The sequence below is a fragment of the Zingiber officinale genome, chromosome 1B, assembly GCF_018446385.1.
Source record: "Zingiber officinale cultivar Zhangliang chromosome 1B, Zo_v1.1, whole genome shotgun sequence".
Classification (NCBI taxonomy): Eukaryota; Viridiplantae; Streptophyta; class Magnoliopsida; order Zingiberales; family Zingiberaceae; genus Zingiber; species Zingiber officinale.
The window spans coordinates 61051590-61123678 of record NC_055986.1 but is presented as its reverse complement, the minus strand read 5'-3'; the positions used below and the strand labels follow the sequence as shown (position 1 = coordinate 61123678).

Sequence of the window (72089 nt, the reverse complement as noted above, 5' to 3'; positions counted from 1 at the left end):
GGAAATCGCAAGTCCGAGAGGAGAAGTTGGCCGGAGAAGTAGGACTGAGGAGAATAGCTCGGCCGGCGGCGACGCGACAGCAACACACCGAGAGGGAGAGGTCAGGTTGTGCCAGGAGATGCCGAGCACTGCTGGGCGCTAGGGCACCGGCACTAGGGCTTTTTGGACCGGCGGCGCTGGGTGGAGTGGCGTCGACTTCTTCCCTTGGTCATGGATTAGGCACGAGGGAGAGAGGAAAACCGCCGGGGTCGCCGGTTAGAGCTCCGGCGGTTAGGGCTCGGCGTCGGGCTTCGGCACGCGTGGGAGAGGAAAGGGAAATGGCACGAGTTCGGCGTCGGGGAAAAAAAAACCAGAGGAAAAGAAAAATAAAAGAGAAAGAAAAGGAAAAGGAAAATTAAAACTTTTCCTCATTAAAACAGGGTATCCTAAACAGGCTTTTCCGAGCCCCATTTTTGTCCCCGTCAACTCGTCCGTACGAGCTCCGAAAAATTCCCGAAAAATGTCCAAAAATTTTGGAAAATTCCCTTATTCATATTTCCTATTTTTTTCCGATATTTTACACATACTAGGCCCGTTTCTTAGTCCATCGACCTAGGGGCACTTAGGAGTCCATCCCTAACGAGGCCCGTTTCTTAGTCCATCGACCCCGGGGCGCTTATGGAGCGCACCCTTGGTACAAGCCATACATAAAGTAAAGTAGCATGACTTAACTTACATATCATAGTTCTTATCATTTCATGCATATCATATTTCTTAACATATCATAAAACATGCATATTTGGGCACACAGCACATGCATGAATCATAACATACATCATGAACATATCACTTATCTTAAAGCATGCATATTTGGACACACAGCACATGCATGAATCATAGGCTTGCATAACGAACGTATCATTTTATCATGTCATAAAGTAAGCATGTTTGAGCACATAGTACATACATACATGGGTCATAAGCATACATGAAGAGCATAACACATATCCTATAAAGACATAATCATTCATGAAATCATTAAATATCATCCCTTCATAGCACGTGAGGTATATCTAGTCACTAAACCCATATGGCCGAAAGTCATGAAAGGACCACATGATCTCTAGACAACATAAAAAATTTTCATGATATCTTCACATAACAACATAAGAAAGATCATAAGCATGTTAACCTAAATTTTTAAGCCCTCCTAGGTTTCCAATTATTTCATGGCCAAAACCTTTCATGAAGAAGAATCAAGTTCTAAGCAACATGTAAACATGTAAACCCTATACTCATATCATATTATATTTCATAGGGAACTACTTAAGCACATCTAGTTTGGGTTCTAAGTTCCCTAAGCTCCTAATCATATCATGGCCGAACCCTAGCTTATCTCATCCTAGGTTACAAGTAGCATAGAGGTGTTGAACCTTAAGCCAACATGTTATACATTTTCATGAGGAACAACATAAGCATGTTTGTTTAAAATTCCAAACTTCCTAGACCCCTTAATTCAAGGTGGTCGAACCTAACAATCATGGAATTAGGTTTTTAGTGGCATAAGAGTATGAAACCACAACTACATACCATAGCATACATCACAAGAACATCATAAGCATATATAAGTTGGGTTCTAATTTCTCTAAGCCTTTAAACTTGTAGGGGCCGAAACATGTAAATCATGGAACTAGATTTTTAGTGACATGAGAGCATGGGAACCACAACTACATTTCATAGCATATATCTCAAGGACATCATAAGCATGTATAAGTTGGATTCAAATTTCTCTAGACCCTTTAAACTTGTAGTGGCCGAAACTTAACAAGCATGAAACTAAGTTTCTAGTGGCACAAGAGCATGGAAACCCTACACAATTTTCATGGCTTCATAACAAGGAACAACATGAGTAAACTTAGTTAAAAAAAAAAAACCTACACATACTAGCTTTAAAACCTAATGTGGCCGAAAGTTACATGTATTCAAAATTCTATATAACAAGCAACCATAAAACATCAACTAGTTTCATATTATATTATCAAGAAGGTCATGAGCCTCTTAGCCTTGGTTTCAACTTTCCTAGACTTCAACTCTCATCATAACTGAACCCTCATAAGCATGAAATAAAATTCATAACTAACATACAATCATGGCATAACATTTTAGCTTCATGTCTTGTCTTAGGAAAAATCTTAGCATGCTTGGTCTTAGGTTTAAAACTCTCCTAGGCCTTTACTCCTTACTTGGCCGAATATTCATGATCATGTAAATGGAGTTTCAAACAACATACAAGTAAGAGGAAAGTTAACAACCTCATTATCATAGGGTACATAACAAAAAGAATAAGAAAACATGCTTATTTTGAGTCTTGAACTTACCTAGTCTTCTTGTTCATGCTTGGCCGAAACATGTAAATCATGAAACTAATTTTTCATTAATTATTCTAGCATGGAAACCTTAGATTAACTTTTTACATAAAATACATATCACAAGAAAGATAGTAAGCGTATCTAATTACAACTTTCTTAAACTCTTCTTCTTCTTTTGGCCGAATTTTCTTAAGGCAAGTCCTAGGTTTTTAAGCGATCTAACTCCATGAAAAACCATACAACTATTGTACCACAGGTGAGGGGAAGCTTACCTAATGTTCACTTGTTAATCCTTAAGAAATGGTACCCTTGGTGAAGAGGAAGTAGGGAGCTTCTTCTTCTAGCACTCCTTTCGATTTCTCTTGCTTGGAAAGGTACACCTTGAAGGCTCCTTCTTGTAGTTTAGTTTTCTCTTAGGGAGAAACCTAAACTTGGCTTGTGGAGATGAGGGAGGAGGATGTTAGTCTCGGCAAAGGGTGAGGGAGAAGGGGAAAAAAATGAAATCATTTAGTTCCTTTCCTTTTTATGCTAAGTGAGTGGAAGTTACAAAGATGAACTTTGCTTCCCTTCCTCCTTAATGCATACATGTATATTTTTTTTTTTAATGAAAAGATGTCCTCATTCCTTTCCCCTTAACTCTTCTCTTCACTATCCTCTTTAAACTCCACGAAAATAGAGAGGAAAAGGGAGGAAGACAACTTGTCTTTTACTACTCTTTTCCTTAACCAAGAGGTAAACAAGAGGAAGAAAGCTCATTGGTTTTTCTCTTGTTCCCTTACTAAATTATATCTTTACTTTTAACTACAATTTCTATCATTTCCCTTTCACATATTATTCACTATCCTAATGGTTAACATACATAATTTTATTTCTATCATTGGTGGGAGGTTCAAGGTTCAAACCTTCACCTCTTCCTTTTATTTCTCTTATTTCTTTTTCTTTGATTCTTCTTCTTTTATGTTCTAAAGCAAATAACACTCATATACTTATCTTATAATTTTGTGAGTGTTACAGGTTGACTTCTATAATATGTATACCTAAAGTAGAAATCTTATTTCTCTTCTTCTTAAGATCTTCCAGGTATTCTTTGGAGTTTCTCTTCCAATGCCTTGCTTGTCCTTGATATAGGTGACAAAGATGTTCAACCATATCGTAAGCGCCCATCAACTCATGTTGCTTCTGAAGCTCAGAGTTCATGGTCGCGAGCATAAGACAGGACACATCTAATGCGTCATCTTGATGCTTCTTGTAAGCATCTCGGTCTGCTCGCGTGGCAGTGGCAGGAGGAGCCTCCGGAATGGGCTACTCCAGAACGTACAGTTTACGTTCTTGGGTGAGAACTATTCTCAGGTTCCTGTACCAGTCCAGGAAATTTGCTCCGTTGAGCTTGTCCTTCTTAAGGACAGAACGCAGAGAGAAGTTGTTCGTGTTTGATGTCATGGAAATTCTACAACAGAAATAAATGCATAAATAAATATCATATTCTTTTAAATCATTTAATTAGGCCTTCAACTAAATGATGCTCCCACTGAATTCTATAATTCATGTGGGACAAGATCCACATCATACTAACCCTTGAGTTAGCTTTGGCTAATACGCCCAAGATTTAGTATGATCGGTAGGTAACGATTACCAATTACATCTCTATACAACTCTTGTTTATATGATCATTATCCGCAGTTATATTAAAACTTGAGTTAGCTTTGGCTAATACGCCCAAGAATTAATATAAATGTGATTTATGTCCTATCTTTCCAACCGTTGGAAGAATGCCTATAGTTGTACTCGATCCAACCGAGTTAACTAGTTACTCAATCTAATTGAGTTGTAATCACCCATGCGTTGATAGGCGAGACCAAGATTGTCCCTCCGTACCCTACCAAGATAATATGTGTTGCTCTGCTTTGGCAGATTCAACAACGACAAGTGATCGAGGTAGTAGTAGGTATCACGGCACGGTAGGCATTTTTGAGTTGTTGTGATTTAGATCTAATCTAAATGTCGATGTTGTATCATATACTCGATATAGATCTAATCTAATCGATAGGGTGCATCTTGTACACGATGTAGATCTAATCTAATCGTAAGGGTACATCTTGTGCATGATTTAGATCTAATCTAATCGTTAGGCACTAATTAATTACTATTTTACTAGAATGCATCACATACACACATAAGCAATTAATTAAATAATTTTATGATTATGTCATGGCCCTACTACGATCTTCTCAAGCCAATGAGAAGATCGGATGGTCAACCTAAGGTCAACAGCTTCTCAAGCGCCTTCCTTTTGACCACCTTGTGTTGCTCGCGCCTTCCTCGTAACTCCGTCTTGAGTGGACCTTCCACCGCTTCAAAATTTACATTACATTTTTTAAACTTGAGTTACATTTGAGTCTAAATCTAATTTATAACCAGAATATAAATAGGGAGGCACGACGCGCAGGTCGCGTATCAAATACAGCACACACAAACACATGACGGCGCGCAGGCCGTATTATAAATTACAACACAAATCTAATCATATTGGGTCTTTTTGGGCCATGACTATCACAAAAATAATATATAATTCTAAATTATATATTTTCATAATTTTCTGTAATTTTTCATAATTTTTACAATTTTTATGAGTAAATTTTTCCCGGCGGTCCCGATTAGCGATTTCGGGTGCAATCGCGGAGCAAATCCCCTTGCGGGGTTAGGGGCAGTACCCCTACCCGCGATCTAACCATCGCGAGTTGCTCCTAAGCGATCCTACAGCGCCTTAGACCACTGTCCCAAAAAGTTTTGGGTCGAAACATTGCCGTAACGGAAAAATCTTCTCTGTAGTCGAAGTCTACAAGTGTCTAAACACTTGTGCTTCGCTTCTACGAGAAAAATACCCTTTAAAACTATAAAATCATGAAATTACATAAATTCACAGAATGTTTATTTTTCATAACCGTTCCTAGCACCGGCAGCCGACCACTGTGCCCTAGATTCCTTCTCAATGGAAACCTACTCGAGGGTGTGTACGGCCGGCCACAATTGTCTCAATGGAAACCCACACATAGTGCTATTTCTTCACTATGTGTGGCCGGCCACAATTGTAACTCCTTTACAATTAATGTGGCCGGCCACATTAAAAGGAAAGGATGCTTGTAACCTCCATGATGTGGCACACACTTAAGTAACCATGATGATGTGGAGCATCATCATTGATCCACATCTTGCCAACTCAACAATGAGGTGGCATAAAGTCAAGTCAAACTTGACTTTTCATCTTCCTCTCAAGTCAAGTCAAACTTGACTTAATCTCTCTCATGATTGATCTAATCCAACCATTTAATTCAAGCTAATTTAATATAATGAATCTAATTCATTTAATTAAATTGATTCAATGAGTCATAATCTAAATTAGACTCATTGAACACATGAATTAACTTGAGTCCAACTCAATTAGCCCAATTAGGATTACTCTTAATCCAATTTGATTCATCAAATGAATCTAATCCTCTTAATTCATCATATGAACCTAATCTCCATCTAATTGTCCTTAGTGTATGACCCTATAGGTTCTTGTAACGTTGGCAATGCCCCTAAACCCATTTAGGAGCATAAGTAATGAGCGATATCTAGCAACACATCATTACTACCCAAGTTACAAGAATGTTGAGATCCAACATCACCTTGTGACTACTAATTGTGACTCCTCACAATATATGACAAATGTCCTTCTATCCTAGACATCTAGATTGATCAATGTGAGGCATAGACCGTATCATCCTCTGATCAAACTAAATCTTGAACTCCAAGTAGACTCACTAAATCAAATGAGCTCAATATCTCATATTGACTCATTTGGGCATGGTCATGCACTTCGTGGTCTCACTCTATCAAGAATATCGATGTCTCTCCCGTCATATAGGAGGGATAGATCTCATCTACATCACTCACATCCCTCTGCATAATTCGTTACAAACCCAGTAATCGTCTTTATAGTCCACCCAGTTACGGGTGACGTTTGACGAAACCAAAGTACATAAATCCTTATGTAGGGAACTATGGTGACTTCAGGTCTCAGGACTAGTAGTCATACTAATAGCCACATGAGAAAGTATATGACACTCATATAACGATCCATGATACTTTCTCATGGCGGGTCATTCAGTATACATTCTCCAATGCATACCCATGTGTCAACTTGATATCTCTATATCTATGACTTGTGAGATCAAGTCATCGAGTTGACCTACATGCTAGTCTTATTGCATTAACATTGTCCTTGAATGTTAATACTCGACTAGGAATGATTAAGAGTAGTGTTCCCTATATCATCTCACTATCAGTTCAACTAACCGATTGATATAGGTGAGAACCTTCTACTCAAGGACGCTATTATACTTAGTTTATTTGGCACCAATACAAGTAAGTATAATAACCAAAACAATAAATGCCTTTATTTATATATAAGAATATGATACAACAAGTCCATAATACAATCATCAAATGATTGGCTCTAGGGCTCTAACTAACAATCTCCCACTAGCACTAGTGTCAATCAGTGTAGGCTCTAAGCCCCAATGACCTAGTGTGACCATCATGCTTCCTCTGTGACAAAGCCTTGGTCAAGGGATCTGCGATGTTAGCCTCTGTAGGTACTCTGCATATCTTCACATCTACTCTCTTGATAATCTCTCGAATGAGATGGAAGCGTCGTAGTATGTGTTTGGTCCGCTGGTGTGAGCGTGGTTCCTTCGCCTGTGCTATAGCTCCATTGTTATCACAATAGAGCTCAATAGGGTCAGCGATATTGGGAACCACCCCAAGTTCAGTGATGAACTTGCAGATCCAAACTGCCTCCTTTGCTGCCTCTGATCCAGCAATGTACTCGGCCTCTGTCGTAGAATCAGCTACTGTGTCCTGCTTCGAACTCTTCCAGCTCACAACACCACCATTAATGCAAAATACGAACCCTGACTATGATCGATAATCATCCTGATCAGTCTGGAAGCTGGCATAACTGTAACCCTTTACAGCTAGCTCGTCATCGCCTCCATATATCAAGAAATATTCTTTAGTCCTTCTTAAGTACTTAAGAATATTCTTGACCGCTATCCAGTGACTTTCACCTGGATCTGACTGGTATCGGCTCGTCATGCTCAAAGCATACGAGACATCAGGTCGAGTACATAGCATGGCGTACATGATAGATCCTATGGCTGAGGCATAAGGGATCTGATCCATGCGGTCTCTCTCCTCTCTAGAAGAGGGACCTTGAGTCTTCGAAAGACTCACGCCATGTGACATCGGCAGAAATCCCTTCTTGGAGTTTTGCATGGCAAACCGAAGGAGTACCTTGTCAATATATGTACTCTGACTTAGGCCAAGCAATCTCTTAGATCTATCTCTATAGATGTGTATCCCTAGAATGCGGGATGTCTCACCTAAGTCCTTCATTGAGAAGCAACTCCCTAGCCAGGTCTTGACAGACTGAAGCATATGGATGTCCTTCCCAATGAGCAGTATGTCATCCACATACAATATGAGGAAGACAACTATTTCCCCTACAACCTTCTTGTAGACACAAGGCTCATCTTCATTCTTGATGAAACCAAACTGTTTGATTGCATCATCGAATCGAAGATTCCAGCTCCGAGAAGCTTGCTTTAGTCTATAAATGGACCTCTGCAGCTTGCATACTCTGTTAGTATGCTGTGGCTCTACAAAACCCTCAGGTTGTGTCATGTACACATCCTCGAGTAGGTTTCCATTCAGAAACGCAGTTTTGACATCCATCTGTCATATCTCATAGTCATGCCACTGTTGGGTTTTTCGGGCCGCGAAAATCACTTTTTCGCGTCGCGGAAACCCCGAAACTCCCTAGCCAACGGATCCGTGCGAAGAGTATAGAACAAAAATTTACATGTACGAGTTTACTAACTTGATCTACTCTTAGATCTATATGTTTAGAAAATTACTCTTGGTGCGTGCCCTTTTCGAATCCCGCTCGTCCAAGGAAGTGTCGGATCTCAAGATTGTCAACGTAGACAATCCTCTAGAAGTATCAACACGAACAAGATGTGTTCTCTAACACACAAGGATGGAGAAGAGAACACCACAAGTGTGCTAGCACTTCTTGATGCTCTCGGATGGGATTGGAAGAAGAAGAAAAGAAAAGAAGAGAACACACTCCTCTAAAAAATCTCTATGTGACTTTCACTAACCTTTCTTCTTGGATTAGACTCACCCTCCTTTCTTCTCCCTTGCTTGAAACCCACGACCAAGAGAAGAGAAAGGAGCAAAAAGAGAGCTTGAGGAAGAAGATGATGTGAATGTGAGTGAATGAAAAATTCATTCTCATTCAAAACCAAAAAGGTAACCCCCATTCTCATTAAATGTGGCCATTAAAGAGAATAGATTTGTAACCCCCATGAGGTAGCACACTTTGATGATGTGGCACATCATCATTAGTCCTCCTAATGCCAAATCACTAATGATGTGGCAAATAGTCAAGTAAAACTTGACTTTTCCTCTTCCTCTCAAGTCAAGTTAAACTTGACTTAATCTCTCTCATGGTTGATCTAATCCAACCATTTAATTCAAGCCAATTTAATATAATGAATCTAATTCATTTAATTAAATTGATTCAATGAGTCATAATCTAATTTAGACTCATTGAACACATGAATCAACTTGAGTCCAACTCAATTAGCCCAATTAGGATTACTCTTAATCCAATTTGATTCATCACATGAATCTAATCCTCTTGGTTCATCATATGAACCTAATCTCCATCCACTTGTTCTTTGTGTGTGACCCAATAGGTTCTTGTAAAGTTGGCAATGGCCCTAAACCCATTTAGGAGCATAAGTAATGAGCGGTATCTAGCAACACATCATTACTACCCAAGTTACAAGAATGTTGAGATCCAACATCACCTTGTGACTACTAATTGTGACTCCTCACAAAATATGACAAATGTCATTCTATTATAGACATCTAGATTGATCAATATGAGGCATAGACCGTGTCATCCTCTAATCAATCTAAATCTTGAACTCCAAGTAGACTCACTAAATCAAATGAGCTCAACATCTCATATTGACTCATTTTGGCATGGCCATGCACTTCGTGGTCTCACTCTATCAAGAATATCGATGCCTCTCCTGTCATATAGGAGGGATAGATCCCATCTACATCACTCACATCCCTCCGCATAATTTGTTACATACCCAATAATCGCCTTTATAGTCCACCCAGTTACGGGTGGCATTTGACGAAACCAAAGTACATAACTCCTTATGTAGGGAACCATGGTGACTTCAGGTCTAAGGACTAGTAGTCATACTAATAGCCACATGAGAAAGTATATGACACTCATATAACGATCCATGATACTTTCTCATGGCGGGTCATTCAGTATACATTCTCTAATGCATACCCATGTGTCAACTTGATATCTCTATATCCATGACTTGTGAGATCAAGTCATCGAGTTGACCTACATGCTAATCTTATTGCATTAACATTGTCCCTGAATGTTAATACTCGACTAGGAATAATTAAGAGTAGTGTTCCCTATATCATCTCACTATCGGTTCAACTAACCGATTGATATAGGTGAGAATCGTCTACTCAAGGACATTATTATACTTAGTTTATTTGGCACCAATATAAGTAAGTATAATAACCAAAAACCAAATGTCTTTATTTATATATAGAATATGATACAACAAGTCCAAAATACAATCATCAAATGATTGTCTCTAGGGCTCTAGCTAACAACCCTCCCTCTGGCGCTTTCGATCCTACAATTGGTATCAAAGCGAGGGCGCTCTGAATTGGTACAACTACTATTCGAGCATTCTTATTCGTCGCTTTTCCGTTCATTCTTATACGCTTTTCATTTTTTCCCTCCAAAACTATTTTTGAAAAATTTATTTTCATCTTTTCACCATTGGTCAGTATTAGCGAAATATCGCATTTTCAAAAATTTGTAATAATATTTTTTTTAACATTTTTATTATTATTTTATCAATATTTTATTAATTTTTTCGAACTTAGTAAATTACTATTTTTATTTTTCACCCGCACTACTAATCCAAGACTAAATCTTGGGACATCTGTTTCTTTTTACTTTTTGTGTGCGAGATTTTCTTCTACAATGGCCCACCAAGAAGGCAACAACATCGCACGCCTACCACTCTTGTCCAGTGAAAATTTCAAATACTGGAAAGACCAGATGGAGCACCAACTGAAGACCCAAATGGAGCTATGGACCATAGTCTAGATTGAATTTAGGCTCCCCACTGAAGGTGTACCCATCGCCTGTGACAAGTGGGATGCACAAATAAGAAGAAAATTCGAGGCAAATGCAAAAGCAACATATACTCTCCTATGCGGACTAACAAATTCAAAGCTTGATTAAGTTGGAAAGTTCAACAATGCTAAGGAGCTTTGGGAGAAATTGATCAAGCTTCATGAGATTCCTTCATAATTAGAAGACCAAGTCGAATCTCTAAAGTTAACCTCCGAACCAGACTCAGAAGAATCAGATCAGACCGATTTCATAGCATTGATGGCCAAAGAAGAGATATCTAAATCTAAATCCGAATTCGAGATGGCAACAGTCGAAGGGGAGAATCCTATCATGGATCTAAAAGGTAAAATTATAAATTCAAATTGTAAATTTCACATAACTTGTTTTAAGTATAAGGAGAGAGGGCACTATAGAAACAAGTGTCCTACTCTTAAGATTCGGCCAGCACAACCGGAGGAGAAGGAGAAATTGATCCAGAAATGGAAGAAACACATTGAATGCTCCAAGTGCAAACGAATGGGTCACTGCAAAAGATAATACCCAAAAAGAAGACCCAAGAATCCAGGAGGAGAAATTAAGGTAAGTAAATTTACATTATATGAAAATCCAATTTTTGCAACACATATATGTACCCTAGCTAATTCTGCTTGCTCTAGTATAGATTTCTCTTCAAAATTAGATATGCATGATAATAATGTAATGAATAAAGTTGATTCAAATAAGAATAACTCAAAATTATTCAATAAAAATAAGAAATTAACTCTTAGAAAATTAGGAATATAAAATAATATTTTAAAAGATAAATTAGAAAAGATTGTTAATAATTTAACCAAATTACAAAATCTAGACCGATTACAAGTCTAAGGTAAAACTTAAACCCTATAAACCAGGTTATAATCAAGTGCCTTTTAATTATGAAACTAATCAATAAACCATAAATTAATAACTTTCAACTTAAAACACAACTTGAAAAATACTTAAAGTTATAACTTAAAATTAACTAATAATTGCTTAGCCAAGACTAGGTTAAATAAGGATTTAGGCGTGATTTACACTTGACTAGTTAGACCTAGGGGTTTCAAAAAAAAAATTAAATATCTAATTTCTTTGAAAGACTTTGTCTAGAAGTGGTGGATGATCTCATACCCAAGAAGGCCTAGTGTCTCGCCACAGCCTGGAAATCAATCATTGAAATGAATATTTAATTGACTAATTGAAAAACCTGAGTCTACTCAATTGTAAATCAATCCTTAAATTAGAATTTAAATTGAAGATTAAATTAACCATCTCACAAAACTATTAAGGTTCCCTGATTAAAAATTTAGAAAATGGTGAGATGGACCTAGGTTTAAAGTAGTTAACCAAACCTGAATTAATTAAATTAAAGCTCATAATTAATTATAAAATCATGATTAATTTCAAAATCTAATTAATTATAAAAAGTTTAATTTCAAATCTAATTAAATTCAAAATGTTAATTATTTTAAAATCATAATTAAATTATAATTATTTTTAAATCATAATGAATTTCAAACATCTTAATTATTTGGTTATTAATCATAATTAAATTTCAAATTATTAACTTTTAGATTTTTAAAATCTTAATTATTTTTAAAAGATAATTAATTTTCAAATCAAAATTAATATGTAAGTTTATAATTTCAAACTTAATTAATTTTCAATATATTTTTAAAATCTTCAAAATTTTAATTATTATCAAATGTTTAAATCTAATTAAACTCATATTTGAAATTCAAACTTATATTTTAAAATTTTAAACTCATACTTTTATTGATAAAATTAAAATAAAGTTAACTTCATCTCACAAGCACTCATAAGCTGAACATGCTTGATAACCTAGAATGGGTGAAATGGAAAATCAAGTAAATAATAACTTTTTATTATTATTTATTTACATGCTTCAACTCTAGGATTCTCAAAAATTTTAAGGCATTAATCAAAGGGGAGTGAAGGGAGTCAAGTTAAGTTTTTTTTTTTTGTTGGTTAAAGTTTTCGTTAAAAAAAAAAGGGGGTTCGAAATATTTTTGAAAAGGAAAGTTCATTTTTAAACTATTTTTAGAATGAAAAATAAATCATTTTTTGAAACTAAGTATTTGATAAAGTATTTTAATTTTTTAAAAAAAATCATTTACTTAGCTAAGTATTTTTACAAGAAAATATTTTTAAAGTTAAGTTTTTTTTAACAAAATATTCTTCAAGCTAAGTGCTTATTAAAATATTTTTAAAAAAAAAAGGGGATGAAGTTTTTATCACAATATTCTTAAAAGTAAAGTATTTTTTCTTTTTAAGCTGAGTACTTTTAAATAAGTCTTTTTTCAAAACCTTTATAAAACTGATTATTAAAACTAAAGTTCTTATCAACTTCTTTTGAAAGCTAAAGTACTTGATAAAATAATTATTTTCAAAGCTAAAATTTAGCTAAGTTTTTTTTAAAGTAATTTTCAAAGCTAAATTATTTTTTTTTTTGAAAAATCTAAATGTATTTCAAAGTACTTATTTTCAAAAGCTAAATTTAAGTCACTTTCAAAAAACTTAAGGGTGCGTTTGGTTGAGGGTTATTCTTGATAACCTTAGTTATCCATCCAAGGTTATCAACAAAAATCCTATTTGGTTTAGCTAATCGATGATTTCCGAGTAATGTTTCATGCCCGACACGTCAGCAAAAGGGGTATGCAACCAGAAATCAGAAAACTAAGGTTTTTCTTGATTCCGGGGTTAACAAATTTTTTTTACCCAAAATGCCCTCGGATAAAAGAAAAATGTGACAAAAAAGAAAAATTTAAAGAAAAAAATGGAAATTTTAAAAATAAAAAAATGTAAAAATAAAAATAAAAAAATAGAAAACCATAAAAAAATAATTTTAAAAAAAATTGTAAAAAAACTTTTAAAAAATAAATAAAACATTAAAAATAGAAAAAACATTAAAAAAACTTAAAAAATAGAAAAAAAAACATAAAAAAATGTAAAAAAAATTTTAAAAAAAATAATTAAAAAATGTTAAAAAACATTAAAAATAAAAAAATAGAAAAATGTAAAAAACATAAAAAAAAAATTTAAAAACCTTAAAAATAAAAAAAATAAAAAATGTAAAAAAACATCATTTTTTTTTTAAAAACCTTAAAAATAAATAAAATAAAATAAAAATAAAAAACTTAAAAAATAAAAAACTTAAAGAATAAAAATAAATAAAAAACATAAAAAAAACAAACAAAATAGAAAAATATATAGAAATAAAGAAAAACATGAAAATATAGTAAAAATATAGTAGAGTTTAAATAATAATAATAATAATAATGATGATGATGATGACGACGATGATAATATTATGTATAGTTGATTTTGTAACTGAGGGTAATATAGTAAAATATTAAACTATTTTATTCATTAAAATCTTCAAACAAACAAGTTTTTGTTGCATTATTTAGATTGAACCAAACAACATTTGGTTATATTTTATTCCCCTTTGATATGATAAGTTGAACCAAACACACCCTAAAAGTTTTGCTAAGTTTTTCTTTCTTCTTGTAAAACTAATATTCAAATAAGAGCTACCTTTCAGTGGGAGCTAAAAAAATTTTATCTTTACATTTTTTCTCTCAACTTAGTATTATTTTTTATTTATGTCAAAGGGGGAGAGAAAAGTTAAAGTTAAGAATTTAAGAATTTAAACATAATGAAAGGGGGAGCATAAAGTTTTTTTTGAATTATTGCATTCATGCTCTTGTTTGAATTCCATTATTTATTATTATGTTTTACTTAACTTTGAACCATGTTACCATAATAAAAAAGGGGAGATTGTTGGTGCGGAAAGCATCCAATAATCGAACCTGTGTTTTGATTATGTTAAAGGGTCCAAAGTTAAGTTGTTTTATTATCTAACGAGTTTGAATGAGATTGCAGAAAAGTCCTAAGTGTACTTAGGCAAAAGTCCTAGCTACGGTTAGGCAGGTAGAAAACCCTAGGAGGTGATAATAGGTCCTAGGGGGTGGTAACCCTAGGTGAGGAAAAGTCCTAACTGCGGTTAGGCAAAGGGAAAACCCTAAGGGGCAGTAACCCTAGGTCCTAGGGGGTGGTAACCCTAGGCGAAAAGTCTTGGCGGGTCGAGAGCTTCGAGTAAAATCCTAGGGGGTGATAACCCTGGGTTGAAATCCTGGTGTCGCGAACCAGGTGGAAGACTGGACAGGTCATGGAGCGGGCATCCAGTATGAAGACCGGAAACTTCGGACGCTGAGCAAAAGTCTACTTGGTCTGGAAGATCAACTGGCAACATGTAAACACTCCTGAGTGGAGTAGGTGAGGGTGTGTTCCCCAGTGAGGGAACAGTAGGCGTCGGTTCGACCTAGAATTTTTAGAGGGAAAATTCAAAATCAGAACCGGACAGTCTGGTGACTGTCAAAATTACTTTTATTTGTCTTATTTTATTGTGTTAACTCTGTTTTGCAGGGTATACTTTGTTTGTAGACTAACATACCTTGCAAGACGTAAAGTGAACAAGAAAGCCTCGAATAAACAATCTCGGGGCGCCCTCCATGGAGCTTGGAGGCACCTCGGGTCACGTGGTCGACAGCCCCTCAACAAGGCACGAGAGCACCCTCCATGGAGCTTGGGGACGTCCTAGACGCTAGATGGAGGGCACCCTCCATGGAGGTTGAGAGCGCCCTGGATGCTGATGGAGGGCGCCTTCCATATGGAGCTTGGAGGCGCCCTCTGGAGGATAAGCAGTGATGAAGCAGGGCTTATCCACAGCGGCTGACCCGGGGATTGGAGGCGCCCTCAATGAGGTTGAGGGCACCCTCAACAGGCTATATATGCCTAGTTCGACCAGCAGCAAGAACGAAATCTGACAATCATTCTTCCGTGTGCTGCTCAAAGATCGATCCGACAAAGCTGTAACTTAACCCCGATAACCAGAAGCTTCAACTTTACTATTCTAAGTCGTCGGTATAATTTTCTTTATTACTTTAATATTGTAATTCAAAACTGTAATTTTCTTAACTGATAGTGATTACCCAAAGTAAACGCTCAACGAGCGTGGCTCTTGGAGTAGGAGTCGCCACAGGCTCCGAACCAAATAAAGCTCTTGTTGTTCGTGTATTTGTTATTATCTCCGCTGCGTATCTTTGATCGATAGTTTTTCGAAACAAACGTGAAAGCCACAAGCACTATTCCCCCCCCCCCCCCCCCCCCCCCACATCTAGCGCTTTCAATCCTACAGATGGCTACTGCTACTAGCGGTGACTGCTGTTTCCAACAGTGGCTAGCTACTGCTACTAGTAGTGGTTGGCTGCTACTGTCGGCGATGGCTATTATTATCAACGGTAGCTGATGCTGTAGGCGGTGATTGCTGCTATCAATGGTGGCTGCTGCTTCCGATGACAAGGTGGCTAGCCAATGGAAGTTAGGGCACGGACAGGACAATGAACTCCTTCTTTGTGTGGTTGGCGGCAAGAAGGAAAGGGAGAGGAGAGGAGAAGAGAAGAGGAGAGGCCCTAATCCAATTAGGTTTCTCTCCAATCAATTCCAGTGATCAATTCTCCTTATGGAGGGATATATTTATATACTTCTTCAATGACTTGGGGAGCAAGTCATCTCCCAAACCCAATAGTCCATTAGCAACCTGATCCATTACAATTAAGTTTGATTCAAAACCAAACTATTTTGGTTCATAACTAAATCAAACCCTTTTGGTTTATCATTAAACCATCTCGATTCATAACTAAATCAAATTCTTTTCATTTATTATTAAATCATAATGAATCTAACCTTGCCTATAAAAGGCATGGCCCACCATTGCTTTCGTTACGCCAAACACCTTCCAGATTTACTCCTTGTCTCATCATACCAGACTTAGTCTCTCTCAATATAAGAATCCAATTTTCAAACTTATTTTAAGTCTTTCGGATATACTCGTAGTATGTGTCACTTAATAGATTTCCGGTTTATATTAGTCGTTAATAATTAACGATTAATTATTGAATCAATTATGAGTGACACCAAGTAGTACTTCATAATCCCCAACTAATTAGAAAATTATAACTAATTCTATAACCACTTTTTAACCCTTTAGCATCTACAGTAATCAGTGTGTATATTCCTTTCACTCATCTTATATCCACTTAATTCAGGATATGGTCTATATGTCAGTCCCTACTAGGTTAACTACATTACACCTAGCCCAAGTAGTAGTTCCTTATCTTACGGATTAAAATTACTTAAACACATATCCAAGAAGATCATCCTCTTAACATGTAATGCTTTAGTCAAAGACTTATGAATAATAATCCTAACAAGAAGTCGTAGGGTATACATCTCCTAATAAAAGGAGTGGTGAATCCTTTATGAGCTACTTAATCACCTTCGGACACTTTAACTTTTATACAATCATCCCGGGTCCACACCTCCAAGGAGATGTTTCCTTAAGATATCAAAGCATAAGTCTTTATGACCAAGACAACTTGAATATCTCAAGTTAAAGGAAATTTGCACTCAAGCTGTAATGAGATCTTTATTGACATATCTATATATGTATATAACCATATGAAGTCTCATGGCAGGTCACTCTAATGAACTAGTTATCCACGTTTAACTCTCGACATCTCAATATCTTCAGCCAGTGAGGAGTAGCTGCTTGGATAAACCAAGGAGTATAACATGTTCTAGTCTCTCAAAATCGATGATGTATAAACTTATCAATTCATCAACTAAAAACTATTTTAATATATTCATAATTACACATGTAGAGACACTCGCTAATTATGATCTAATTATAAATTTTTTTCATATTATGAATCGTACTGCGGACTTCATTAATTGAGTTTAAGATCGTTATCATATAAATAGTAAATTTATTTATCCAATAAATAATATAATATCTAAGATGATTATAATAAGATACCTCTCAAATATAATATATATTAGAACCTCCGATACCTAACTTTAAATATTTTGTCATATATGAAAATTCTGATCCAATTATCTAATTATCTATATCAATAATCTTTTTTTTTTAATGTTTGATAGCCTATTTAAAGTTAAGAAAAATACAAGCATAAAATAAGAGCCTGCAATGCGCATCAAAACTTCCCAAAATGTTTAATTTTAAATTTTATATTCTTTCTCCCCTTTTGTAGGAAATAAAAAGCTCAAATCTTTGAAAACATTTGTAAAGTGTTTTCAAAACAAAATTTTAAAAATATTTTCATAAACTCTTTTCAGAAGAGTTAGAGCTCCCCCTTAAAATATTAAAAAAAACTCCTCTTTTTGAAAAAGCCCTTTGAAATCTTCTCCTTTAAAATATTTTAATTTTTTTTCTCTGAAAAATATTTTGGAGTCTTCCTCTTCAAAATAAATTTTAAACTCTCCACTTGAAAAAATAATTTGAAGTCTCCTCCTTTTAAAAATATTTTTAAGGTAATGAATGGTATTTATAAGAGGAGTATTAATCAACCTGTAAGATATACACCGATAACACTTAGAAGGATCAAGACAAATACCAATGTATATATAGATAAAATCACACCCTTAATTTTAATAAAACACAAGCAACTACCATCTGTAATATATTCAAACTAAGTCGGGTTCCCTCGAGGATGGATCGCAATATATGACATCAGTAATATATTCAAACTGAGTCTATAATTTTTTCGAGCCGGCTAAAAAAAAAATTAATTTGTATTTAAAATCATCGAATTTGAGTCGAATTCGAACATATTCTATAAATTTTTCAAATTAAATTAAACTTATAATATTTTATTCGATTGTTCATGAGACACTCATAAACCGAACTCAAATCAAACTCTAATTATTTTTACATAATTTTAATTTAAATATGCTCAAATTAAGGTGCAAATATTTTGAACCAAACTCAAATTTAAATCATTTCAAACTATAATTCAATTCAGCTTGAATCAAGATTCGAACAATTCGAACCGAACTCAAGCTCAAATTTTATTTTGAAACGAGCTTGAGTCAAAATTATTTATATTTTCGAGCTCTGTATCGAATTTGAATATCATATATACTTTTGAGGTCTAACTCAAATATCAATATTTTCATATTATTCGACTTGATTCAGTTCGTTTGTATCCCCTAGCTATCAGTATGATTTTAATAATATCAAGGGAAAAAATCAAAACGGAATTTTTTCAAATATTATCAAAATAACGGGGCATCCCACCTTGACCTATTTATTTTCGAAGATATCCTTATTTTCGATGATATTGTAGCAGCTATAAGATCATAGCCGCTACCACTATACTATTGTAACAACTATAATTTTGAAGCCACTACAATATAATGTTGATTAGAAATAAATTATCTATATTGTAATAACTACGATTCATACATGCTACAATATAATATTGACGACAAATGATCTATATAGCAGCTATGATCTCATTGTCATTATAATATAATATTGATTAGTGTCAAGTAAATATAAATTATCTATATTGTAGCAACTATGATTTATAGCTATTATAATATAATATTGATTTGCATTTAACCAAAAATGAAGTGTTCATATTGTAACAATTATAAATTATAGTTGTTATAATAAAGTATTATTAATGTTAATAAAGTGTTCATGATGTAGCAACTATAATTCCATAACTATTATAACAATGCCAAAAATAAAAGTATGTTCAAGTGAGATGGGATGTTTTGATAATAAATAAAAAAGAAATGTTCTTCTGATGATTCCAATAATAAAGAGCGTTCTTTTTATTTTTGTGATAATATGAACCTAAATAGATTCCAAATAATGGTAAATATATTAATAACACTCAAGTTCTGAGTTCACTTTTGATCTAATTACCATGTTATAATTCAAGATAAATAGAAAGCAATAACAATAATAAAACATCCCTTAAGCTCTTCCAAAGTAACAACCTATGCCTATCAGATTAAATTTCAAATAATGCGATCAACAACTTCAACTCCCCTAACCATGGGGTGACAATTTCAAGAGCGATGTGCTGATCATTTCATAAATGGATTGTGTTACCTGTGTTAATTCAAAACTATCATTATTTTTTAGATTAATCAAACTTCATAAAAGTAAATGTGTAACATAAAGTCTTTTAAGTCATATTATGCCAATCTATGTTACTCATTTATATATTCAAGACATTATGCCAATTGAGTTTTGTATTTGTTAATTATGTTTTTAAGTCAATACAACAACATATCATATTCAATGTCATCATCCCTAGTTGCACTTGCTTTTAGTTCGTCAGCTCTTTGCCTTGTCACATTTCTATGGTATTGTATTATAAGATTTGAATTGACTAATACTGAGTGTTAAGTAGTCAACTGTTGCTCAGCTAGCACTGTGGTAAGTTCCTTCTCATTATTGATTATTGATTGATATTTACTTCTAAAAATGCTTAGTTTTATTGAGGGCAACTTAATCACATTGATAGACTTGTTCAACTGACTTCCTGTGTACATATTGCTGACTTGATCTATAGATTTCTGTATGAAAATGACGAGTTGCTAAATTCAAATTGCGATCAGGGAGAAAGTGTTGATGAAGGTTAAAAATAATGAATCGAGCATGATAAATGACTTGAGAAGGGTACCCTTCTCGAAAAGTAGAAATCTAAGGTGCATAAAATGACCATTCGCTTGCATAAAATGTTCATGACAATCACAAAGGTAATATCACCAAAAAAATTACCAAGTTCGTGACATTTATCATATTCAATGTGAAAGCGTAGCCAGCAGTCTATCAAAGACTATTATTTAATTGTCGTTCCTATGCGCAGGAAGAGTCGCTTTTGTGGCACGACGCCTCCATAGGATTAACATTGCTCGCCTCGTCACCAAATTATCAGAATTTATATATTATCACGGTGATTGAGTACATAAAAAACATAGATTTAAGTAGTGTGAGTTTACAAACCAATTAGAAGTAGATTGGTTTTGCTTTGTTGACCCTCAAGTATAAAAGGAAACATTAAAATAACAAACTCAACTAAAAAAGGAAGCTACGTGTTCACTGATGCTATACAACCAGAGAAAACTTGATGATTGGGAAAGCTCCAAAACATAGCAAACCGAGTACCATCGCATTTTATGATAGTGACATCAACCTGACGTGTTCTTTCTTGCTGCATAAATTCGATAAGCAGCCAGTCCTGCAACTGCAACAGCAGCTCCAACTGTATGGCAAGACAGGCACAAGTAAATAAAGAATTAAGACGACAGGGTTACACAAGCAAAGATAACATTTTGCAATTAGAATTCAGCTCTTTGTAAAATGCCTCCTAATTTACCCTTTTTTAACAAAAAAAAATGCCTTCAAACTTTACCCTTTGTGAAATTTAGTCCCAAAGATTTTATATGGTAAAATGCCCTCCAAACTAAATAAATCCTTGCAGGTACGCACATATGCATGCAAAGAGGAGCAATCCCACTAAGATGGATAAAAAAGATGGAGTAGAGGCTAATAAATTGGAATTTGGAACTGATTAAGAACAAAATTTGAAGGATCACTTGGTGTTCCCGGTGAAAGCCAGGCATTCTATCACCTGCAAAACTAATTAAATCAATATTTGAAATCTTGAGCCAAGTTAGGGTCTTGGTCCTCAATCAGCTCAAGAAGTATCAAGCTGCTAGAGTAACTGGGACTGGGAGTGTCAAGTAGCCAAAGGAGAAAAGAGGAAATAATGGAGAAAAAAGATGACGTTGGTTGGGACCTTGAGGAAAACAACCTTGAGGAAGCATCATAGACCACAAGTGAAGTTGCTGTCATTACAGGTTGTGAGCAAAGAAGTCACCATCATCGTAAACCACAGCCAAGTCATCAGTGTTTCAAGACCCAGTGGTAGTTGTTGTCACCTTGATCCTCAAAGATCTCACACAAAGTCATTGCCAACCTCAGATGAAATCACTACCATCTCAAGACCTTGTCCAAGCCTCATGAGGTCAACATCATCATCACAAGGAGTCATTGAAGCCTAAGTGCCATCTCGAGTTTGCATCAGTCAACAAACAAAACAAGAAGTTTCTCCTATGCCAAATGGCATGGTTTAATTTTATTTCAATCTACACCGATTCAAATGAACCAAACAATTTTTTTCCCCTATGTATGCAAGTATATGTTCACCTAAAGAGGACCTTGTATCCATAGAATTCTCTTCCAAATTTCACACATAACACAAGCAATTGCTTTATAAAACTAAGATTAAGCTAATTGTGAGTGGTTTGTCCAGCCAAAACCAAAAGTTGAATTGTATAGACAATGATTAGAAAATAAAGATATTAAGCAGAATAATGGCATGGGGATAACAAATTTGGTTCCAACTCTTATTAAAAAGGGTGAGGGCAAATGGGGTTAAGGTAAATTCACGAGGAATGGATGTTATAAGGTTGTCGATGTGCGGCTACTAGATGGCAATAGAGGAGAGGGATTGATTGATGGTCAAGCAAAAAAAAGAAAAAAAAAATTGAGTTAGAGTTCACCATGCAACCTCACACAAAGAGCTGGTAACACGATGTGAGGGAACCTGAGGGAGGAGAAAGGCTTATGCGAGCGAGGAACACCAGGAAACCTCACAATTGCAGGTCTTGTTCAACGCAAGAGGAATACATGAAAATTAAGAAGACAGTGGTGCAACATGCTTTGCACAACTTCCGCTTTAAGTTCCTTTTCAATATAGTCAATTTTCTTCCATTATTTGATGTTTTCTATTATTGTATATTCATGATCTTATATATATTCTCAATAGATGGTTAAAGCTCATGTTAGCAACATACTATATAGGAGTGTTGCACTTTTCATATAAGACAAGTCAAATGATATATTATCAGAGGAATATGTTAGCAATGGATGTCATACTGATCATGCTTTAGGTAGATATTTCTTTGGACAAGATGATTTAAGATTATTTACATCACAAATAACAAAAAAAAACCTTTGGAAAAAATTTATGTCCTATGAAATAGAGGTATAATAACAAGATACAGACTACCAAAGTCCTACCTAACGCAAGCATCAGAGAAACTTTCCATTGACCAATGAGCTTGAAATATGAGGAACATCCTTGGAACTACTAGAAGAATCAAGTTAACATTCAAGCCCTATTTATTTTATTTGTTTTGGGCATTAGATGATTTCTTATGTGTACAAAAAGTGTTAGAATATGGAAAAGAACTTTGGGGCTGGCAATGGAGCCAAGATGGGCAACAACCCCTTAGCACACTTCTTTTAATATTGTATGTGATCATCTTAGGACTATAAAATTGAATCACCAACGGTTGCAACAATATAGTTCAAATATTCCCCACACATAATCAAACGAAGATTAAATTAGCCTTGGCGGGGAGATCTCCCATCTATCCCTGCAGGATTATTTCAAGTATATAATGTTTGATTATGGTATTTAGTATACATTTCATTTTGTCTAATGAAGTTTTATACATATGAAAATAGTCAATATACAAAAGTTATTTATGCAAAGAAATTTGACTTTTATGTTATTCAATTGATGTCCTCGGTGATAAATGGTGTTATCAAAAATAAGTTGCTTAACGAGTTATGGTCCAGGTCCAGCTATATGGTATAGTTTCATCCTAGTCACTTTGAGCAGTTAATTGATTGCATAACACACAAGTTAGCATTGTTAATATGCTAATAGCTATTTTTATAAACAAATGTTTTTGGTGACATGCTCAATGAATGGATTTTGTGGATCTGATTATCATTAGTCAACTATGATATTTTCAAGGTAACTAAACAATGATAGTTTTGGTTGAATGAAAAGAGGCAGAATAGTTTGAGGCTAGACTTTCAAAGAGAACTTTCAAGCCGAATATGCCTAAACATTCCAGGTGCTTTTTTTCACTGTTCTTCTGCATTGTAAAGACAAGTTGCTTTTCATGTTTTGACGGTTTCATCTTAGAACAGGTTGAGAGACTAAATACATAGGCTATGTGGAAATTGGATGGTGTTGGAAGAAATTAATTATTAAATTCACATTGTTTCTAGGTGTGACTTTAATGAACGTAAGGTGCAATTTCAAACTCCAACTTGTCAATTGCCCTTTCTATCACACATGATTAGTTTCACAAGGCTTTAAAAGTTAAAAATTCATCTTTTAATCCTCCAGGTTCATGAACTACATTGTTGATAATCCTACCATATCACATTATCATGACCAGAGAGAATTAATGACACATTTTAGCGGCAAAACAGATGTTACACATATACTAACTTATCTTATAATTGTATTGTTATCAAATACTATGGTGCTAGAATTGGCATTGTATTATGCACATCTAATGCTATTCAACTTTAGATAGCAACTCAATTTTCTGTGCATATTACCTTGGAACATCAAATTGTCTTGTAAATTTTTTATATTAGATGTAGGGGTGTAAATAAGGGAAGTTGCTCGCGAGCTATTCATATCTCGGTTGGAAAAAAAGTTCGTCTAAGTTCATTCGATTAAGTTAACGACCCGAGCTCAAGCCTAATTTTGAACTTGAAAACATTACCGAGCCAATCTCGAGTTTAACAGTATTTGGTTCATGAGCTCGTGAACATATTTGCTTAAAGGCTCACAAACATATTCGTTAAGATATTCGTTTATATATATATAGAGAGAGAGACATGTTATGCTAGGTGCCCCCATGCGCGCACCCCCACGTGGGGCGCCCGCCTCCTCAGTCACACATGTTGGGCGCGCATCAAAACAAACTCGTATATATAAGCAAAACAACACCATTAACTCGAGCTTGATTATGTGTCTAACAAGCTAGAGCTCGAGCTTGTTTAACGATGTGAAAATGATATGTTAATGAGCCCAGCTTGTTTAACTTTTAAACGAGCTATTTTCGAACCAAACTCAAGACGTTCACGAACTATTTAATTTTATTACGAACCAGGCTTTAGCTTAGGAATTAAAGCAAGAATCGAACGAGCCGAGCTCGAACTTTATAATTCAGTTCGGTTCGGTTCGATTACACCCCTAAGTAGATGGAGTTGTTCTAGACGTGTTTTGCTAAATAAAACTATAAAATTATATGCACCGAACATCAACAAATAATAATTTGAAACTTTAATATTCAATATTTAATTATTGTAAACTTATTGACTGTAGAATTGATGTCAATGTAAAATTTTAATATATTTTTTGTTCTCTTCATGAGCTTTAGTAAGTCTTGAATTTGTATATATTGGTTTGATGTCATAATACATCAGTGATTACATTGTCATCATTTTGAGGTTCAAATGGATGCAATTTGTATTATCTCTAAAAATATTCAAATAGTTAGTCTATAGCTGGGTTAGTTTGTATGTAACAAATATATTAATATCTTACCTTCTCTAAGCCTGTTTTCCTACACATTGCCCAGCATGTATTTGGCTAGTACCTTATTAAAATTTCTATAATAATAAATTAGTATTTAGAAGTTAAGATGATACTAATTATGAACTATATTAATATTAACAATAGTAAAATATTTTTAAAAATTTAAAGGTTTAATAATAATTACATTAATATTAATCATTCCAAAAAATGAGTATTGACACTATGCAGTGCCAAAAAAATATTATCGAATTGCACTTATGCCCTAAGCATGTATTATTGTATGTGATTTTGATATTTGGACGTAATTTAATTTAGGTATTATTTGTAATCTTACATGGTGCGTCAAGCCTGTAGGTGCAAGAAACTTGACACTTAATTGCAGGTGCAATCATGAAAATTCTAGGTCGACGAGGACCAAATACTTGGTGAGGTGAAACCCTAGCAAGTCAAGGTTAGTATGTTAGGGTGACTGAATGCTAAACAAACAAGTCCAACAAATCAAGGTAATTGGACGCTAGGCAAGAAAGTGTAAGTTGGTCGAGAACCAAAGTATTTGCAATGATGAAGTCTCAACAGGTCAAATGACCGAATGTTAGGCAATGAAGACCCAGAGACGAAGAGACTCTAGGCACAGAAGTCTCAAGGGCATAGAAACCTTTTGCCAATTGGTAAGATCTAACAATTTATGAAAGTCTTTGAGTGAATTGAAGTAGAACTCAAAGATAAACAAAACTCAATTATTAGAATGACTAAGCCATGGTACAATAGTCAACTAGAATAAGGTATAACAACAACCAAACCTTTTCCCACTAGGTGGGGTCGGCTGTATAAATCCTTTTATGTCATTGAACTCTATCTCCTATTATATAATCATCTATATTTAAATAAATTTTATCTTGTTTTATTGTTGCTAACCAAGTCTTTTTTGGTCTTCCTCTTCCTCGTTTGATATGCATGTTTATCATAGTTTCACATCGTCTAACTGGAGCATTTATTGGTCGTCTAAGTACATGTCGGTATCATCTTAAACATGTCTCGCGAAATTTTTCCTCAATAGATGCAACTCCGACTTTCTCTCTAATGCTCTCATTTCTTATTTTGTCCATCCTTGTATGTCCACACATCCACCTTAACATCCTCATCTCTGCAACTATCATCTTCTGCTCATATGCTCGGATCATAGTCCAACATTCAGCTCCATTTAACATAACAGGTCTAATTGCGATTTTATAGAACTTACCTTTAAGTTTAAGAGGTACTTTACGGTCGCATAAAACACTTGACGCTCCCCTCCATTTCACCCATTGTGTTTGTATTCTATGTAAGACATCTCTCTCAATCCCTCCATCGTTTTTCAAAAATGATCCTAAATATCTAAATCTCTCGGTTCCGGACAACTCGTCCTCTCCTATCTTAACAATTGTTTGATTACTTCTAATATTGCTAAACTTAAATTTCATATATTCTGTCTTTAATCTACTAAGTTTAAAACATTTCCCTTCTAATATTTCTCTCTAAAATTCTAGTTTAGCATTTATTTCTCCATGTGTTTCATCTACCAAAATACTATCATCTGCAAACAACATGCACCACGGTACTATGTTTTGAATATGCGCAGTGAGTTCGTCCATAATTAGTGTAAAAAGATAGGGACTTAAGGTTGATCCTTGATGTAACCCTATCTTTATTGGAAATACTTCAGTTACTCCGCCTGAAGTCTTTACTTTGGTCGTTACATCCTCATACATATCCTTAATTAGTTCAATATATGTTACGCTAACACCTCTCTTTTCTAAAATTCTCCGTATAATTTCTTTTGGACTTTATCATAAGTTTTTTCTAAGTCAATGAATATCATGTGTAGATCTTGTTTTTGCTCCCAATATTTTTCAATTAATTGTCTAAGAAGATGTATAGCTTCTATTGTCGACCTTCCGGGCATGAACCCAAATTGATTTTCTATCATTGTGGTCTCCTTAATCTTTTTTCTATTACTTTTTCCCAAAGTTTCATAGTATGACTCATTAGTTTAATACCCCTATAGTTTGCACAATTTTATACGTCTCCCTTGTTCTTATATAAGAGAACTAGAGTACTTATCCTCCATTGATCAAGCATCTTTTTCGTTTTTAATATCATGTTAAATAATTTTGTAAGTCATTCAATACCTTATTTCCCTAAGCACTTCCATACCTCCATCGGAATATCATCTGGTCCAACGACTTTTCCATTGTGCATCTCATTTAAAGTTTGTTTTACTTCTGAAGTTTGAATTCTACGATAAAAATTAAAATTTCCATGCTCATTTGACCTACTTAAATTGAGAGATGCGAAGTGGAAGTGGAAATTAGGAAATTGATAAGTTTATGCACCTTACAATCTTACAAACTGCCTCAGGTAAGGCTTGAGTGGATGCTCAATTGCCTTGCAAGAGGTTCAATCCCATTTCTTATAGCAAACGTCGGGTGCGCAAAGGGCCCCATCGACACGTTTGTTGATAAGAAGGAATCATAGTACCAGCTCCCCATAACGCTAGTGGAGCATCTACTTTAGAAAAGTAAACATTATTAGACAAGACAGCACACTATTTTGATAGGACAACACTACTAGTGGAGCATCTACTTTTAGAAAAGTAGAGCATTATTTGATAAGACAACACACTGTTTACAGCATCACGCGAATCTTTTGGGTCCACCATGCTTATCACTACACCTTGAAATTTCCCATCCTGGTGACACAATACTGGAGGAGATACGCAGCATGTGAAAGTTGTTTATCGCATTGCTCTAATGCGGGGTACCAGTCATTCCACCAATTATCCTTTCCTCGACATTTATTGCATTCTTGTTTTTTGAGGGAATGGATAATTCTGAGCTGCTGCATTGCATTGACGGCTCGGATGGCAGCTCTTTGCTCAATAGTGTGTAGATCCTCTGTGATTTGGTGGAACTCTTCTTGTGGGATTGGTCTCCCATGTCTTGTATTGATTTTTCCTTGGTACTACTCAGCGAAATCAAGAGGGTTTGGACCATCTTGTTCAGCAACTCCTGAGCTTGCGGATGTGGCTGGTCCTGGACTTCCTTTATAGCTGGTACCAGTAGAGTGAGTTGATCTAGGTGCAGCTCCGGCCATTCTGAAAATATTAACACATGAATTAGACGAGATAGAGAATCAGCTACCTGATTATTTTTTCCGTCTATATGTTCGAATTGCACCATTGGTCCAGCTCCCGTAATATAATCAGTAAAAGAAATCCATCGAACCCTAGAGGGTTTATGATTTGCCGTTTTCCCAAAAAAACTTATAATTGCCTGGCAGTCTGTTCGAATAAGAAGTTCAGCTTTGTCCAGAAAATAAATCTTTAGTGCTTCCATAGTGTTCATAACGGCATATAACTCAGCATCTATTGTAGATTTTGGTGGATTGAACTTGCCGCTGGAATAAGCACAAATCTTTTCTGAGGAGACAGGGTCAAATTTTTTCTTTTTCCATTTGCAGATGCCACCCCATCCATCCATACATCCGTCTACCTCTAGAATCATATAACATTCTGGTGGAGGTATTTCAAGATCTGGTAGCTGTCGAACCTTGACCTTGAGTTGATGAATCAAATCCCAGTCCTGTTGATTTAATTTTCTCTCTCCATTTGGGGAGGTCTTAGCATATAAAGGCCCAAGTAGTTTACCTAAGTTAGGTATGTAATTTCTGGCATAATTCAGGAGTCCTAGCCATGATCTCATCCCTTTGGTTGTCTTGAGCTCATTATCATTGAAATCCGCAATCTTTGTAATTACATGTGGTTGGAGTTTAATTCTGCAATTTCCAATAATAGCTCCTAAGAACTCAATTTCAGGAACTGCAATTTTCATCTTTGTAGGGCTTAAGATTAATCCATTCTTCTGGCAAATACCCAGCATCCTTTGAAGGTGTTGCTCATGTGTCTTTTCATCCATCATAGTTTGGCTATTTACCTCCGCGGGTTGCATTGGTATTGAAATTTGAGTTGGGTTTATTACCCAATTTAACCCTTGTAAACTTCTTGTTGCCAATCTTCGTCCAGGGAGAGCATTTACACCATGAGAAGTTAAATAGTCCACGACTCCCTGCACTTCATAGGCAAATCCAACATTAGGTGTGTTAGAAAGCCTTCCTACCATACCTCTGGTAATTAGCAGATTAGCTTCACTATTCTGCCAATCTTCATATCCTCTTGTAAGGATAGAAATCTGAATATTTCTGTAAAAATCCCCAATAGTCATCATAACTTCCGGAATCACATAGATCATTTGACTTCCTCGTGTCAGGTCTACTTCCATTGTTGCTAGAATAGCTTGGTCACCTTGCCATCGGTTGTCTCTAAAGACTACCAGCGCCATGGTTCCTTCATATTGCCTGTGTAAGATTTGAATACGTACCTGGAGAACCCCCAGGTGAACGTACTGCATGCGACTTCTTTGTAAATGAGTGAAGCTTTCTTCTTGAATAATGTTTCTATCAACCTGGTGATTATCTGTAACTAATATTGCTTCTTCTGATCTGTGCACATAAACCCGGTGATGTGCATCATCTCTTCTGGAATGATATAGTACTTCTGCAGGTACTATGGATGCTCGCTCTTGCATTGAGAGTTGTAACTGGGCTTCTGGTTCCAGTTGTTGCTCAAGAGTATATCTCGTGGTTCCTCCGCCAGTAAGTTGACGCCTAATCCTTCTTGCTGCTTGTTGAGTGTTATAAAGGCGTCGCTGATTCCTCCTGTAGCTTCTTATTTGATCCTCGAATAAAGGTGTAGTAGCTACCTGTTGTTCAGTTCTGGTGGCAGCCATATACCTTTTAATTTTTCCTGCTCTTGTTTTAGGATTTTATATGGATCCTTGAATACCCTTAGTTTTCCCGGTTTTTCTTTAGGTTTAGGAGGGCCAAGAGATAGGTTTTGAAGTTTGGAAATTAAATCTTGGGGAAGAGGAGTGTTTTGTTTTCGAAGCTCCTGCTGGATTTCCTTTAAGGTTTCAGCTATTTGGGTAAGTAAATGGATTTCAGTGTTGTTTTGCTTAATAATAACAGCGATTCCAGGCGTTACACCTTGAAAATCACTAGGTTTAGCAAATCCAAAAGAAGGGGTTTCTATAGAATCAGTGGCTGAAACAGCTTCTCGATAGGAAATAATATTTCTTGCAGTAACAAAGGTGCTCATAAAAACTTATCAGAACTTACAGGGACTCTTGTTCTTCAGGCGAGGGCAGTTCCTTCCCAGAGAATCTCATACGGATGTGCCCTTGACTTCTTCAGGCCTCCTTGCCTTCCTTTATCAAATTAGGATCCGTCCTTTTGCTTCTCAGGGTTGCATAATACCAACAAGCTTAAAGAACTAGAGTATGACAAGCTCTGATACCAAGTAATTTTTTCTATTTCTCCCAAGAGATTCTCGATAAATTCAACCTTCTCCTTTGCATCTGAAAATGATTGTGACGCCACAAAGTTTTTTGTTATAGACTCCCATCTTGAGAAAGCATCATCAAAAAGATTTAGCTGTTCCGGTATTACGAATAATGCACCACTTTGCTGTTGTGCAGAGGGGAGCGTCCATAACTCATTATTCATTCCTCCCTTGAATTTAGCTTTTGGCGGCTGCTGTTCATAGATAGGCTGAAAAACCGGAGGATTTCTTGCCAAATCATCAGCTGGTGGGTATCCTGGGGGACCCATAGCTGTATTTGTAGGAGGGCGATATGGAGATATCACCGTGCTAGTAGAATAAATTTGCTCTGTAACTGGTGATACTTCTTCCACTAGCCTTCTTAAACAGGGGTACTCCATCTCTACATTAGCAGCAACAAGTTCTATGAATTTGTCGCATTTCTGAGGGTTTAGTTGAATAAATGCCTTAAGGTAAGTTGGTCACCTAAACCTTCATTAAAAAGTTGATGAAAATACCTCTTCCACCGCTCTTTTATTTCTCCATCATTTACTAATACCCTATAACATTCATCTTTAATACATTTAATTTGGCTAAGATCTCTTGTTTTCCTTTCTCTCACTTTAGCTATTCTATAAATGTCTCTTTCCCCTTCTTTTGTATCCAATTTTTGATATAATCGTTCAAACGTTTCATCTTTTGCTTCACTCACTACTTTCTTAGCTTTTTTCTCGACTATTGTATATTTTTTTAAGTTTTCCTCGTTCTTACAAATATATAATTCCTTATAAACTTTTCATTTTTCCTTCACTTTCTCTTGTACTTTCTCATTCCACCACCAAGATTTTTTACTTAGTGGTGCATGTCCCTTTGACTCACCAAGTATATTCTTAGCTACTATTTTCAACTTTGATATCATCTTATCCCATGTTGTATTAGAGTCATTGTATATTTCACCTAATGCTTGTACTTCTACTTTCTCCTTAAATATATTTTGCTTCCCATCCTTTAACTTTCACCACTTAATTCTAGATATCGTATATATTTTCTTTCTATTGATACTATGTTTGAGGCATATATCCAACACTACTAACCTATGTTGTGTAGTTAAGATTTCTCAAGAGATGACTTTGCAATCTTTATAAATCTTTCTATCCTTCTTCCTAATCGTAAGAAACTCAATTTGCGATTTATTACTCCTACTTTTGAATGTGACTAAGTATTTTTCTCTTTTCTTAAAAAACGTATTAGCTAATATAAGGGCATATGCTATAGTAAAATCTAATATAGTTTTCCCTTCCTCATTCCTCGTTTCAAACCCATAACTCTCATGTACTCTCTCATATTCCTCATTTTTCACTCCGACATGTCCATTTAGATCACCTCCTATTAAAATTATTTCATTTGGTGGAATATTTTGTAATATTTCATCTAAGTTCTCCCAAAACCTTGATTTGGTAGCTTCATCTAATCCTACCTGTGGTGCATATACACTAATTATGTTCATAGTTTCTTTCGCCACTATTATCTTAAGAGCTATAATTCTATCCCCTTTTCTAATTACTCTTACAACTTCATCCTTTATCAAACTATCTACAATAATACTCACACTATTTCTTGTTTTACTCTTTCCGGTGTACCATAACTTAAAATCCGAGTTCTCTATCATCTTTGCCTTCTCGCCTGTCCATTTTGTCTCTTATACACACAAAATACTAATTCTTCTCCAAATCATCATATCTACTACCTCCATTGCTTTACCGGTGAGAGTTCCTATGTTCCATGTTCCAAATCTTAGATTATTAATTTTCCTATCATATTTGTTCTTATCCAACCTATGGTGAAAGTTCTCATGGAGATGTAACGGTCCTTGCTGAGACGTTATAGTCGGATCCTATAACGCGAACTCTTGCATATTTAGCACTACACCCGAGTTCTGAGGATGTAGCGGTCTTTGCCGAGACGTTACAGTCCAACCCTGTAACGCGTTCCTTCCGGAGAACAACCTAGCATTAGCACAATAATTTAATGGATTCATTCATTGAATATTTGTCATAGTTTTGAAGCTGGCGGACAATCTAACGCAACCCTCCTCCTTTATTCGGGCTTGGGACCGGCCATGACCTCCTAGAATAAGGTACAATCTAGTATATATGTTAGACTAGAAAACCTCAAATTCTTTAGATTCTGGATTTATGGTTTTGAATATGTGAAAGCCAACAATAGACTTATTTAACCACCAATGTCAAGAAGTGATATCAAAGTTTGTCTTTGTGATCCAAGAAGTGATATCAAAATAACTCGTCACGAAGGACTAATAGTTGGAGTAAAATCTACGAAGAGAGATGGAAATGCAATACAGATACAGCAAGGCCACTATTTTTCGACAGAATAACTTCTTGTATTCGAAAGGTAGCAAATAGTTTATTGTCAAGGGATTCGCGATGTCAATGGACGATAAGAGTCAAATTTTGGACAATGCAAAGTGGACTACTGATATGCAAAGGAGCAATCAAATGCCAAAGCGATGTTGATTCTAGAATAGCTTAGCAAGGTTGCCCAATTTTGAAGTGTGAAATAAACTGGTCGAATTGCATAAAGGGACTAAAGACTAAAAAAGCTAAACAGGACTTGTTGAATTAGATGCATAACAGAGCTGTTGTACGAAATCAGCCAACTGCATGGAAGGTTCAACGAACTCCTCAATGGGCTCCATGCAATTGGTGAAAGTGTGGAGAACCGTAACCATATCATGTCTGTCATGCTATAAAGTCTTTTCTTGAGATCAACTATGATGAATGCCTATAAAATATCAAGGGCCCTCTCTACAATTAAATTAGATGAATTTTGTGAATTCAAGCTAACAAGTTAACCCTGGCTAAGAAAGGTATAACTTAAGTTGCACATTCCAAACCAAAGAATAAGGAAACGAAGAAAGCAATACATCTGATTAAATGGAGTCCAAGATAAAGGTGGCATCTCTACCAGTGTGCAAACTTCATAATGAAAATGATGAGGAAGAATAGACGATTCTATAACAAGGATGTGAAGAAGTTCTGGGGTTCAAAGAAATAGAGAAGTAAAAGTTAAAGTAAAATCTAAAGCAAGTGTAGTAGACTTTAGATGTAACAGGAAGGAGCATTACAAAATGGACTACTCTAAGCAGTACGAAAAAGAAAAGCCGAAGAACTCTCAAAGCCACATGAGACGATCCCCTTCCTCTGAATCATCAAAAGGAGCAGAGCTCTACAAGGTACAAGGAGCGTGACCTTTATGGATATTGATGATGGAATAAATGACTCAACTGCCAACGGGGAGGCAGAATCATCATTTCAGGATGAGTCATCGTCTAGCGATTACGAGGTAAATTTTCCCAAACTTGATAAGTTATATGAGACAATTGCTTGTTTTTCTAACTCATCTGCCAAGTCACTACAAAAGAAGTTAAAAGCTCTCAAGGAGGAGCCTACCGCATCAGCTATTAGCAAAATTCAAGGGGAAGACTCATGCCAAGTTAAAAAACTCAAGGAGACAAGTTGAAAAACTTGAGAGAATTCCTCATTGAAGTCGCAAATAGATGAGTTGAGGAAAAGGCTAGGCGCTTCACTCTAAGTATCTTGACATGATGCTTGAAGACCAACGAACCCTTTACTCTTTACTTTAAGGCACGCATTAACTATAAGCTAGAGCAAAGAAGATGACCTGCATGTCCTTAATAGCTAGGGACACCACCTTTATGCGTAAGACGGCCAACAAGGATATTGCTAGGTCAAAAATTATAAAGGCCTGGGTACCCAAACAATATGTAATTAAAATCACAGATACCAAGACATGAGTACTAAAGCATTTAGTGTTTCATATTGATAGGTACAGATTGAAGGTAGTACTCAGACAAATCGTTAGTGGATACAAGGTGTCCAACATATGATCGATGATATTAAGAAATTCTCCACTAAAGGTCATGCATTGTTCAAAAACAATGAAAAGTTAAAGGTAATCGGTATAGTAATATTGAATTGTCATCAAATTTCATTATTAAGAATATATTATTAGTAAAAGGCATGAGATTCAATTTACTTGGCATACGTTAGTTGTGTAACGCTAGATACAAGGTTGACTCTAGTGTTCAATGAAGCACAACAAATTTGACATTATATGTTGACAGACATAGAAAGGATAATGTTTATAATATAATGGTAACTAAAAAGGGTTTCATGTCTCGAGAGAAGTGGCGAGACTATTGCACAGGCGACTGACACAAACCAACATGAAGCCAATTGGAAAGGCAACTAAAAAGGAGTTACTGAGGAGCCTAACAAACAAAAGCTTTGCACAAAAGTAAAACAATTGTAAAAACCTCTACTGCACTTGAATTAATTCATATGGATTTATTTGACAGGAGCAATGTAATTTCATATGTATACTAGGTATACATGGGTAATTTCTAAAACTTACGTATCATACGTTAGAAACATTAATTGCTTATAGATGAGTAAAAATGAAAACGGCCTCAAATCTAATCACAGGGTGAGTTTGAGAATTCTAATTTTGTAAAGAAAACAAGTATAAGCATCAGTTTTTCACTCCTAGAATACCCAAACAAAATAGGGTGGTGGAGAGAAAAAACCATACCCTAGATGAGGCTGCTAGTGAAAGAATGTTCACTGCCTAGCAACCTTGGGCCAAGGCAATACACGTTGCTTGCTATATATAAATAAGATTAGGATATATAGACTTCTAAGAAAATCTGCAGTTGAACTTTAGGAACCCCCTACAATTAAGCACTATAGGGTATTTTATAGTGAGGAGTATATCCTAATACAAAGCCCAATTAAGGAAAGTCATCAACTAAGACAGATGAGGCTATCCTAGTTGGGTACTAATCAACAAGTAGGGTATATAGAGTATACAGTAAGAGACCCTTCATAATTGATGAATCTTCTTATGTTGTATTTGATGAAACTTCAAACTTACACCCAAATGACCCATCCAATGAAAGTGTTAATATTAAACTTAAGAAGTTAAGTTTAGAGGACAAAGCTCAAGAGGAAGTTGGAGACGATTTAGAGGATGATAAAGGAGAGTCAGAGGGGGGTCATCTCTTGAGGGTGTAGATAACACACCTCAAACCCTCAACATCGTATAGGACAAGCTCAAGTCACTCCTTAGCATCCTTAGAAGACTCCTTAGCATCCTTAGAATAAGTCGTGGGAGACTTCTCTTAAGGAGTGAAATCAAATTGCATTAATATCACAGATTGAACCTAAGATGGTAGATGATATTGCTTAGCTCGGATTGGATTCTAGCCCTGCAAAATGATATGACCTAATTCGAGAGTAAGTATGGTACTTGATTCCTAGACCCAAAGGAAATTCAATTACCAACACAAAGTGGATCTTTAGAAATAAATTAGACAATAAGGTAGTAGTTAGAAATAAAAGATGTGACTTGTAGTCTGATGGTTTAACCAGGTCAAAGAATTGGATTACAACAAGAACTACGCATCATAGCCCAACAACATCAACAATAGTCAATATTTTATCCTACTAAGTGGGATCAACTATATAGATCCTCAATCTCCTACTTTATCATTTATATTTAAATGAATTTTATCATGTTTTATCATCGATAACCAACTCTTCTTAGGTCTCCTCTTCCTCGATTAATTTGTATTTTTGTCATGGTCTCACATCATGTAACTAGGACATTTATTGATCGCCTAAAAAACATATCCATGTCATCTTAAATGTGTATTTTGGTGTTTTACTGCAATAGGTGCAATCTTGACTTTCTTTTTTTTTTTTTAGTTGGCACGGAAGTTTCCTACCAGTCAATTGGGCAAATCGAGAAGCGCTCACAGCAGACGGCCCATTAGCCCAGCGTTCTTAGATCGACCGTCCATTAAAAAGGAAATTCACCCGTTAATTCTCGCTGAAAATGGGACTCAATTCTTAAATGCCTAAGAAGGCACCCTGTCGCTGCACCATTGCCCCGGGGCCACAATCCTGACTTTCTCTACCTATGCACTCTTAGTCATTTGAAATTAATCTAAGGGTGCGTTTGGTTGGGGGTTATTCTTGATAACCTTGGTTATCCATCCAAGGTTATCAACAAAAATCCTGTTTGGTTTAGGTAATCGATGATTCCCGAGTAATGTTCCATGCCGGACACGTCAACAAAAGGGGCATGCAACCAGAAATCGAAAAACCTCGAAAAATTGAGGTTTTTCTTAATTCTGAGGGTAACAAATTTTTTTACTCAAAATACCCTCGGATAAGAGAAAAATGTGACCAAAAAAAAAAAACGTAAAGAAAAAAAATGAAAAATATAAAAAATAAAATCAATAAATTAAAAAAAAGTAGAAAAATAAAAACCATAAAAGAATAATAAAAAATAAAAAAAAAAAATTGTACAAAAACTTTTAAAAATTAAAAAAAATTAAAAAATTAAAAAATGAGAAAAAACATTAAAAAATAGAAAAAACCTAAAAAAAATTAAAACGTAAAAAATAATAAAAAAATATTAAAAATGCAAAAAAAACATAAAAAATTTTAAAAAATAAACAAAATAATATATATATATATATATAAAGAAAAACGTGAAATTATAATAAAATATAGTAGAATTTAAATAATAACAATATTATTATTATTATTATTATTATTATTATTATTATGTATAGTTGATTTTGTAATTGAGGGTAATATTATAAAATATTAAACTAGGTTATTCATTAAAACCTTCAAACAAACAAGTTTTTGTTGCATTACCTAAATTGAACCAAACAACATTTGGTTATATTTTATTCCCTATAACCAAGGTTATACATGATAACTTGAACCAAACGCACTATAAATGTTATTAGTCTATACTGCTCACAAAGGCTTTAAGTTGTATCAAATGAATGTAAAGTTAATAATACTTAATGGATTTATTAAGAAAAAGATGTACATTGAGCAGTCATTGGAGTTTGAAAACACTAACTACACAAATCAGATGTTCAAGCTTAAGCAAGTTCTATTTAGTCTGAAGCAAGCTCCCCAAGCTTACTCTGAAAGTCTCAAAATTTCTTATGTCAAAGAGCTTAAGAAGAGGTCAAATAGATCCATAGTATTCTTACAAATAAGTGGGAAGGAACATTTTTGTTGCCCATGATATTATTTTTAGGTCAACAAACAAACGACTCTTAAATGAGTTCATTACTCACATGGAGAGTGAGTTTGAGAATTAGCAATTCTTCTTAAGGCTTCAAATTAAACATACAAAGGAAGAGATTTATATCCACCAAAAGAATGGAAAGTGTCAAGGAATAGCCAACTAATATGACCACTAGCACCCTAGAGTTGCATAAGTAGCCTTCTCTATCTCACTACTAGTAGACCTGACATTTTATTTTCAGTGGATATGTGTGCAAAATATCAACATTGTGCAAAAGAGTATCATTTAGTTGTCATTAAGAGGGTCATAAAACGTCTCAAGGGTACTATCAATGTTGGACTGTGGTATCTTAGAACTGAAACTTTTGAGTTAGTAGGATACTATGATTTTCATTACGTAAGATATAAATTGGATCACAAAAGACTAAGTTGTCAATTCCTTTGCTCTTCCCTAGTAAGTTGCAGTAGTAAGAAGCAACATTATATTGCACTCTCCTCAATCATGGCAGAATATATAGCTATGGATGAGTGTATAGTCCAGTTACTTTGGATGATGCACATACTTGAAGATTATCAATTTAACTCTAAGAATGTTCCAAGTGTTCTATGACAATGTGAGCACTATTAATCTAATAAAAAAATATGATGCGTCATTTTAGAACGAAGCATAGTAAAAGTGATGTTAAACATCACTTTATTAGGGATTATGTAGCTAGAAATGACATTGTACTCAACTATATTAAATCAAAATCAAACATAGCTCACATTTTCACTCTTCATTAGGGATTTAATACTCTTAGGAGGGACATTGGCAAGTGTTATATAGAGTGAACTAGATCGTTTAGCCTTGCATGAACAAATAGTGTAGAGTTATATCTAAGACATCTTATAATAACCTAAGGAAATCATGCTTTTATATTGATGAACATAAAAAGATGATGCTTTTGGTTCATTGGAGCAAAAGGTGATATCGCACACCCCAAGCGCCCAATATCGCCAGCCCATGGCAAAATACAGCTAGGAAAATCACAGAGACATTTTGCTCTAGCACAGTGGCCCTTTGCATGAGGGAGGTCAAGCACCGAACCAGGCATTTTACACCTACTGAGAATTGGCCTTAAGATCTATTGAAGCAAACACTCATGCAAGCACCAACTGCGCCAAACCATAGAGGCATAATGCTTTTGGTTCATGATGCTTATTATGATGCATCACTTTAAGCTACGATATCATCCAATTTCATTTATCATTAACTTAACCAACTATAGAGAAGACTTTTGTATAATTAATATGCACCTAGTCCAACTCTCATAGTTGGAAATCCCATAGAAATAATTTTTAAAACAATTTTAAAAGTCTAGAAAATCTAGAACTTTGGTATAATGTTAGAGGATTAAGGCTAATCTTTTAAACATTCCAAGCTTTGTGTATAAAATGTACCTCTAGAATTTCACAAATTTTCAACACTACTAGTCAACTAATCGAGATGCATCAATTGACTAGCACAATCACAAAACCAAAGAACATAGCTAAGGACATATCAGTCGAATGGAACAATCTGCTAATGTTAATTTCGAAACCCATGGAATGTCTTGCAATCAACTGGAAGAGTGTACTAGCATTAAAATCAATCGTTACAAAATATTTTACAGTCAACTGTTCTAGTTGATTGCAACTAAAATTGAACCTTTTAGAAAGTTTTCTTTAACTGGTAGAGTTGACTTTATGGTTCCCCTGAATATGAGGTTTCGGTTGGAGGTATGAAGTACTCTATCAGCCAATTGGCCTGCATTTCCTTAAACTGGTAGAGTATTAAACGTTGTAAGGCTAGTCAACTAGTGCAGTTGACTGTTCTGCATTTCCCTAACTTACATGGTATTAAACGTGATATTTCCCTTAAACACTACACGTGGCATTAAGACTACAAGCAAATATTAAGAGTACTAGGATACCAAAGTCAACTAATGTTACAACAAGCGCTGGTAAGCTTTGTGAACATCAATTAAAGGTAGTTGTATGGTGTTACCATAAATATTGGTATGTTTTATAGTTTTAGCCCAATCGACTGATGGTTATAAGATAGTCGACTATTATAACCATAAAAGTTGTTCAGTTTGTGCTTTGGCTCAGACCAACAAATAGAATGTTTGCAGTTGACAAACCAGTCAACCACAGTTGACTTGGGTCAAATTAAAAGCAAATAAAATGTTTGCAGTTGACTAACCAGTCAACCACAGTTGACTAAGGTCAAATTAAAAGCAAATAGAATGTTTGCAGTTGACTAACCAGTCAACCACAGTTGACTAGGGTCAAATTAAATGCAAATAGAATGTTTGCCGTCAGCTGAGATCAAATTACTAGCAGCAAACAGAACGTTGTTTGACAATCAATTAATCACTCGACAAGGCTAAATGATCAAAAAGAACAGAATGTTTGACTACTCCTGTGCAACAATCAGCTCATACTGTTTCAGTATAAAGGATTTCAAAGATAAGTTGAAAATTTTAGATTTTAATCGAATCTTATGCAGCATTTGATTAATGTGTTACAACGAGTCAAATGATGGCCAGATGACACTTAGAAAACAAGCTGGATCTCAATCTCCATATACAAGGCTTCGTCCAAGACATTCTGATACTATTTTGTGAGAACATTTTGTTTCAATGTTGTTGTGATCTTTTTTGTATTCTGTCTTATCTTGAACTTTATATTCTGCAAAATTTGTAAGAAAAGACTGCTGGCAATGTGATCTATAAGAAGTTTCTCTATATCCGAAAGGTATCCAAAAAGGAGAAAAATAAAAGTATACCAAAAGTGATCCGCTGACAGATTATAGGTCGTGGACATTCTACTTGTAATATACCAAAAATATAGCAAAGGATTTAAAATAATTAAAGGTTGATATAATTAAATTATTTTAAGTGAAATAAATATATTTAACAGATAATTTATCAGGAAATAGATTTATATGAATTTATTAAATCTACTGGAATTTTTCTAGATTTTAAAGGAATCTTTTCATGTTTTATGGGGATAAATAAGTAAGAAATAAAGTCGGTTTAAAACACTCATTTACACGAGGAGTTGATTGAATATAAAAGTTAGGTTTATTTAAACAAAACCTAAGTTCATTCTTCCGAGTCTCACCCTTCGGTCACGACAACACAATGTGGCTGCCACTCCCGGATCGCCCGTAGTCGCCATGCTTCGTGCCTGTGCGATGTTGCCGCACCCGCAATCTTTCTCCCGGATCGTCAGTCGTCGTCGTGCCTCCTCCCCTTCCCCACGAGCAGTCGCGTGCACACCACTGTCGCGATTTCGCCGCTACATATTGCCGACATTGTGCATGTCACTGTTATTGAAGCCCACTGCCAACCTTGTCCGGCAGGGCCGGAGACCTTCCTCTCTTTCCGCCGATCCCGCCGCCCACAATCGCCTTGGCGCTATCCCACACAGCGTCGCACGTCCGACAGGCGCTGCCCTTGCGCGCCTCGCCATCGTCGAGGATCGGTCGTCCTTGCGAGCCGCCAACACCAGCCGACTCCTCTCCTCAATCCGAGCAGAGTTTGAGCAGTCGGCTACTGCTCGTCACCGCCGACTGCGCGCTGATCAGTTAACGTCGTAACCCAACATCGTTGTTGTTGCCGCCACAGTCACGATCCACCATCGCAGGCAGAACAACGCTGCCCTAGTCGCCGCCGTCTCCTCTGCCGTGGTTGCAGCCGACCTCCCGGTTCACTTCCCACGCCGGTATCGACCAGCCATCACTCTTGTTCCGACGATGGCGTAGAGGTAACAATACTTTAATTACAATATGATTTAGTAATTAGAATTAGTTAACTGATTAATATTTGATTAATTAGATGTAAGAAACTAATGAACAGTTAGTTGATTTAACTGTGTTAAAATTTAATAATCAGATTAATTGATCATTATGGATTAATTAATTAATTAGTAGATAATTAATTAATAAATAGGTTGATTAATGGATTACTTCTTGGTGTACCTTACATGTAGAGATTTGAGCTAGAGACATGCTCTAGGATCCAAAGACGATTGGGATGATTTACAATCGAGGTGAGTAGATTCTGCTTATCTTCTTGATAGCTTTGATTATAATGCATGATTATTTACTGCCATGTTTTGATGCGGTCACAAATACTCATTTACCTTAAGTCTGTCTTATATCACTCCTGAGTTTGATACTTTATTGTTCGTCCTTGTATGTTTTGATCTATGGTTGATAGCTATGCAGTTATATTTGATATTCATAATGGTGTTTATAGATATGCATGAGATTACCTTACTATAGTATAGGACATTGTATATTCTGCTAGACCTCTTGGTAGATTTGAGTTTGCATTTATGGTTGGATGGTCATACCGTAGTATAGAATATCGAGCATCTTGCTAAACCTTTGTTTGTTATTTCATACCGTAGTGTAGGATATGGAGTATCCTAATAGACTCTTGCTGTTAATTGGGTCTATAACTTATGTTCGTGAAATTATGTTATAGTACGGTTATATACTTAGGTTCGTGCTTATAGGTCATTGATCTTATAGGTAGTATAGTTGTATGCAAGGGCATATATGTTAGAGAGATTACACTGACCTATACTTGATGGAAATCACTCTATAGTGGAAGGGTATTGTATTCCACTAGGTTTTCCCCTTTAAATCAGCCCCCTAGGATTATTTGATCTTGATTCCGTTGTCTACTATATCTGCGATGATTCCATGCAATTAATCGAGATATTAATGCTAGGAGACTAGTAAATTGGGGACGTGGTTATCTATTTCCTGCCTATATATTAGTAGGATTATATCATAATATAAGGTACTGAGTATCTAGACTCTTATTTGTTATATAGGCTCATGCCTATACATTAGTAGTATTATACCTCCTGTCGACCATTGTCTTCCATTCGTGGTTGAGAGAGTCGTCAGCGACTATTAATATATTTTGTCTCCAATGCGTGAGTGAGAGAGTCGTTAGTGACCATTGGTATATACCCTCTTTGCCCACGGGACCATCCGTGGTAGAGCGTTCTCCCACAGACAGTGACTAGTTATTTAGCCTGTCCGCCCACGGGACCATCCGTGGTAGAGCATTCTCCCACGGGCAGTGACTAGTCAGTTACCCTAACTGCCCACGGGGCCATCTATGGTAGAGTTCTCCCGCAGTCAGTGTTTATTATATACTTACTATATGTCAGTCATATATTTGTGCGTGCAATTTCGATGTACTATATATACTCCTGATTTATTGGTTATACTCGATTGAGGAGATTAGTGAGGTGCTATGTTATTGATTATATTTTTAGTTAGCTAGTGATTATATTGGGACACCTATATTGGTTAGTAAGTATTTTACCTGAGACTACATCCTTTAATCTCTTGACCGTATATTATTCATGTGTTATTTTCTGTTACCCACTGAGTTGTTATACTTACTATCCCTTGCTTTTCCTCTGACTTTCAGGTTACAAATAGAGAAGTGTTGTGTCGCTCAAAGGTTCTGGCTGCCAGTCCCACTCGAGTTCAGATTTTTGTTCGAGTTATTTGGATTATTTTTTCGCTGCTTGTATTTACCGTTTTCTTTTTGTATTAAATGATTGAGTGTTGTTCTTAGCTTGATAATTAGTATGATCACTTGTTCATGCATATATACACGCATTGTCATTTGTGACTTGAGGTTATTATTATATCACATTGGTATTTGTGTTGGCTTGAATTGGTTCGATATCATATTTTCTATATTGTCACTAGAGGGTACCGTCTGATTTGGTGGACAAGTATACCCTCGGGGCGTGACACTACTTCTTGGGAAAATTGTGAACCACGGTAAATCAAATCGTGAACCACGTTAAATTCTAGTTTGTACGAGAAGTGATCCACCGATAAATTATAACTCATGGGTATACTAATTCTTAGGAAAATCGTGAACCATGTTAAATCCTAGTTTGTGGCATCTTGTCTTTCTTTGTGTTTTTTCCATCATACAACTATTAATACATCAAGACAAGCATAAACAACCAAAATAATTTGGTTGAGCCTATTAACGCTCCCCCCCACTCCCCCAAAAACAGAGTCTCTCTGGGCGATCCAATATGTGCATCCATAAACCACACTTTAAACAACAAAATTATGATTTCACTCCAATACTAAAACAAAAGGTGCAAAAATTGAATTAATACACCATTTTAACCAAATCAATAAGGAGGCACACCATTATAAAATTTTATTAAACAGATACTCCTCATCTCTTTTACCCTTGGTTCAATAAAACTACCAAAAGAAATAAATTGTAAGTTTTAATATAAAAATTATTGTTTTATTGTCTATGAATATGTAAAATTGTCTTTATTTTTAAAATATAGTCTTATTTTTCTTTCAATTTTTCATTTTTATTTTATATGACTTTCACTATGGCTCAAGCAAAAGATGAAAGTTACAGAGATAAGAATGTTAAGATGCATGTGCGGACATATAAGAATGGACAGGTTAAAAAATAAAAATATTAAAGAGAGAGTCGATGTTGCACCTATTAAGGGAAAACTCCGAGAGACACAGTTAAGATGGTATAAACATGTTAGATGACCAATAAATGCTCCAGTTAGGCTATGTAAAATTACGATAAATATACAAATCATATGAGGAAGAGAAATAAAAAAGGACTTGGTTAGCAATAATAAAACAAGCTAAAATTTATTTAAATATAAATAATAATATAATAGAAAGATTTAAGTCGACCCCATTTAGTGGGATAAAAATTTTTTGTTGTATTTTAAAATGAGACTTTCCATAAATTTTCAAATTTGATTTCCTAATACCGAAATTTAATAATGGAATTTCTATGTGCGAATATCATAACTAATCTTTAATGTCAAAGCATCGGTTTCCAATATTTCCTTAGTGTACATTTCAATTAGTCCAATGAAGTTATTCTACATTTTTAATTTGCTTATATTCATCTAATGGTGAATTTGGTTCACGAAATTGAATTGTCAGAAACAAAATACTCACTAAAAATGAAATATAGAATAAATAAAATAAGAATATGTATTCTTTAGTTTAGTTATGAAATGGAGGAGATGGTATATTCTCATTCTTTTACCTAACTTTTAGAATGTTACAAGAAAGAGACAAGGAATAGTCTCCACCATACTCTAAAATCTCAGCTTGCTGAGTTGCATGATCAAAACTTATCGTTCTGATAAATTTATAAACTCAATAATACTCGACACATCTTCTATCGTTGTGACAACCATATCAATAAATAGCGTTATGCTCAGATTTGACACCCCTTGAAATGCTATAAAATGGATCAAAGATGAATTAAAATAATGTTTGTTAGTTTTTAATACTTTAGCCGACCCCACCTAGTTGTTGTTGTTGTAGTTTTTAATACTTTGTTAACACAATACAATGTCAAAACTATACCACTCTAGCTAAACACAAAATCAGAAGTTAAAACATTCATTCCGTTTAGTATGTCTCATCCATCGGACCCAACTCAACCAAATGATTTGGTCTATCTATCCCACCCAATTCCAACTATGGATGTCCATTTCACTTGACCAGATTGATCTACATGCTCATTTGATTTACGCTACGACTTTGGTTCGCTTAACTCTCTCGATTTGCTCAACAGCCTTATGCATCCACCTACTCAGAATATGTATTCTCTAAGGAATAGAATAGAGTAGGAAAGTATACTTATAATCGTACAAGTAATAACTTATAGAGGATCATCAGGAACTGCAAATTCATGAGAATTGATATTCTAAAATAATTTTTATAATCAAATATAGATACCTATTTAAGGGGAATTCATATAGAATAGAATTTCTTTTCCTGCAAACCAAACCCATCATAAAATTGTCTTCAACTACTTAAAGAAATTCAAGCAACGAATTACTAGGAAAATTATGGATCAATTTGCTAGCAGCAGCAAACAGCTTATTCCAACAAAACATATGTCCAATATTTCTGATGGATTACAAAAATGTATGGATCAGTAAGAAGAGTAAGAATATGAAGGTACACATAAAAATAGGAAAGAACCAAATAATTATAACGTCTTTCAAGTTTTTTTCCATAATGCAACTTAATAAACATGAGCAGCTTCAAAACACTAGAAAAGAAAGAAGAATCAAAAAATAAACAGGTGCTATTGAAAGGTTTTAATGGTACCTGAGATAAACACAAGAGACTGATTGATAAAGCGTCGGTATTGTTTGCGGCTTTTGCCAGCTTCAGTTTCCGGAATACTTAGATGAGGCTGTTGTGCAGCACTAACTATTCGATAGAAAACATCATTATGATCTCGTAATTTCATGCTGATGGGTATAGGTGACTCGATTCCCATCTCAAGGGTTACCTTGCAGAAAAAAAAACATAAAATTAGGATCAACAATGTAGCAAATGCTCATACTTCATTCAAAAAAAGAAGAGGTCATCGAACATAATGGAACCAACTATCCACGATCAAAAGCATTAGAAAATGTAATTTGATCCCACATGGACATACCAGCATAAGGTATTATCTTAATCTTATATATGGATGTACTATTATCTCTTTTTAATTGAATATATAGGTGTTTGATTACTTTCAATTAAAAGGATGTTATGGTAACATTATAAAATTGTGGAAAGTATACAGGCAGTGTTGGGTTTGTACCAGCTGCTGGCACAGAAAACCGAGCATTTACTGCCTCATGTGCCTGTGGGCAAGCGCATGATAACCCAGTTTTAGGGCCCATTCTAGCAGTTTCTTATTATGGGATCTCGTTTGCATGTGACAGGTTGGAATTTTTCAATGGCTATGAATCTTCATCGATGGAGCATTCTAGAACCTAGGCAACACCTTGGCTGCATTTGGAAGCTTATGGGAAATCATCTCTTGTGGAGAAGACAAGTTTATTTTTTTGGAATTTTGTGTCCAGGTGTTCAAGGTGAAATTTTCTTATTTTTCTCCACCAGTATTGAGAGAGAAATGTAGGGTAAATTGAGGGGATATTATGCAAGGTGCAGAATAGACATTGATTTGTCCTATTTACATTGTATTTTTCACTCATATAGACTTGGATTTTCTCCGTGGAATAGGGTAACATTGAACCACGTTAAATTGATCGTCCTTATGTGTCATTCTACCAAGGGAAACATCCCACCACATGGCATTGGAGTAAAGAGTATTCTACATCTAGAGTCACCAGATATAGATTTACAAGCATGTAGTTTGTAGTGGCGTGTTTTAATTAGTGGTATAATGATCTCTAACCTTATTAAATGGTATCAAAGGGACTAGTGATCCCAACCTGCAATGGCAACTTAATGCTACATTACAATTCCAAATTTCCATGACAGTAAATATAATAATATAGACAAAAAAAAAATAACAATGAACAAAACATGGCTAGAAGTACCCTAGTTGAATCTTGTATGTTCAAGGTATAGGCATCAAGGTCATCCTTCGCAGAAATAATAAGACAAGGAACTTCAAAGCCAGTGTTTTCTCCATGATGCGCAACTTGCTCCAGTAATTCTTTCGTTCTCTTCCAAGATTCTTCATTGAAACTAAAAATAAAATAACTGATGTTTAAATGCCCTAGGGAAAAAAAATAAAACAGTAGAAATGCATAAAAATTGAAGATAACTGCAAAGCAACACCCAGTAGCTAACAACTTTATTGGGTTTATTCAGTCCAAAAGAACAGCAACAAGACCATTCTAAATTGTGAAGCTAAAAGATGAAACATGTAACAGCATGGACAAGTGAAAGGATCATATGGATCTTTTAAGAGAGCAACAAGTCCAAAACAAGCAGAAAGAGAACACACAACTTTGTTACCCAAAATTTAGCCTTTAACCCCACCATACCTGTGTAGACATGACACATCATGGATGCAGACATGATTCTGAGTAGTCATCCTTGCTTATGAGAGCAAGAAGAAACGAAGGAAACCTACCAGCGACTTGCGTGGTGGGAAAATCTGGAGTTCAAGAGTGACATGCACGAGCAAGGAGAGCATTATTGAATCGGTTGCAGGTTATGGAAGGGATTCAAAGTTCAGTAGTGTTTCTAGCAGCGGTGGAGTTTGGCTCTCATGTTGCAAGTAGGTGGCCCATTGCTTGCACGTAGGGAAGGGATTTCAAAGTTCAGTAGTGTTTCTTGCAGCGGTGGAGTTTGGCTCTCATGTCGCAAGGAGGTGGCCTGTGGGAGCAGCTTGACTATGGAGGAAAGGGAGTAGCTCACATTGAGAGGAACTAAAGGTGGGTTAGGGTTATGGAGCATATAACTTATATAAGTTAGTTTATATAAATTCATATTTTAAAAATATAAATTCAGATATAAGTTATAAGTTATACTTATATGATAATAATTACTAATTTACTATATACTATATGTTATATAATTTAAAAGTTTGGTTATATAACATATAAGATATATAAAATAATTAGCTATTATTTGATCAAATATTAGTATTTGAAGTTTAAGATCAATTCTTTCCTCATTTTGAGAAAATCTCATGCCTAAGAAAATCATGTACCTAAGACTCATATCCAACGTGGATATGGATGTACTCTTTCTTTCACTAGTCTAAGTAACATATATATACAATGCACTTAGGGAACCTTTTTAACATTGCACTCATCTATGAGGAGAACAAAAACCAACTTATCCTATTTTCTGCATCTATGGATTTGAAACTTCAAATCCGGGTTCCCTCTTACATCTAGAACACTTAGGAGGTGCTTGGTAGTCGGGTTTCGGATGCTAGAATGGGAATGAAATCTATTTCATTCCCATTCTTGATGCTTGGTAGATGGGAATCGGAATCAAAATATAGATTTGATACCCCTACTTTCATAACCCACCCACCCCTAGGTTATCGTTAAACTCATTCCTTCCTATTCATGTGGTTTTTTTTTTACGGCCCAGCCCCTCGAGCCGAACCTTTTCTTCTCTTTTGATTTTCGCATTTCTGCGTCTTTCTTCCTCACTCACCGTTGCGCCTCAACTCGCCTCTTTGCCACAGTTTGGTTTGTCAAAGGTGAGTCAGCTGCCTCAACTCGTCTTTCTTTCTCTTTTGATTTTCGCATTTCAGCGTCTTTTTTTTTACCTAATTTTCGTCAATCGGAATTAGTGTCCTTTATTTTCTATTGGTGACAACAGCGGTCCTTTTTCTAGGACTATGGAACTCGATCGTCGCTTTTGAGATCTCTCTCTTCAGTGGATGTAGTTTTATCATTTTCGTTCGATCACTTCGTCATGACATCTCTTATTTCCTATGATGTTCATTTACTCTATAAATGTTGTTTGAAATGATTGTATACTTTACTTTATGTGAAGTAAAGAATCCATAGCAAAAAAGAAAAAAAAACATACAAACTATTTAATTATGGCCTAAATTTATACCACTTTTCTATATCTTGATTTAACTTAAGCCACTGTTTAAACCCAATTTTCTAGATAGGAGACATAAGTCAATGAGGTTACATGTTTTTTATCTGAAATGTTGAGCATTGTTATGATTTGGTTCCATATTTATTTATGTATGCATGAGCTATTTGATATTTATTCATGTATGATTTTGGTTCTGACTTATTATTGGCGACATCGATTGCTATATGATGTAGATAAACATGGCACGACCACCGTTAAACTATAGAAGACGTAGATTATTATGCACTTTGTGGAATATGTATGGAATGCTCATGAATTGTTTGGTTGTCATACTTTATCAAATTGCAAAACTTGCATATCGTCGAAGTAGGATTTGTCAAATAAAAAGTAAGGAGGACAAATCGATTGCATGTGTGATTATTTTTGTATTTTACTTATAAGGGTAAAATAAGAATTTTGGCCGATTCTCATTCCATAATTTAAGTCAAACCAAGTAACATTAATGGGAATAATATCCATTCCAGTATCTATACCAAGCACCATCAATCCAGTAATCATTCCCATTACCATTAACCCCTCAATCAAAACCCATTATCATTCCCATTGCCAAATATATACCAAGCGCCCCCTTAACTTTTTATCCTCTCATTTAATTTTTTTTTTCCTTAATTCATTGCTTTACATCTTTCAAGGATCCATATAGTCGACTCCACTTAATAGGATAAGACTTAGTTATTGTAATTGTTGAATTGCTTTACATCTTTGTCTCCTTTTTTTAAGCACCATGATCAAATTCTCATGGGATCGATTAAAATCAGTTAGAATCATCTGAAGTCAATTGGATTGATTTCCAATTAATTCAACAAAAAATGCCAGTATCAATACATGGTTGATCTAAACGAACATAGATTTAGTTATCTTAGCTAGAACAAGTCTTACACACCAACCATTAGGTTCAGCTAATTGGACCCTGTCTCTCCATTGAACAGACTATGCTGTCTTATTAGTTAGATGCACAATAAGAAAAGAGTGGTACGCTTTCTGTTTCAATATTAATTAATATCACAAATAAAAGACATAAAGTCACAATAAAATTTAATGATTAATGAGTTCATTATCCAATCCACTCATCAAAGTTCTTGGATGGTGTGAATGCAGGATGAAAAGTTCATAATTAACAACTACAGTTAGAGCATAGTACCTGTCATAGATGAACACAGCTATATCACATGCTGCCAAAGACTCCTTGTTGGAAAGCAGGTTTTTTACTTCCTGTTCAGGTATCTCTTGCATTACAAGTATCTTTTTAGTGCCCTACAAAACAACAGATACAGAATTAGAAATGCAAATAAAAATAAAAATAAAAATAAGTAAACTAATTCTGCAAAAAGAAAAGCGGACGGGAGAAAAAAAGTCATTGTGCAGGTTATCAAGTCTTGGATTATGGAAAGATTATGAAAATAGGTCTTCAAGTATATGTATTGGTGATTAAAAAGAAACGAGACAGGCACAACTCATGCTGTATGAGACAGTTACAAATAAAATTGATCAGCATGAGAGAAGACGAGAGCTAGCAGAAAAGAAAGATGAGGAAGGGGGCAGAAAAGGGAGCTTTAAAAGGATATGAAGTTTAACAATTAAAAAATGACCAGCAACTTTGGTTGAGTTCACCCACAACTCCATTCCCTCGAGGATCCACTTATCAAACAAGTTAGAGGCAACTTAGGCTGCATGTATAGCTGTTTTAAGTAAGCTTTTAATTAATGTAAACTATGTAAAATGTGAAAAAAAAAAAACAATTCAAGGTTTAATTTGGATTAGATTGAGTATTAAATCAAGTGAGGTGTGGGCTCAATTTGATTGGTGCCAGCTTGAACTGGATTCAAATTATAGTCAAATTGATCAAATTAGTGTGCACCATCATTAAGATGAACAAGCCTTCTCTACCTGTTACAACTCCTACTTTAAAAGATATATACAATCTATTGGTTATTTGAACATGTGCATATCATCTCAAGCTGATTTCTTTTATTGTACCATCTATTAGAGTTACCTCTAATAAATATACACAGTTTGTTTTGTCTTTTCCTTAGCTACATAGATCCATCTTAGCATTCACATCATTGCTTCAACAAGATCACTAGAAATTTAGCCAAAGATTCTAGAATAAAAAATAATGATGCACTAAAAGCAGTAATAAAACAAATGGTGCTTCTTTGTTCAGCTGCACTTACATTGTGAAGATCAACAACATTTGTAGCAAAACGATAAGATGTTGTAGGAGCATACTTCTCAGAAAATGTCCTGCATGACAAAGGATGAAATAAAGATATAATTCCTAAGAAGCCATGTTAAAAGATAACAAACTTTGTGAACAGTTAGCCTGCACCTGTGAACAATAATGAGACAACAAGACAGCTTGATTGATCAATTTATTGCAAAAATCAAAAAAGTAAAGGCTCACCTTCCAATAAAGGAATTTAGCAATGTGGTTTTCCCTGCATTTTTAGGACCAAAGACAAAGCATTGAAAAACATTTCTTTGTGTACGTTGCTTTTTTCGATCCAAACGCCTTTTTCTTGTTACATGAAATACTGAAGCAGGATCACCAGTATATCCAATGTAAATCAGGTTAGCTAAACTAGCCTTTGGATCTTGAAGTGTCATAAGAGCCCACTGCGACAGATAGGCTACGTTGGTCAATAACAAAGCACAACCAAAAGTGATGCATCAAGAAATTTTTATAAAGTTAAGAACAAAAAAAAAACCAAGATTAAGAAATTTCATAGAATATGCTAACATCTATCACAATAGAGAAAGTTCAGTTACAAACAAAAGATCACATTTAGTAATGTAAAAAGAAATTCATGCACAAGGAAAATTCCAAGAAGTTATAATGAGATTTATCAACTTCAATCTTAATGCAAAAAATTGTAATGATTAACAATGGTGTTGTAAAGGAACTTCAGACAAAGTGTAGGCTAAGGTGAGGTTTAGAACATTCAACGAGTTACTATGATAGCCTGTAAAAGTACAAAAACACAAGTGAAGAAAGTGGGATAGGAAATTCAAAATCTTGAAATCAAAAGATAATTAAAAGACAAATCACCAAATAAATTCCACTATAAACTTGTGCACAATATATTCTTTATAGTTCATGCACCAGTGATCCAGTATATTAAACCAAACAGGCTAAGTCATTTTATATTTTGGAATCTGGTACATACTGATACAATGCAGATAGAGACTGACAGGACCAGTATCTAATCATTGCATATATGTTTGAAGTGAGATTGGTTGCACCTAGGGAGAAAAATTCCATAAAAGCAAAATGGCTAGCAAAGACCTCCAATGAACAAGACCAATTGACTATAGCAACACTAATGGATCACTGACTTGTTGCTTGCCATCCTGACTCCAGTGGGTCAATGAATCCAGTGATGCAGCACAAACACGCCAAAAAGAAAATTGACAAGGCACCAGGCTAATCAGTCTATTAATATAGCACCAAGACCACTCAAAACTTATGAAAAAAGGAAAAAAAAAAAATGATAGAATGAAAGCTAATTCAATTACGTGGGATCCAGTGCTTACCCAATTCTTTGTAAAATAACTGACCTAACATATCCCAGAAAATATATAATAAACTTTCCAGGAAAATTCAAAATTTTAAAACTCTGTAAAATAAAAATAAAAAATACAGAACAAACCCAAAATTTCAAATTGATTTCCCCACAAATACCCATGGCAAAAAGAAATGTTCTTCCAGATACTAAAATGAAAACTGCAGTCAAATTGGCTTCCCACTCTTCTACCCCTATCTTGTCTTGAAAGAAAAATAAGATTCCAGCAACACTGTGTTGCTGAGGGTAACACCTGAACCTATTGGCTATAAATTTTAAAGTAGAAAATAGTAAAACACGATTGTCCTAGGAATCTTTGCATTCTCCATCAAAAGAAGCGCAAGAGAGATAACTGTGTATACATCCTAGAATCCTTATTACCGCAGGTAATATATATAAATTATCAGAATTTTAGATTGATCAACAAGTGAAGGTCTTCTCTATATTTCCACTGTGCCAGTATACTTGCTTTGGACTACTTATCTCATTGTCGAAACTAAATATTTCAAGATCTATTAGGTAAATCTTCCTTGAGAATAATTTTAATAGAGCCAGTGTTCTAAATGGCGGTAGGCGGTGGTGAAACAGTCAGTCACAGCCTAGGCAGGTGAATTTTTTTTTACTATTTTTATAGATAATATTATGTTAACTATTCATTCTGCGCCATCAACTTCAATAATTAAATAAAAGATCAAAAATTAGAAAAAAAAACTTATTATAAAATATATTAACTTAAAATAAAAAAGTTAATCTAAATATTTTTAATATATATATATAGAATAATAATTTTTTAAATATATATATATATATATATATATATATATATATATATATATATTAAATTAATAGGATAATTTTATAAGAATTTAATTAAGCATATTTAAATTATCTCAATAATAGCTAGGAGTTTATTAATGAACCCATCAATTGGGGGGCGACAAGTCCGAACCCATCACGCAAGCATGGAAGCGTTGCCCAGGCCCGATGACGAGCTCGGACGTGTCGCTCGAGCCTAATGACAAGCTTAGACGCGTCGCCGGGCCCAGTGACAAACTTGGACGTGTCGCCCGGTTCGGCAACGCACCCACACGAGTTCGACAATGCATCTGAAACCAAAATGCCTAACCTAACAACTGCACGACCCAACGATGGTTCAAGCAGAAGGAGGCAGCGCATAGGTTGACTTTGATTGCCACCTAAATCACCGCTTTCCACAAATACGGTAGGATTGAGGTCTGCCTCCCGCCTAGGCAGCCACCTCAACTGTCATTTAGAAGATTGCATAGAGCTATACACTATCAAAATGGTGTTGTTGAAAGAAAAATATGCATCTAGACAATCTGTACACTATTATTTGCAAGGGAGATCCTCTCAAGTTTTGGGATGATATCATTTTTATAGTATGTTACCTTATAAATCACATGTCTTCCTCAATTGTTTTACCCTTTGATACCCTTTAATTCCACCCTATGTGTATAATACTTGCTTTGATATTCTTTATCTCATGGTAGAAACAATACTCTAAGATAATTTCCATATATAGAAGGGGTATCCTTGCTACAATATACAATTGTCTCCACAAATCAAAATTTATTTGAATTTATTCTTTATTTTCTATCAAACCATCTATTTTCAAGTTTGTTGTGACGGATTTATCTATTTTATCACTATTATCTATTCCTAAACCACCTTCTCTTCCACGAACACAATTTCAGAGCCACAGCCATCAAAGTCTTAAGTAGAGGGTGAAGAGTCAAGCATGTCATAAATAGCCCTTCAATCTCCCTTCTTATCATAGCACCACCTACTGTTCAAATCCTATCTCAGGCCTTGACTTTCCCATTGCTTTAATGGTACTCATAAGTTTAACACCTTACATCCTCTTTCCCAATACATTTCTTAGGCTTCATGGGCTTAGTATTCTACTTGTCTTTCCATGCTAGATTCTTTTAGAATTCTCCAAACTAACTTAAAGGTGTAGACAACCGATGATTGGAAAGATGGTAGATTCTAATGGTACATGGCAAACTTGTTGTTCTTCGTTTGGCAAACTATTTTGGGTTGCAAATGAATGTTTATCATTAAAACATTCTCTAACGGCTTGATTGACAAACTTAAAACTAGATTAGTGGCAAAATGACGTACACAGATATATGGTGTTAACTACATAAATATATTGCTTCAGTTCTCTTTTCCCTACAATTGCAACTATTCTCAATAGTTAATAAATCAATCAGAAATCAAGAATCCTTTACTTCACTATAATTTAGATGGGGACACATATATAGACCAACCATCTAAGTTAGTTGCTTATAGGAAGCTTACCATCTGTCTAATGTAAAAAAAGTATTTATATGTGCTGAAGCAATTTTTAAGAGTATGGTCTAATAAACATGGTTAAATTCTTCTTCAGTTTAGCAATCAAGAGTGTATTAGCTCATTCAGTATTTCAATTTTTGCTTGTCAATCTGAAACATAAAAAAGGGTAGTCCGTTGCACGAAGCTCCCGTCATGCGGGGTTCAGGGAAAGGATCCATTGTACGCAGCCTTACCCTGCTTTTTGCAAGAGGTTGTTTCCAGAATTCGAACCCGTGCTTGTCAATCTGAAACATATTTTTCTTATTATTTATGTGGATCAATCATCATAATTGATGACACTTTTCAGCAAGATTTATATTGACGCTTTCAAACTGAGGATTAAGTGAATTGCAGCAGTTGGCATAGAGGTTTTAGGTCAGATAGAGAGATACTTGGAATACATAAAAAATCTATTATGTTCAGAGTTAAACTTATATATATATATATATGTGTGTGTGTATTGTTAGGATGTATACTAAAAACCTATCTTTTTGTATGAACATTTATTTTGAAATGAGAATCATATTAGTAAAATGTCTGCATTTAGTTAAATGCAGTTGTCCATTGAATTTATATTGCAGATAACATGGTGTGTGGTGTCACACGGAAGATAATGTTATCAGTTCCTTATAAATAATAAATAGTAACTCACAGCCAAGATGGATTGGGACAAACCATTGAATGGTTGTAGTGTGATTTGGTATTAGTTTATCTTGAATATAAAATTACACTAGTACACTATGTGTGTATTGAGTAGGACCATTTGCGGTTGTTTCTTTTTATACTGACTGAATAAAAGAACAAAACCTTATATGTGCGTACTCTTAATCCCGATATAATAACAAACACATATACTTAGTATTTATTTCTTTAATTTATCAAAGGGTGAGATTTATTCAGTTAAATCAATAGGCTCAATAAGTTGGAAAATAATATTATTTATATGGTGTGTTGTTGATTATAAAAGGAAACTGTGTCCTAGTGATCTAGGTTGATGATGTCCCCTTGAGGAGCTCATAAGGATTATCATGTAAACCCTGCAGGTGGACTTAATCCGACATGATAATAAGGTTGAGTGGTACTACTCTTGGAGCTAGATGTTAATTAAGTGAGTTGTCAGTAACTCATTTAATTAACGAACATACGATATCTTAAACACAGGGAAACTAACGCACTCATAATAAGAAGGAGCCCATATTATAATATGGGATTGGTGCGGTAGTTCAATAATAACTCTTTAGTAGTATGAGTTATTATTGATGAACTTGAGTTGGGTGTTCTGGTCGAACACAGGAAGCTCAAGTTCATCAGGAGGCCAAAATCAATTCCTCCTCTCGGTCCCTGTTGTAGCCCCTATAAAGTCTCGCATTCACCCATTTTGGTTTTGCTTTCTACCCAAGAAAGGGGTCGACCACATCCTTGCTTGGTACCCAAGCAAGGGGTCGGCCAAGCCTTGCTTCCTACCCAAGAAAGGGGTCGGCTAAGCCTTGCTTGGTGCCCAAGCAAGGGGTCGGCCAAACCAAAAGGAAAAGAAAAGGAAAAGAAAAAAGGGGAGATCTTTTCTCAACAGAATTAGAGATTTTTCTAAAAAGAATTACGTTGATCCTTTCTTAGAAATTTTCTAAAAATAGTTATATTAATTCTTAAGAAATTTTTCTAAAAAGAATTATGTTAATTCTTTCCTAGAGATTTTTCTAAAAAGAATTATGTTGATTCTTTCTTAGAAATTTTCTAAAAAGAATTATACTAATTCTTTCTTAAGAAATTTTTCTAAAAAGAATTATGTTAATTCTTTTCTAGAGATTTTTTCTAAACAATTAAGAATTGATAAGTTTCTCTCCACAACTAAAAACCCTCTCCTTTCCCTTAAGGTCGGCGCCCCATTCTTTCTTTTCTTTCCTCTAGGGTTGGCGCCCCACTTCTTTTCTTCTTCCCTTTTCTTCCCTCTAGGGACAGCGCCCCATCTTCTCTTGGTGGCCGAAGCTTGGAGGAAAAGAAAACGAAGAGACGAAGCACCTTGGTGGTCGGCGGTTTGGAGGAGAAGAAGGAGGAGGCGTTCTTTTCTTTGCGTCTTTTGGTGGTAGGTGGCTTGGAAACAAAAAGGGTTCGGGTGTTTTTTGTCTTGGTAGATCGTCGCCCACACGATGTCTAAGAAGAGGAGAGGAATAGACAGAAGATCAAGAGGTTTTTGTCTACGAAGAAAGGTACAACTAGTTATTTATTCCGCAGTACAACTAGTTTTGTTTTCTTTGTATAGATCCTGAAATACCAACACAAGAGGCTAGCGATTTCGTTTTTTCATTTTTGTGCTTCAATTTGTGTTTCGATCTTGTGCTTTGATTGAGGTCTAGTTAAACCTAATGTTACTCTGAGAAGTTTAAATATTCAATTTCTTTGAAAGGCTTTGTCTAGAAAGTGGTGGATGATCCCATAAGCAAGAAGGCCTAGTGCCTCGCCTACGACCTGGAAGTCGATCCTTGAAATAAATATTTAATATGGTTAACTTCAGAAGAACATAAGGGTTGAACTTGGAGTAAAAATGTTAAGTTTCGTTTCCAATCCAGGTTTAACTTTGAAGAACGAACTTGGAGTAAAAATGTTAAGTTTCGTTTCCAATCCAAGTTTAACTTCTGAATAGCACATGGGTTGCTAGGAAAAGTTCTGTGCTTGTACAAATTTTTTTTTTTTGTACAGGGGACAGAACGGTATTTCAAGTAGCACCCAGCATATATATATATATAAAGTTGTAGGGAAGAAGGGGAGTCTTAACGTAATGGTAAAGTTATTGCTGTATGACCTTGTACAAATTTTTTTTTTTGTACAGGGGACAGAACGGTATTTCAAGTAGCACCCAGCATATATATATATATATATATATATATATATATATATATATATATATATATATATAAAGTTGTAGGGAAGAAGGGGAGTCTTAACGTAATGGTAAAGTTATTGCTGTATGACCTTGTGATCACGAGTTCGAGTCACAAAAACCATCTCTTATAATGTAAGGTAAGACTGCATATAATAAACTAAATATGGTCTGCCCCTTCTAGGACCACACTGGCATCAGCTTTGTGTGCACTGACTGTCCTTTTTATATATAAAGTTGGAAGGAATTACTTTAGGTATAAACCCTAATAACTTTACCAATTTAACATTAATATAGTATTTTGTTGATTCACACACATAGGCAGAAGCACCATTTACATTTTAGTAAAATGAGATAAGCTATGTAAAGTTGTCATAGTAGTAAAAGTTGTATTACTGTAAATAACCATTAATGCACTTAATAGAATACAACTCATACATGAACCTCACCCTCAAACATAGAAAGTTGTTTGGATGAATCAAACATCATTATACATGTCTAGTGATTCATCTAAATACGAGACTATATCATAAAATAGTTTGATCCTCTTACTGATGATGGCTACATCATTCTTAGTCAACCTTGGTTTATGAAATTGGTGGTCTAAGTTTGCTAACTAAAGGAACCAGTCCAATCAACTTGTATAGAATAAAACAAAGGATGTGCTTAATAATCATCCAATATTGCAACAGACCACCTCTTGAAGTGACTCCTTGGCAGTCTATTGGAAGCCTAAGCCATCCTTTAACAATTTTCTGGGAGGCAATCCATCAGATTTCCTTTACAACTTAACCTCAGCACCCTATTCTATCTTGAAGACTATATTCTCCCTTGTCCTTGCCAAATACATTTCAAGTTAAAGATCAATCATAATCTAAAAAGACTCTGTAATTAACCTCACTAAAACATGGAAGAAAAGGAAGCCCCATATGCACAGAACAATAAAATGGGGGCATACATATTAACATTTCAGGTAAAAAGAAAAAATCTTGAATGTTAAGATTACAAAATAGAAGTACCTCAGAAATGAATCCATCAAGTGACAAACCGCCTAAAACATTCTTCTCTGCAGAATCCTTGTAAGGAGATTCGGACCAAGGGCTATAAAGAACACAACAGACTTAGGGAAAAAGATACCAAAAGAAGCACAAGAGAAAAGATATTGTATTTCACACCAATGAAATTATAATTTAGCAAAAAATAGCCTAAGCACTTTAACAAACTGCATTCATGTAATACATGCAGGGATCAAATTATCAAAGCCGGGCAACTATGGATTATAAGTTTTGTCGCCATGTCATAGCTTTGATCACAAAAGTAAGGAACGAACAGGCTAGTGACATGCATTTCAGAACATGATTGGTTACATCTCCGATTTGTGCTACTTGCTTCAAACCGTTACATTGTTGGAAAATGATTTGCTAAAATTTCAACACATGCTACTTGCTTCAAACCATTACATTGTTGGAAAAATGATTGGCTAAAATTTCAATATGTGCTACTTGCTTCAATGTCTGAGAGTCCAGACTACAATTACAGTAAAACTAAACCGAGGAACACAATGAAATATAAATTTTATAAGTGAATCAACCACACAATAAAAAAAAACACCAGGCAAGGAAATCCCAAATTAGAAGAAATATTAGTATGAGGGAAAAACCCATCTAGTGGGATAAGGCTGGGTTGTTGTTTTATTAGTATAAGGGAAAAAGCAAGAGATAAGGAGAAAGAAGTGGAAATAATACAATACATACATATATATTTTTTAAAAAGTGGGAGAGGACTTTCACTTGCTCCTTTATGAATTTATTTGGAAAATTTCCAAAACCACACATGGAGTTTGGGGTATTCTTAAACAGCATACAGCAATTCGGGAATACTAAAAGCATGCTCCTTAAAACCAAAATATACTAAATACACCATGTTTGGCACACAAATACCTCCCTTTATAAATCAATCCAAACTAGAATAGTCAAAGAATATCCTGCCTCCATCAGTGTTACATTAAAAGTATGCAGAACATAGTATACTAGTCAAATTATCCATTCAATAGTTCCATGTAAAAAAATATAAACATACAACCAAATAAATATGTAACAATTTAAATTATAAAAATGTAGAACACATTATATATATGGAATAAGTCTATGATCTAGTACATACAAAACTAACTCTTAAATAACACTTATAAGTTACCACACCAAAACTTGCTAACAAAAATATTTCACAATTACAAGAGCAAATCCTTTGAACAAGGGTCGAAGTATTATTCAATGTCATAGTTTCTATAATCAGTAAAAATGGTATTAGGTATTGTGTATGTTGACACTTGACATAATTTGACACATTTTAGACTCATGCATATAGCAACTCAAATGAGTTCTAATCCTATAATCACTTATCTCTGAATATAAACTAATATTGATTGTGATTAGGGAAATTTTTATCCAAATCCAAGGTAGCCCCCTCTACCTTTATTTATTTATTATGACAAATAGGGAATATTGCAAGTAGGTTTTTTACCCCTTAGATATTTATAAATAAGTCAAATAAATTAAATCGTAGATCAAATTAAAAAGAATATCACAAGAATCTCAAGCAACAATTAAATATTACTAGTAATAAAATTACAATTGTGCATCCAACATTTAGTATTGGTATCATCCATATAGTTTACAAGAATTAAATAAAATAATATTCTGTGGGCATTTAGCATTGGATTGATTTCTCATGTCTATAAATATATCTCAGCAGCCATTAGAAGTTAGAATTAGACTAATATAATTAGAACTAGAACAAACATAGATAATAGATGAACCACGATTACTTCGACTCCAACATCACTTGTCTTTATTGTTGCCAGTGCTCTAGTTGTTTCTTCCCCTCTTATAATCTCCCATCTTTTTAATAGTGCTTTTATCTTGTCCTCATGATTGAAAAATTGGATTGAAGGGAGCATCATGCGAAGAGAATATCAACTACGATAGGCATTCTTTCAATAAATACAATCAATATTATATCAACAAAGATGGACAATGACACTTCAATCAACATCGTATCATTGGTTGGTAGTTGAAATGATCCGTTTTGGTTACGCCAATGTATCAATCGGCACTTGAAACCATACTCAAAAAAGAAAAAAAAATGATAAAATCACTTATTTTTTAAGAAAGTACTAGATATATAATTTGGTTCAACCAAGACAAGTTAAAAATAAACCAAATTTTAGTTTCTTTAAATGTAAACATATTTGGTCATAAACTACATACAATTCTGAGTAGATGGCAATGTGCAACACAATAAAATCAACCATAGATATAAGACCATATAAGCTACATATGATGCAGTCCCTTGCTGCAAATGCTTAATGCTTAAGCAACTGCACAATAAAATCATGTAAATTATCCTTTTCATGGTGAGGCAATGGTGGATTATTTTAATCACCTAACATTGAATATATACATGGAAGGTCTTCCATTAATTCTTAATCTCAATTTACACAACTAATAACAGGTATCTTATAGCAATTTTGGCTAAAGAAATCTCAAAGTCATATTTAAAATGATTGATTAAACAAGATTTAAACACATAAAATCCTTTCTATTAACCAGTATTTCAAATGTAATTTATATCTAACCAAAAAATTGTTAGAGGTATTAGACTACAAGAGTTATTACTCTAGTGGATTTAATCGTATAGAAGAGTTCTAAATTTAGATATTTGCCATACACATGATGCTTATATCATATTCAATATAATATCTTTTTCCTAAATTCAACAAGGTGTCAAAGCCCCTTTCTAGGGTATCATTTATAAAAATATTCCCCATAAAGGCATCATGTTTCATTTCCCTACTCTTACCTAGTATTGTTTCCCATGTAAAGCCACCCTTCTTCTCCCTTCATGTGTGGTGTGTGTGCAAGTTGGGAATTTATCATGAGATTATATATACTCATGTGATGGTTATCTCATATCTAATGCAATACATGGTATCGGAGTCCCTTTATACGGTAAGGTTTTCTAAAAATATTCCCCATAAGGAGGCCTAATCCTTCATTACTCTAACCTAGTATTGTTTCCCATGCAAAGCCTCCCTTCTATATGTGGACATGTGTGCAAGTTGGCATCCTCATCTTGCTGCAGATCATGCATACACACTCTCAGCTATGACTGGCAATGTTGTAAGCTTCTTCACATTTGGCCACACTTCTCTACTACACTGCATCCACAATTGCATGTGAAGCCCAAGCTTTCTTGCCAACTTCCTTCCTTCCACCTAAAAAACTACCACTTATAGCCAAGCTAAAGATTGGCATAACACATCCCCTCTTTGTTGTCATGTGCAACAATTTATCGTCGTTGTGATGCGGTTGCATGCATCTTTGTTGCACCACTGCCAAAAGAACAAAATATGAATTGCGAAGGACAGGAACTATGATTCGAGTGCCAGTCAGCATCATTCCTCGGTGGCTCCTTCATGAGTCATTACCATATGCAGAGGTCAACTATAATCTTCCTTCGCCATCCTGCTTCTCCATCATGTATTAACAAGGAGTCTCCCTTCAAGTGCTCTGGCACACCATATCCAGAACTAGTGGCTCCAGATCCTCATCCTCTTTGTTTTCCATCAATGCTTTCCTGAAGAAGACTTCCACTTGCATAGAGCACTACGTATGCTCAGCTTTCCCTTAACTTGTTCTCCCTTAGGCATTCTAAAAAAGGTCATTGTGAAAGTAAGTTTATTGGAAATTTTGGTGAGTAATTTGTGGTCATGTACGGTTGAAAAACAACATTGAAACTAAGCTAAAGGGATCACTGCACTACTAATCTCCACTCACAACCCTACTGCCTTCTTCTGCTCATTGCAAGAACTTCCGAGGGAACAATAGCACTACCACTACCAGTAATTGCTCTCGATCCACAAGCCTCCAACAACCACAACTCGCATTGATATGAGCATCACCAATATGCTTCTGCTTCCTCTATGCATGACTTGAATTGACCAACTATTGACTATAGTGCCTCATGAGAACACAAGCACTGCCAATACTAGTCTTTGCTCGCAACTTGACCACCCGCTACCCCATTGACTACTACGAAAGCTTTGCAAATCTAAGGACAAAGTGTTCAACAACCCTTGCTTCATTAAGTAGTAAGGATTTGATTGATCTGCAATGTTTTTTGTTTTATTATAGTCATAGTTTAGTCTAGATTTCTAGTTCATGTAGCAACTTGGAAAAAAAACAATTGATAAAATCAACCAATAGTGACATGGATAGCCTGAGCTAAACATGTGTCAGCAAATGTTGGCACAATTTTTCTTAAAGAATTGACCTCACATGAGATTAAAAAATTTGGAAAAACTAGAAGATTCAAAGAAAGTAAGATTCAGCCAAGGAATAATTCCTTCTCATTTTGTTGATTCTTTATAATCACATTGATGAAATAATTAAAAACTATATCAACTTAAAATTCAAGTCTAATATATTCCTAAAGATACTAACATGAATTAACCTTGTAAACTAGCTTCATTTAGGTAAGTCAACTAGCTTTTAAAGCAATTATTGAGTGCTATAATACATAACATACTAGGTTTTACCAGACAAAAGTTTTGTCAAGCAGATCCATGTAAAGGATAAATCAATGTGTAAAATATTTTTCTTGAATCTAAAGACAGGAAAATCATTGTATTTCTAATGCAATATATTTATCTATTTGTGAGATGATTACTTTTCTGGAGCAGTTGAAAAAAGCTCATCGAGTTCAGAAGGTCGCAGAGCCCCATCCTACCAAATGATCATATACATATTTAGGTTGTATTAAGTAAACATGATGAAGTATAAGAATAAACATTGCATCATCAATCCATAAATATGATTGTGTCCCAACAATTCGTAGATACACTATTCCAATTGGTTTTCAATAAGCTAAAAACTGCAGTCTTGAACTGTTGATAAAGAAGTAAACACTTGAAACAAAATTATCTCACCTTAAAAATTGAATCAAACCTAAACTGTAGCAAGGATTCCATTCAAGGACAATAGCTAAACACTTGAAACTGAATTATCTTAACTTGTCATTTCCAGCTTGGGTAGTTGTGTACAAGTAAGTTAACCCATATACTACAACTAAATCATTTTCATTGGTTTAGTGTTTAAAATGCAATTGCGTTGGGTTGTATCTCATCTCAGTCACTTACATTTGACCAAACTATTATACATCAATATAAGTTGCATGTGTTATGAAACCAATATTTTGGCAATGAAGAGAACAAAAAACCCAATCAACTTCCCATTTCTGCATTAAATATACAAAATAGAGAACCTCCATGTAAACAAAAGAATACTAATTTCCAAAACATAAATGAAGAGGCATCCAATCTGTTTAGTTGATGGATTAACAGGAGGGCGGAGGAAAAGAACAAAAAAGCACATGAAAATTTCCCCTCATTATTCAACGCATTCTTAAGATGCCTACAAAGAAGCAATACAGTGATACAAATGCAATAAACACCTAATTTATTCACCAGTGCAAAATCCAAGAAATTAAATAGAACATGTCCTGATATCAGAAGAGATATAATGATTCCATACACTGTCGATATCAAAAATGTGGAAGATATCCTTCAGGAAATCCAATGCTTCATCTCTCAGCTCTACAGTCTGAAAATAATAATAATAATAATAATAATAATAAAATAACATAAAATAAAATAAAATAAAAGTCAATTAAAATGTAATGCAAATTGTACCAGGATAAACACAAACTGAAAATTACCATTTCACAATTTTGAAGAGAAATCATCAATTATATCTATGAACCAATATTTGACTCAAAATAAGCACCAAGCAGGTTAGTTATAAAGATGATGAAAGAAAAAGTTTAGTTAATAGTGGAAGGAATGAACAATGGAGTAGACAGAGGAGATCCTAGATGGATATACCATGGAAAAATAGAAGCATGCTAAGATATAAGTTGGAATTGCAATTTAGAGTGCAAACATGCAGCTTGGGACACCTAATGCCACTGATGGGTTCTCTTGAACAAGGTTTGAAGTGTCGAGCTGTGCTGCCCGAAACAGTCGAAATTTACCGTTCCGGTGACGAACCAAAACCAGCGCAGTAGGAGAACAAATTTCGCTGCCACCAGAAGCGTCGCAGGACTCTTCCGCCGGCGCCGGAAGCATCGCGTGGCGCCTCCGCCGACGCCGGAAGCCAGCGTATGAAATACCGTTTCGTGCCGCCCGGCACAGGCAGTTTTTACCGTTCCGTCGGGCGGCCGAAACCAGCACGGGAGGCATCCCCGTCTCGACAACGCCGGAGGAGACGTGGGACGCCTCCGTCGGCGCCGGAGGAGACACGGGACGCCTTCGGTGGATTCCCGCGACGCCTTCGGCACCAAAGGCGTCGCCGAAAGCTTCCGACGACCCTGCCGGCGTCGCCGGACGCTTCCGGTGACCTTGCCAGCACCGCCGGAGGCGTCCGGCGACGCTTCCGGCGCCGCCAGACACCGCCCGCGGGATCGCCCGCGACGGGCGATCTCGCATACGAACGATTTTTTTTCTTCTTTTTTTAATATTTATTTATTTTATTTAATTAATTAAATTAAACAATTCCAAAGAAAGACGTGGGATATTTTGAAGAGGCTTTTATAAACCCTAATTAAATTATCCTAATAAAATATATAAAAATATATTTAAAATTAAAATAAATTTAATAAATTTTATTAATTAATATTCTGAAAAAAATAATGTTGTAAATTTAATTTAAAATTTTTAAAAAATATAATAATTCTTATTTATATTCTAATATTTTCTTTATTATTTTAAATTCCATTTAAATTTTAAAAAAATCTTTAAAAATTCTAAAAAAAATTTAAAAATTCTATTTTTTTTAAAAGAATTCTAATAAATTATATTTATATTCTGATATTTTTTTTAAATTTTTTTACTTGATATTTTTTTGCTATTTAAAATATATATTATTTAATTAATAATTAATTAAATGAATAAATAGTTAATTTATATAATTATTATTAATATAAAGTAATATCTTGTATTATTATTATTATTATTATTATTATTATTATTATTATAGATACTTCCATTTTAATTTAAATTATCAATATATCAATTCTATTTAAATAAAACTATTTTTAATTATTTTTTCTTACAATATTAAATTATTCAATAATTGAGAACTTATAATAAATCAATATACAATTTATTTTTATATACACCATAAATATATTTATCTTATAATTACTATAGATAAATAAAAAATACCGAAACTGTATCGGCATGGTACGATACGATACCGAAACCGTATCGTTCCGGTCTGAGACCGAAACCTCGGCACGGGTCGAAATTTTAAACCTTGCCGGAAACATCGTGCGGCGCCTCCACCGGAGCCGGAAGCGTCGCGCGATGCCTCCACCACCGGCGGAGGCGTCGCGCTCCGCAGCGCGCGATCGCGAGATCAAGATCGCGGGATCGGGCGCACTGTTACAAACGAAAATTTTTTAATTAATTAAACAATTCCCAAGTGTGATATTTTGAATAGGCTTTTATAAACCCTAAATAAATTATCCCTATAAAATATATTTAAAATTTAAAAAAATTAGAAAAAATTAATTCATATTAAAAAAAATCTTTTTTACTGTTTTAAATTTATTTAAAAAATTTAAAAAAAAATAAAAAATTCTAATAAATCATATTTATATTCTAATAATTTATTATTATTATTTTATTTTATTTTATTTGCTGTTTAATTTATATTTTAATTTTTTTTATCATTTTAAATATATAAGATTTAAACTAATAATTAATTAAATGAATAAACAATTAATTTATATAATTATGATGTATCAATTTTAATTCAAGTAATTAATACATCTTTAAAAAAAATTATATTTAATTATTTTTTTTTAACCATATTAAGTTGTCAAGCAACTTATATAAAATCAATATACAATTTATTTTAAAATTATATACAATAAACATATCTATCTAATAATTACTATATATTAATAAAAAAATATCAAAACTGTATCGGCACGGCACGATACGATACCGAAATCGTATCGTTCCGGTCAGAGACCGAAACCTCGGCACGGGTCGAAATTTTAAACCTTGCTCTTGAACACTATTCAGTACCATGTTGATACATGGACTTCATACTAATCTGATTGAGCACTGAAAGAGGAACCCAATCAAGATTACAAGCCTAGCATGGAACAACTAACAAATGTGAAGTTGAAAATTTTCCAAACAATTTATTACCCTCATGTCTAATCAGGAAAATTAAACAGTGAATATCCACATGAGTCATTTAAAAACAATCTTGGATCAAATAAAGTAATGAACAGTGCTAAAAATCAAGAGTACCTGATCAGAAGCAAGTTTGAATGTTGTTGGTAGGAGTTCATCTTTGAGTTTAAGATCATTATCATAACCGAACTTCCTCAAGACCGACCAAGTTGTTTCTAGGCGGCCCCTTTCTATGAAAAGAGCATGTAGAAAAAGAAACCCAGTCAATGTTAGGCCACGGTCATTAACTCCTTCAGGTATCTTCTCTTGGACAACCCTCTTAACCCCCACAATTTCGGATGGCTGGAGAGGAGCATTAAAACATCTAACCTGAAAGCTTTTAACACACAATTAATATGATTTATCTAATAAATTACTAATAACAAACCCTGTTCTAAAATTCATTTAATGAACTTAATCTAGTGCAAGAAAAAACAACATAGGCAAAACATAGTATAACCTGGAAGTTATTCAATTCAGCATCACTTAGTGCACCATCTCTATCATTGTCACACAAGATGAAGATTCTTTTCAAGGCCCTTGTGCATCGAGGTTTCAATGATTGTGTCTCCTGATCAAAAAGTGGAGCAGTTGGATGAAGAACTGCTTTCTGAGCATAATAAAAGACTTCTTGGACCTGAAACAAAAGAATATTCCCAAACAAAATATGATTGTAGGATAAAATCAAAAAATGATTAATAAATCTAAGCAGTTGACATAAACGATAAAAGAGAGCCGATAATTTATGGCATGGCATACTAATGTTCCAAAAATTGTATTTACAACCGCTTGTGTAAGTGCAGTATGTGATAGGATTGTAGAGGTAGACGTACCTTCACATACAAAGTCCACAAAAGACATGGCTGTACAGCTTCTACATAAGATATGTCAATGAACTTTGCACAAGCATTATGCATGAATACTTGGTTGTAGACCTATAATCTTATTCCAACTAATAAGGTTGATAATAAGAAATTGGCCTACATGTTCACGTATCTCATGTGATTCACTAAGCTTTCACGATGATAATAAGAAATTAAGACATACCTGTTTTCTAATTTTGTATTCTGTATGTTCCTAAAATAATTGAATTTAGTTGCTAAAATAATTGAATTATAGTTGCATGATTTTGAGCGCCAAGAACATTGGCAATTACATTTGTAGGCATTCCCCATTGGTATTATGTGGCATGTTATATGACCTAGTGCATTGGACAGGTCCTCCAACACTGGATTTCACTAGCACCAATCAAAGAGCTAGACATCCACTTTCAAGTTTCATAAGCTAATATATGGTGGTCAAGTGATCAGATGAAGCATAAGTAATGTGTTTGCTAGTGAGATGCTACAAGAATAACCAAAGCATTGATTACATATTTGCACAAACAAGAGCATTAAGTTGCATGAGAATAGTAAGAAGGGATGACGTAAGAACTCCTGGCAAATCAACAAACTGCGCAGATCCTTGCCATTGTCTATCTCAACCATCAGTTAACTGATTTAACTCAGCCTTATGTCCCATCCTGATAATATAAATACTAGCCAGATGTACCAAAGAAACAACTAAAACATACAACCAACTCAAACCTGAATCTGTCTGACGGCAGAACACTCTATGCATGTCTCGATCTCCCGGAATTGTTGCATGATTGGAGCCATAACCTGGTCCAGACTAACTTGTTGCGGATCATCTCGGAGGTCAAGCTTGCATCCAACCACAAGTACTGGCACCTTTACCTGCCCATCCGGTAAATCAAAGAGAAGAGATGAAAATAAGACCTACTAAATGCAGAGCTAATCCGTGTGAAGAGAGGCATAATTAGAGAACCTCCAGTCGGCGGAGTTCGGGAAGCCAATAAGTACTCAGGCGGTCTAGGGTGGAAGGTCGGTCGCAGGCATAGGTCAAGACAATGACATCGGCGGCCTTGCAATCCGCAATCAGCTTTGCTTTGTGTTCCGGTCTGGAACAGAACAGCATCTGAACGACAAGTAAAGAGGATGAAGATGAAGAAAGGTGGTACATTGTGCGTACATACCTAGAGGAGGTATCGATAATGGTGATGGGGACGCGATCCGGGTAGTAATCAGAAGGAAGACGAGTTGGGGGCAATACGTGGGGAACGTTCTCCGGGAAAGACTCAGTGGCGACGGTTACGATGAGACTAGACTTACCGGTGCCGGCCTCCCCCACCACAACCACCCGGACATTCACCTGGCCAGCGAAGTTCCCTCCACCAGCTGCTGCAGCTGGATCACTGGCCATTGATTGATTTGGCAAACGCCTGCTGGAGGATGGTGAGGGATTGACAGTCAAGAGGCGGCGCCGAGGAAGGTGCCCTAATTGATCAAGGCGTCCGAGAACTTGGAGGCGAGGCAGAGGTTTTAGGGCTGTTGGTATCGGTAAAATACCCCTTTTTCGTATATTATTATTATTATTATTATATATAGTAAAATTAAATATTTTTTTCTTAAAATTTATCAGAACATAAGATTTTAATAATTTTAAGATTATATTTAGAAATTTTTCTAAATAAAATATTTTTTCATTCTATTTTACATTCATCGATTACAATGACTAAGTAGTCAATATTAAATGGAAGTATTAATATGGAAACTGTTTTTATTAATTGTTTAATTTGTTGTACAAGTATTATGTCTTGTTGATTAAAATGTATTTGTCCTATTAAGGAAATCTTATTGTATAAGGGGTCACTAATTTTATCGATATTTTTTAGATAAGGTCTTGCATAATTGAGGAGTCCTAAGAAAACTCTTAGAGCTTTAGTATCTTTCATTTTATATGGAAAAGTAAATATTTTAGTAAAAATATGAGGTTGAAGGGTTATTTGTCTCTGACCTATCTCAGCTCTTAGGAACTCAATATGAATAGTTGCTATTGTCATTTTCTTTCCAGAAATAATAAGACCATGTTTTCCAAATAAGTTAAAAAAAAAAAAATATGAATATGAGCATAATATTCTTGTTTAGTTTTAGAAAAAAACTAGAATATCATCTATATATACACAAGTGAGAAGAGAAACATCTCGAAAAATGTCATCCATTTTTCTTTGAAATATTTGAGGGCTACCTTAAGACCAAAAGGTATAACAAGTCATTCAAAATGTCCCTCAGGGCAGAAAAAGGTTGTCCATTCAATGAAATCAGGATGGATTTTAACTTACCAAAATTCTGATTTCATATTAAATTTAGAGTATCATTTAGAGTTTTAAATTTTATTTAAGAGTTGGTCTTTATCGGGGATTTTATAATCATCTTCTTGACAGTTATCATTGTTAGGATGTATACTAAAAGTCTAGTTTTTTATATGAACATTTATTTTGTAATAAGAATCACATTGGTCAAATGGATGCATTTAGTTAAATGCATCCATTTAATTTATATTGTAGATAACATGGTATGTGGTGTCACACAAAAGATCATGTTATCAATTCCTTATAAATTATAAATAGTAGCTCACAACCAAGATAGATTGGGACAAACCATTGGAATGGTTGTAGTGTAATTTGGTATTAGTTTGTCTTGACTATAAAATTACACTAGTAAACTATGTGTGTATTGAGCATGACCATTTAAGGTTGTTTCTTTTTTTACTGACTGCATAAAAGAACAGAACCTCTGTTATTATGGATGTGCGTACTCTTAATCCTGATATAATAACAAGCATATATACATAGTATTTATTTCTTTAATTTATCAATGGGTGAGATTTATTCATTAAATCAATAGGCTCGATAAGTTGGGAAATAATATTATTTATATGATGTGTTATTGATTATAGAAGGAAAATATGTCCTAGTTATCTAGGTTGATAGTGTCCCCTTGAGAAGCTCATAAGGATTATTATGTAAACCCTGCAGGTGGACTTAGTCCGGCATGATAATGAAGTTGAATGGTACTACTCTTAGAGCTAGATATTAATTAAGCGAGTTGTCAGTAATTCATTTAATTAATGGGCATTCGATATCTTAAACACAGGGAGATTAATACACTCATGATAAGAAGGAGCTCATAATGTAATATGAGATTGGTGCGGTAGTTCAATAATAACTCTTTAGTGGTATGAATTATTATTGATGAACTTGAGTTAGGTGTTCGGGTAGAACACAGGAAGCTCAAGCTCATCAGGAGGCCAAAACAAATTCCTCCTCTCGGTCCCTGCTGTAGCCTCTATAAAGTCCCGTGTTCACCCGTTTTGATTTTTCTTCTTACCCAAATGAGGGGGCCGACCATATCCTTGCTTGGTTCCCAAGCAAGGGGTCGTCCAAGCCCTCTTGGTGCCCAAGATGTGGGTCGGCCAAGCCATGCTTGGTGCCCAAGCATGGGGCCGACCATACAAGAAGAGAAAAGGAAGTTTTGTTGAAAACAAAATTTTTGTTAAAATCTTTCCTTTTATAGCTTTCTACAATGGATTAAAAGAGATATTTTAATTTTATTAAAATCTTTCTTTTTTTGTAGTTATCTACAATGGTTAAAAGAGAGATTTTAATTTTGTTAAAATCTTCTCTTTTTTATAGTTATCTACAATGGTTAAAAGAGATATTTTAATTTTGTTAAAATCTTTTCTTTTTATAGCCAACTATTATAGGAATAAAAGGAAGATTTTGTTTAAAATAAAATTTTGTTATAATCTTTCCTTTTATAGTTATTTACAATGGTTTAAAGAGATATTTTAATTTTGTTAAAATATTTCCTTTTTTGTAACAATCTACAATAGCAAATAAAAGAAAATTTTATTAAAAACTTTCCTTATCAGCCGCTAGCAAAGATTATAAAAGAGGAGGAGGGGATGCTCTCCAAAAACTAACACAACCTAAGGCTCCTCTTTTATTCTCTTGTGTTGTCGGCCCTTCTTCTATCTTCTTCTATTGTCTTCTTTCCCTAAAGGCGGGCGGCATCCATCCTTTCTTCTTCATTAGGGTCGGCGCTCCTTTGGAGAA

The 72089-nt window shown here is 34.8% G+C and overlaps 1 protein-coding gene across 1 annotated transcript; it reads right to left on the bottom strand.

The window, feature by feature from the left end:
• Positions 1-20492: 20492 nt before the first annotated feature.
• Positions 20493-69530, bottom strand: LOC121967502 (mitochondrial Rho GTPase 1-like). The gene is made up of 14 exons (XM_042517781.1): positions 69168-69530; positions 68960-69092; positions 68719-68868; positions 67593-67769; positions 67211-67462; positions 64419-64487; positions 63556-63611; positions 58845-58926; positions 51434-51645; positions 51204-51273; positions 50171-50283; positions 46989-47139; positions 45757-45943; positions 20493-20834 (listed from the first exon to the last, which is right to left on the bottom strand). The coding sequence occupies exons 1-14, from the start codon at positions 69392-69394 to the stop codon at positions 20761-20763; spliced, it is 1953 nt and encodes a 650-aa protein (XP_042373715.1). The 5' UTR covers positions 69395-69530; the 3' UTR covers positions 20493-20760.
• Between the last annotated feature and the right edge of the window lie 2559 nt (positions 69531-72089).

Bases quoted from the DNA above. Each gene is read 5' to 3' on its own strand.
- LOC121967502 (XM_042517781.1), bottom strand. From the start codon at position 69,394: ATGGCCAGTGATCCAGCTGCAGCAGCTGGTGGAGGGAACTTCGCTGGC. The intron at 58,927-63,555 runs GTAATCATCTCA...TGTTCTTTATAG, and splicing joins TTTTCAACTGCTCCAGAAAA to CCCTTGGTCCGAATCTCCTT. The intron at 51,274-51,433 runs GTGAGCCTTTAC...TTTGTCATGCAG, and splicing joins CTAAATTCCTTTATTGGAAG to GACATTTTCTGAGAAGTATG.